Source organism: Staurois parvus, unplaced genomic scaffold (assembly GCF_062004578.1).
Source record: "Staurois parvus isolate SC_StPar_1 unplaced genomic scaffold, SC_StPar_1.0 ptg000018l, whole genome shotgun sequence".
NCBI classification, from domain to species: domain Eukaryota; kingdom Metazoa; phylum Chordata; class Amphibia; order Anura; family Ranidae; genus Staurois; species Staurois parvus.
In genome coordinates this window covers 11,075,289-11,147,377 of record NW_028317814.1, presented here as the reverse complement: position 1 = coordinate 11,147,377, position 72,089 = coordinate 11,075,289, and the positions used below count along the sequence as shown (strand labels likewise).

General features: G+C 42.7%; 1 protein-coding gene across 1 annotated transcript; it reads right to left on the bottom strand.

Annotated features, from left to right (window-relative positions):
- Positions 1-39,377: 39,377 nt before the first annotated feature.
- On the bottom strand, positions 39,378-57,604 carry LFNG (LFNG O-fucosylpeptide 3-beta-N-acetylglucosaminyltransferase). Its single transcript, XM_089682510.1, has 8 exons — positions 57,101-57,604; positions 45,602-45,650; positions 44,498-44,597; positions 44,240-44,393; positions 43,189-43,274; positions 42,153-42,318; positions 41,868-41,953; positions 39,378-41,734 (listed from the first exon to the last, which is right to left on the bottom strand). Exons 1-8 carry the CDS (start codon positions 57,500-57,502, stop codon positions 41,668-41,670), a joined length of 1,110 nt encoding a protein of 369 aa, XP_089538636.1. The 5' UTR covers positions 57,503-57,604; the 3' UTR covers positions 39,378-41,667.
- Positions 57,605-72,089: the final 14,485 nt, after the last annotated feature.

Here is a 72,089-nt window from a genome sequence, read left to right as displayed (position 1 = left end):
CTTTTGGCTTGTGGTGCTCAGATGTTGCGTAGTTGCACTTTAATCTGGCCATAAATGGATAGGTTTGTGTTTGTTCAACCTAGGGAATGAAGAAAAAAAAAAGTAACAGATTCCTCTATCCAAATTTTGATGGATGGAAGAATCTACTGTTGGGAAATTGTATTCTGATAACGGGACCCAACGCTCTTAGAATACACTGATCAATGGATGCAGCCACTGATCATCAAATGTTTTCCAGCTTGCCCCGCAACAAGAGTCGATCAAAAGATCATCTTCTGTGGAGTTGGGATTTTCACACCCTGATCAAAATTCCGCCAATCCCTACTGAGCCAGCCAAATTTTGATCAGTGTATGGTCAGCTTTAGACTGTAAACTCCTTGATGCCTGTAATAAAGAAATACATACATTTTAATGATTTTGGAACTGCCTGATTTAATGATTTTGGAACTGCCTGATTTATTGAATTTGGAACTGCCTGAAGTTGGGATTTTATCATCAAGGCTTACTCAGAAAAATACATTGCCTAATGTTATGTAAGATCCAATATCTGTCAATTTCCAAATGATTGTAGGACATTGTCCTATCACTACACTCTATACGGGTCCCAGAGTTGCAAGGTAGGAATGTCAATCATTGCACCCACCATGCATGTAATGCAAATATTATTAGACTGCTAATGAGTGTCAGGTGTCTACTGAGGACATGAATGTTCCCAGGGGGCCAAACAGAGTTCACATGACACAAAATGGATAAAGCAGCCGTTCCGCAAACTGTGTGTAGGGAAAATGTGAATATTTAGAGGTGGCGAGAATGACTGCACACTTCTTTCCCACCAGACACACACACTTAACACCTACCTGCTAAACTAGAATACAGAAAGGAAATGTCACCCTGGGACTAGGTGTAAAGTGTGTCTCTGACTTTCCTTTTGGCACTCTTTGAAATTCACAGAGGTCACTTCATCAAAGTGAAGCTCCTACAGATATGTGTTGGTATTCACACTGTGCCAGGAGCCCTCATTACCAAAAGTGTGCTACTCATTCCAGTATCAACAGACAAAGACACCATCTAAGAGTATATTGGAGCAAAAACCTCCTTCTAAATAGTAGAAGTCCAACTTCAATGTGGCTAAGCCACAAGTGTGCTACTCATTCCAGTATCCAAAGACATAGACATCATGGAAGAGGAGTATATTGGAGCAAAAATCTTCTTCTAAATTGTTAAAGTCCAAGGTCAACTTAGCTAATCCACAAGTGTGCTGCTCATTCCAGTATCAAGAGAAAACCACTGTCGCAAGTGCACTAATACGGCTACAATCACCTCAAGTATCAAGAGATATAGACATCATGGAAGAGGAGTATATTGCGGCAAAAGTCTTCTAAATTGTAGAAGTCCAAGGCCAACATAGCTAATCCACAAGTGTGCTACTCATTCTAGTATCAAGAGACATAGACATCATGGAGGAGGAGTATAGGAGCACAAATCTTCTTCTAAATTGTAGAAGTCCAAGGTCAACATAGCTAAAGTCACAAGTGTGCTACACATTCCAGTATCAAGAAACATAGACACTGAAAAGTGTGTATATGAAAAAAATCTCCTTACAAACTGTCCACTATAGAAGGGGAATGTACCTGAGCATAAATCTTTGTATAAATTGTCAAAGTCCAGGGTCATCATAGCTATCATAGCTAACATCAGCCTGTCCTTTGAATTTTGGTTCAAGTATTATTTTAGCCAAAGTTTTGGATAGAGTGTAGAAGGGTTAGGAGCCCAGTCACTGTCATCGGGAAAGAAGAGGAGTGGGGATCCAAAATGTTATAGTTGCCACCGGGGTACACGAATATAGGGGGCATTTTGTTAATAATGACACTTTTGCTGGTGACAATTTCCTATCATTTTTGTTGTGTTTCTGGAGGATAAGAATTACAGGGAAATCCCTCCAATGGGTACACACACACAGCAATAAAAAACCTAAAAGAGGCTGTAATCAATTCCCACTCTATGCAAACCTTTTGGCTGGACTTACACTTTAATGGATAGGCTACATGTTTAAGAATACTACTTGCACCAATAATATAGCTGCTTGTATTGAAAAAAAGAAAACACTTTTTTTGCTGGCCTCCTTTTGAAAATGCTAGTTGCCAAACTGTCATGTCAAACTTTTGGATTCAATATATTCCAAGTCACTGTTCTGTAACTATGATGCAAATCAGAGTAAAGCTGGCATTAGATCAGCTTTTCTCACCCTTTTCAACACAGAAAAACACTTGAAAGAACTTTTCTGTCTCTGGGAATCCCCGCTTAAATTACTATATCTAAACTCATGATAAATCAGTGTGATAGTCAGTGTGAAGAATGTTCTTTACACTTGAGGTCATTGGGAAAAATTGAAAGGTCCACGGTGTCAGTGTGAACTTATTGGAGAGGCAGAAATTACTCATTGTTCAAGGAATCCCTAGCAATCTCTGGAGAAACCCTAGTTGGGAAACCCTGCCATAGATGAATTGATTTTTTTCTACCAGAGAGCCAGCAGATCAAAAGAAATAACAGGAATGGATTCCCCCATCCACACAATCAAGGTAGATGGAAGGATCCTCCCAGTTGCGCTCTTGTATTCTGACATCGGGACTCGTCCACTGTCGGAATACACCAGTCAATGCTGCAGTTGACTGGCTGCAGGTACTGATTGAACAAAAATGTTTCAACATTCATTAGATCAACTATTCTGTAGAGCAAGGGTCTCCAAACTATGGCCCTCCAAGTGTTGAGGAGCTGCAAGTCCCATGAGGCCTGGCAAGACTCTGACAGCCACAGGCAAGACTCCCAGAGGCAGAGGCATGATGGGACTTGTAGTACTTCAACAGCTGGAGGACCATAGTTTGGAGACCGCTGCTCTAGAGGGAATGGCCATAGATGGATGGAAATCTGGTCCCTGCAGAACTGGCTAAATTTTGATCCATCTATGGCCAGCTTTAAGTTAGGAAGTCCTTATCTGCATACTTTTCTGGGTCAATGACTTAAAGTATTGAAGCAAGAAGGGAACGCATCACAGCCAAGTGACTAGTATTTACAGAGTAAGAGTCAGCAATGGCTGCATCCATACATCTCTCAGGAAAGGTTACTCTTTTCTTTATTAAAGGAAACTGGTAGAGAACAACGTAGGCTGCCATGACTAGCCTCATTCTAGAAATGATTCCCACATGGCCTCTGGCTTTAGTAAAGCGCTGCGCAAACTGTTGGCACTATATAAATTCTGTATAATAATAATAGTATTTCCTGAGTCAATTACTTGACATAAGCATGCTGCAAGTGAAGTCAGAACTTCTGACCTGTAGCATTGTGTCTCATGCCAACATTCCATATATCAGTACAAGGCACATTGTAGGAGTTTTCATCTGGGTGACTCTATTGCCTGTGAAAATGCTGGCCCCTGAGTGACTTGTGTCACCTTTCCTGGCACACTTGCTTCTCACCACAGTGTGAATAAGGGACAAAAGGATATGTGACATGAGAACTGGAGTAAAGTGTGCCCATGAATCTGCACAAGTCACTTCCATCAAAGCAAGTCCTCTGTAGTGCTGGGTGTCAGTATTAACACATTGGCAGGAAGCATCAGACCATTCATCCCCCTGCACATGTACAGAGCACAGCTGGGCAATGCTTAGTCTCTGTATGAGTAATGTCAAGAGAAAAGGCAAAAGTTCCAAAAAAGAATCCAGTTCCCTATTACGAGAAAAAGGTAGTTTGGCATTCAGGCTGTCACACAGTGAAAGCAGCTGATAAAATCAACATAGCAACTACGCGTTTCGGATAATCATATCCTTTGTCAAAAGTCATGTCCTTTCAGTTCCCCATTATTCTCTGTTGTCAGCACATAGATAAATCAGTTCTATTTTTCATATCATTTGGGATACATGCTGTAACTGAGTTTAACCTCCCTGGCGGTATTCCCGAGTGTGGCTCGGGGTAAAGTTTCAGTACCAAAAGCGGTAACCCCGAGCTACACTTGTGAATACTCTGCAGCGTTGCTCAGGGATTCCCTGCAGCACTTATCTTGTCCTGCGCTCCCGCGATGCGTCCCCTGCAGCTTCTCCAGCCATCTCCTCCGGCGGATGCCGGCATCCATCTTCCGGGTTCCGTTCCCTGCGATGACATGACGTACGGGGCCGGAACTGGCAGGAAATTTGAAAATTTTAAATAGTGACATTCACTAAATACACTAAAATCAAATAGTAAAACATTGGATTAAAACTCAGGATTAATCCTCTACGCAAGACCTCTGGTGTGTGGGGGTGCCAGACCAGTCTTGTGCTGGGGGGAACGGAGGTTTAGGTTAGTATATCTACATTATATTGCCAAATGTATTGCGACGCCTGCCTTTATGCACACATAAACTTTAATGGCATCCCAGTCTTAGTCTGTAGGGTTCAACAGCTTCAACTCTTCTGGGAAGGCTGTCCACAAGGTTTAGGAGTGTGTCTATGGGAATGTTTGACCATTCTTCCAGAAGCACATTTATGAGGTCAGGCACTGATGTCAGACGAGAAGGCCTGGCTTGCAGTCTCCGCTCTAATTCATTCTAAAGGTGTTCTATTGCGTTGAGGTCGGGACTCTGTTTAGGCCAGTTAAGTTCCTCCACCCCAAACTTGCTCATCCGTGTCTTTGTGGACCTTGCTTTTTTTGCACTGGTGCGCAGTCATGTTGGAATAGGAAGGGGACATCCCCTAACTGTTCACACAAAGTTGGGAGCATGAAATTGTCTAAAATGTCTTGGTATGCTGACGCCCTTCACTCAAGCTAAGGGGCCAAGTCCAACCCCTGAAAAACAACCCCACACCATAATCCCCCCAACCAAACTTTACACTTGGCACAATGCAGTCAGGCAAGTACCATTCTCCTGGCAACTGCCAAACCCAGAGACATCCATCGGATTGCCAGATAGAGAAGCGTCACTCCAGAGAACACGTCTCAACTGCTCTAGAGTCCAGTGGCGGTGTGCTTTAAACCACTGCATCAGACGCTTTACATTGCACTTGGTGATATAGGGCTTGGATGCAGCTGCTTGGCCATAGAAACCCATTCCATGAAGCTCTCTACAAACTGTTGTTGTGCTAATCTGAAGGCCACACGTAGTTTGCAGGTCTTTAGTTATTGACTCTGCGGACAGTTTGCGACTTCTGCGCACTGTGCGCTTCAGCATGCGCTGACCCCACTCGTGACCTACCACTTAGTGGCTGAGTTGCTGTTGTTCCCAGTTGCTTCTACTTTGTTATAATACCACTAACAGTTGACAGTGGAATATTTAGTAACAAGGAATGGATGGACTTATTGCACAGGTGGCATCCTATCACGGTACCACACTTGAATTCGCTGAGCTCCTGAGAGCTACCCATTCTTTTACAAATATTTGTAGAAGCAGTCTGCATGCCTAGGGGGTTGATTTTATACACCTGTGGCCATGGAGGGGATTGGAACACCTGAATCCAATGATTTAGAGGGCTGGCCCAATACTTTTGGCAATATAATGTATGTTCTACTCTCCCCTAGAAAAAAAAAGAGTGCTTAACCTGTGCATAGGAAAACTTTTATTTGCTCAAATGTGGGCTTTAAATGTGACAATGACATGACATATTTCATTTTTAACTTTTAAGACAGTGGACATGAAATATCAAAGGTCTCACTCTCTTGTGTTCCTTTCTGTGGATCAGTATGACCCACCAGTCTGAGTGACAAGTCAGTGTCTTGTGCCATCTGCATTGAGAAGCCACATAATGTATCCAACATATATGGTCTGGATGGCTTGCTTTGTGACCTAGACAAAAGGAGGGCAGCTACATGACCCCGATGGCTCTGTCCATCAAGATGTAGTGTTCAAGCAGCTGTCCAAGGTCTTGTCACTCACCACAAACCTGCCTATTCAATAGGGTTTTCTCTTCACAAAATGCAGGGCACAGGTGCAAAGCGGCTATTTACAAAGCAGATGACAGGCCATTGTGAGCCACATTAACACTTATGCATTGCAAATTTTAACAGGCATGAGAAAAGAGGGCCAAGAGCTGCCTTTGTATACAATTTAAATATAATTTGCAAACTGGTTATTTGCATAGTGCCAGAGATTCTTATTACAGCATTGATCGACAGATGGCAAGTCTCAAGAATTCTGCTGTTTTGAAACCAAATCCTAAACTTCAGACTCAAGCTGTCATATTTATACAGATGTAGGCAACTTTGCGAGATGAGGAAATCCAAAGAGAATATTTATTTTCTATTACAGATTTGGTCCACCTGCCTCAGTAGACGAAGGTGGAATATGATCCTGGCTGATTTATTTTCAGTGCTACACGGAGAACATGCATCTGTGTATTGTGGTGAACTATAATGCAGGTACATTGCAGATCACTGTAGATGTGTGTTGTGGTGCAATTAATCTTCAATCGCAGTGCACAAAAAACCCTCAATCTACAGTGCATTACTGTGTGTTGTGGTAAAGGGCATTTTAACATGTTCCCTAATGTGCATTATGATCTGAATGAACCCTAAAGGACAGTCGAACAAATAGGCGTGTGTCATTTGTCCTAGGTGATGACACAAAAAGAATGTCTAGTTTTCCCTTGGAAGCTATGGCTTGCCAAAATCTTACCAAAAATGTTTTTGGGATATTTCTAGCCTCCAGTCTTAGATGCCTTATCTTCTCTAAGGGACAATCAGGGGGGAATTCAAAACAGCCCTATCAACACTTTTCTGGATGTAGTTCCTTTAAGAACTATCTGAGCTTAAGAGCTTTTCTACACATGTGGTTGGGAAAGTGGTAACAACACGCGACTGAGTTACATTTTTACTGCCTTTGAGAGGCTGAGCCAGTTGCCAGTCCAGGCATCTGGGTGGATCCCGACTGCAAAGTTGGGATCCTTCCTGAGCTTGGACCAGCTGAGTGACGTACCTGAAAACAAGTCACAGGAATGCAGAACTTAGTGCATTCCTGAGACCCATAGCAGAAGTATAGCCAAAAGAGCTTTAGCCATGTCCCCTGTGCTGATTTTTGTTTTAATTTTGACTACACATAGGCCTTAAAGCCCAAATCGAGGCCCCCCCCCCACCCCCTTGGTACTTTTATTTGTAAAAAAAATTTGTATAAATAGCAACAAAACGCGGCAACTGCGGTACCACGATTTTGCTACGTTTTGCGTTTTCCCACGGCCGGCGGTCAAAACGTTCCTATCTTGAACGCGTTTCTTCTGCATTCAGTAGAGGGAGGTTTAACCACACCTAAATGCGGCAGCTGCTAATCTCTGCTAAAAGCCTATGTGTACATGGACACATAGGCTTTTATAGAATTGAGTTTAGGAGCTTTGGCAAAAAAGTTCCAAAAGTTCCAAAAGCTCCTAAACTCAACTAGGAGCTGCTCGTGCACGTGAAGCCTTACCATGCTATATACCCATCAGAATGTGGGCTTTTTGATTGCTTTAGTCCTTTCTCAGCATTTACCTGCATGGTTGACACAGCTCCAGATGATCCACATTGGCTCACAATTGATATGATCCAAAAATATTTAGACAGAATAAAGGTGAATAAAGCACCTGGACCAGATGGCATACACCCACAGGTCCTTAAAGAAATGAGCTCTGTCATTTCAAAGCCATTGTTTCTAATTTTTAGGGACTCTTTAATGACTGGCATAAGGCCAATGTGGTGCCAATATTTAAAAAGGGGTCAAAATCTTTACCAAGTAATTATAAACCTGTTAGTTTAACTTCTATAGTTAGGAAGTTACTGGAGAGTTTAATAAAAGACCACATAGATGTGTTATTGCTGGAAAATAATATTTTAAGCAACAGGCAGCATGGATTCATGAAAGTCAGAAGTTGTCAAACAAATCTGATTTTTTTATGAGGACGTGAGCAAAACTTTGGACAGAGGGGTGGCGGTGGACGTGGTATACTTGGATTTTGCAAAAGCGTTTGACACAGTTCCCCACACACGGCTAATGTGTAAGGTAAAGTCTACAGGCTTGGAAAAATCTGTATGTAAATGGATAGAAAACTGGCTAAAAGATCGTATTCAGAGAGTAGTGGTTAATGATTCATACTCTGAATGGTCTAGGGTTGTCAGTGGTGTACCCCAAGGTTCAGTGTTGGGACCCTTACTTTTTAATATATTTATAAATGATATAGGATCTGAGATTAAAAATCCCATTTCAGTCTGCAGATGACACCAAGCTGTGCAGTGGAATAACATCCTTACAGGATGTCTCCAATTTACAAGCCAACCTCAATGCACTGTTTAATTGGGCAACTATGTGGCAAATGAGATTTAATGTTGATAAATGTAAGGTTCTGCACTTGGGTGCTAAGAGTATGCATACATCATACATACTAGGGGGTACAACTGGGGGAATCAATAGTGGAGAAGGATCTGGGGGTTCTGGTAGATCACAAGCTTAATAATGGCATGCAATGTCAAGCTGCGGCTTCTAAAGCGAGCAAAATCCTCTCTTGTATTAAAAGAGGTATAGACTCCAGAGAGAGAGATATCATATTACTCCGGTACAAATCATTAGTAAGACCTCATCTGGAATATGCAGTTCAGTTTTGGGCCCCAATTCACAAAAAGAACATTGGGGAATTGGAGAAAGTACAGAGAAGGGCAACCAAACTGATATGAGGCATTGAGGAGCTCAGCTATGGGGAAAGATTAGAGGAACTGAATTTATAAGGGGGGATATGATCAATATGTATAAATACATCAGTGGTTCATATAGTGAACTCGGTGTAGAGCTATTCACCCTGAGGTCATTACAGAGGACAAGGGGGTACTCTGCACGTTTGGAGGAAAAGAAATTTAATCTCCAAACATGGAAAGGTTTCTTCAAAGTGAGAGCTGTGAAAATGTGGAATATACTCCTTCAACAGTTGGTTCTGGCCAGCTCAGTGGATTGCTTCAAAAAAGGCCTGGATTCTATCTTAGATACACAGAATATAACTGGATACTAACATTTATAGGTAAAGTTGATCCAGGAATATCCGATTGCCTCTCTGGGGATCAGGAAGGAATTTTTCTCCCAGCAGGAGCAAATTGGATCATGCCTGCTGGGTTTTTTTTTGCCTTCCTCTGGATCAACTGTGGGTATAGGATTATAACTTTTTCTTCTTTTTTTTATGCGGTTGAACTGGATGGACTTTTAATTTTTTCAGCCAGACTAACTATGAAGTCCTGCAGATTACACAACTGCTCTCCCAATATACAGGGCTCCGCTGTCAGTTTGACAGCCGGTTCGCTTTATGTAAAACTAAGTTTAGCCTTACATTGATCCATTGATTGAGCCATTGATTGTCAATCAAATCAATTAATAAATTCCTCCATGCATGCTAACAGCCAGACTAACTATGTAACTATGTTACTACGTTATCCTGTATTGTATATACTGGATAGCCAAACTGATGGCGTGGATGGTTTTGAATGGGATTCCGCACCGATAAACAATTCACCCCTTAGTAAATTGAGGTGTGGTCTTCTGGTACGCACTGTGTTGGTGACTGTTAAGTTTATGCAGCTGTCTGCACTGCAGAGGAGATGATTTAGACTAGAACCAGTGAACCCTCCTGTCACCCGTGTAATGTTTCCTCAACTCTCCCTGTCCAAAATCCAAACAATTTATTTACACACCAACAACTTCTTTACTTCAATACTTCTTTCTTTGACAGGATGAAGGGTTGGGGGGGGGGGGGTAGGCTATAAAAAAGACAAGGCATAAAGAATCTTCTTTTCAGGGAATGATAGAAAGGTCTCCTTGGCAACCAGGCCTACAATGTGTGCTCCAGTTTTGGGTTCTGAAGGGAAGGACAGGACGGGAGGGAGGTTGGCTTGAATGGAGAAAGAAGTGTGTGAATGGAGCGGACTCATCTTTGACATGCACAAACTAAAGGGACCTGCCAGAGAATGAAATCATTCAACATGCAGACCTCACATCCTATTTTCTATACACCACCCCAGAGACGCTGTGTAGAGGGATCGATATTTACCCACAAATTTCATTTACAATGCTGCAAAGGCTTCTACTGCAGACCTGTACTTTTAACCCTATAAAGACATCTAGCCCTAATAATGTTTACAAAGCATTAAAGTGGACCTTTCTCCTTCCAGCTCATCTGATAATACCAATATTGCTGTATAGTAAATACACAGACGTTGGACAAAAATATGGAAACACTACATGAATTGCTGGTATGAAAGTGATAACGTTTCACATTGAAAGCGGAAGTGATGTCACATTCTTTTGCTTACGCTGTGTGATGAGACACCTAGCTAACAGGTGGGAAGCCTCACTTTTCTCATTCACTGCGTGTGCTGCGAGTAATACGGAGTCATGCCAGGGTTTACTGAGCTTCAAAGAGGGCAAAATGTTTGTGCCCACTTAGCTGGTGCCTCTGTGACTGAAGTTGCCAATTTATTTGTAGCGACTCGAGGTACAGTATCAAAGGTTATGACTTATATACAGTTTCTGGGAAACCGTCATCTGATAAGCATAAGCGTGGTGCCTGCTTAGCTGGTGCATCTGTGACTGACGTTGCCAATTTATTTGCTGTATCACGACGTCCAGTATTAAAGTTTGTGACCACATTTCGTCTGATAAGCATAAGCGTGGTGGACATGACCAACTAACTTAAAGAGACAAAAGGACATTGAGCAGGACTGTGACCCAGAATAAGAAAACAACTGCAGCAAAAGTGACTGCAGAGCTCAATCTCAGTCTTTCAAAGCCTGTGTCCACAAAAACTGTGTAGAGAGAATTCCACAAGCAAAACATTCACAGGTGAGCTGCAATTGCCAAACCACTGCTGACCAATATTAATGCTCAGAGGAGAGGTTGGTTCAACACCCATAAATTGTGGACTATCAGTGAATGGAAGACTGTAATACAATCCGACGAATCAAGCTTCACACTGTTCCCAGCCACCGGATGTGTTTGCGTGTGGGGAACACTGTCCAAAGCTTATGACCAGGGTTGTCTTGTGCCAATGTAAAACATGGTGGCGGCACAATCATGATTTGGGCTGCCATGTCTTGGAAATCTGCAAGCCCCATCATCACCTTGAAAGGTATATAAACATTTTGGCCAACCATGTGCACCCCATGGTGCAGACATTGTTTCCCGAAGACAGTGCCATTTACCAAGATGATAATGCTGATTCACACAGCTAGTGTTGTTAAATTGTGGTTTGCTGAACATGCAGATGAAGACTTGCATCTTCCCTGGGCGTTGGACCTCAATATCATAGAGCCACTATGGTCACTTTTAGAGAACGAGGTTTGGCTCATTTTCCACCTCTGGCGTCTGCAAGAGCTGGAGCTGTTTTTGCATGAAGAGTGGTATCAGATTCCATTATTCACCATCCAAGACCTATATTTGTCAATTCCCAGGAATATTCAGGCCGTCTTGGATGTCAAAGGTGTTTCAACACCATTTTAGATAACAATTTCGTTCTTTTACCTGGTGTTTCCATAATTTTGTCCAACCCCTGTATCAATAAACACATTTTCAATAATTGCTTGTCTCCTCCTTTACTGTGTGGCCTCGGGCTAATATGCTTCTCTTCCTCCTAGTATCCTGTGCCACCACTTTCAAAAGAACAAGTCCCTATCCCCTCTCAACTCCTCCGGTCACCCCCTCTTCCCTCATCCGCTCCCTCACCCACATTTTCAATCTCTCCCTCTCTACTGGAGTATTCCCCTCCCCCCTAAAGCACGCGCATATCACCCCCATCCTCAAAAAGCCCTCCCTGGATCCCGCGGACCCCAACAACCTCAGACCCATCTCTCTGCTGCCACTCACCTCCAAGCTCCTTGAACGCATAGTCTACGATCGCCTAAGCGCCCACCTTAGACAATAACCTCCTTGACCCTCTACAGTCCGGCTTCCGTCCCCTACACTCCACTGAAACTGCCCTCCTCAAAATCACTAACGACCTACTCAACGCCAAAGCCAAGGGCGACTACTCTGTCCTCCTTCTCCTGGACCTCTCTGCGGCCTTCGACACAGTTGACCACCCCCTCCTCCTTAATAAACTACTCTCCCTTGGCATCGGAGATACTGCTCTCTCTTGGTTCTCATCCTACCTATCCCGACGCTCCTTCAGTGTCACCTACAATGGTGCCACCTCCCCCTCCCTCCCCCTCTCTGTTGGGGTCCCCCAAGGCTCTGTCCTTGGACCCCTTCTCTTCTCCATCTACACCTCCTCCCTGGGCAAACTCATACAATCTCACGGCTTCAACTATCACCTCTATGCTGACGACACCCAAATCTACCTCTCCACCCCTCACCTCACCCCCACTATCTCCGCCCGCATCACTCACCTCCTAAATGACATCTCAGACTGGATGTCGCTACATTTCCTCAAGCTCAACCTCTCCAAAACCGAGCTCCTCATCTTTCCCCCTGCCAACACCCCCCCCCATCCTATCCATCATCACCAACAACTCCACTATCACTCCCGCCCCGCAAGCCAAAGTCCTTGGCGTCATTCTTGACGCGAACCTCTCCCTCCAACCGCATGTCAAATCACTCACAAACACATGCAGGCTCCATCTTCGCAACATTGCCAAGATACGCTCCTTCCTCACCCCAGACACCACCAAACTTCTAGTACACTCCCTCATCATCTCACGCCTTGACTACTGCAACTCCCTCCTCACTGGCCTTCCCAAGTGCAGGCTCTCCCCGCTCCAGACCATCCTGAACTCAGCTGCCAGACTCATCCACCTCACCACCCGCTCCACCTCTGCCACCCCCCTCTGCCTCTCCCTCCACTGGCTCCCGATTGCCCAACGCATCAAATTTAAACTCCTAACCCTGACCTACAAAGCTGTTCACAACACTGCCCCTGACTACCTCACCAACCTGATCACCAAGTACCACCCTACCCGTACCCTTCGCTCCTCACAGGACCTCCTTCTATCCTGCTCCCTGGTCTCCTCCTCCCATGCACGACTGCAGGACTTCTCCAGGTCCTCCCCCATCCTCTGGAATTCACTGCCCCAATCCATCAGACTGTCGCCTTCCCTATTCACATTCAGGCGCTCCCTCAAAACCCATCTCTTCAGGGAAGCCTACCCCACCCTCACCTAACGGCCATCCTCCCTCATTCCTCCCACCACTTCATCCCCCTCAGCCACTTCCTACTGTACCTTTACCCCCTCCCTCCTAGATTGTAAGCTCGTAAGAGTAGGGCCCTCTTACCCCTCGTACGTTGTTTGTTGTTGTAGTACTGTGCCATGTATTGTCCCCCCTATTGTACAGCGCTGAGCAAACCCTTTGGCGCTATATAAACTCGTAGTAATAATAATAATAATAATAATAATAATAATAACAAGTGGCTGGCTTCTTCTTCCTGGCCCACTGGTGATGATGCTCCTGATCTAGTGCATGCAGCAAATGAGATTTCCACCCCAGATCTCATATGGCACATGAATAAGATCAGGTGAGATTTCTCTGGAAAGAGCTGGTGATATAGTCTTTCCAGGGTGCACCTGTTAGGCTAGGGCTACATCACCCCAGCCTTACATTGCCTCAGGAAAGTCCAGAAGTAGAAAAAAATTGTACATTTACCAAAAGTTGTTTAATTTTACAAGTGACGTTTATAACATTTATGGATGGGTATTCAGTACTGCATGCACCATAAATGTTTCTGTTTTGGGGTAAAGGTTCACTTTAAAGCTTTCTTATCTGACCGCTAGCACTTTTGGAGTGCTGGAACTAACACAAGTTATCCATTAGCTCTTATGTCAGATGAGCGATTCTGCCACTGGTGAATCACCGTGAGACAGATGTTTTATCTAATAGAGTGGCTTCTTTACTGGTCTGTACAGACCTTTCTGTAGTTTCTAGTAGCAGAGCTATTCAGGGTACCTATAGATTGACAGTTGGATGAGGATGGGTACACTAAGGTTTCCCATTTTCTGCTAAGGGGGTAAGCGATACATTAGCAACAAGTATAGCTAGTAGTAGTTAGTTCAAGTGTAATTGTTCCGTAAAGTTAAAGATGGTTCATAGCTTATCCATGCCACATCCGCAGTTTTAATGCATGTTAGGAACACGCATATATCCACACAAGTGAACACAGCCTATGAAATATCTTCTGTATTACAGAACAAGTCCAACTGAACATGACTAGCTAATGCTAGCTATGCCATGACCTGAATAAATGAGAACCTTCACAGACATATTGGCAACAAGCCCCATTTTTACAGGCAAGGCCTGGGTAGTCACATCACATATATATGTGATCATGATGCAATCCAACTGTTATTGAGCTGTTGACAATAATCTCCTGTCTGTGGGTACCTTTACGATCTTGAAATATAACCTTTATTCAGTTAGAATTTTTTTTTATGCTCATGCTGCTTTAAAGAGAGTCTGTGACTTTCCCCATTTAGAGCAAATTGTTAGCACTTGCTAGTGTATCCCGAACCCACGTCTACTCATCTTCACCATGCCCCCCTGATGTTCCAGAGTCATCATGGTTCATATCTGGTTCTTAGTAAATAACCAGAATCCGGAACCCACGTCTACTCATTTTCACCATGCCCCCTGATGTTCCAGAGTCATGATGGTTCATATCTGGTTCTTAGTAAATAACCAGAATCCCGAACCCACGTCTACTTATCTTCACCATGCCCCCCTGATGTTCCAGAGTTATGATGGTTCATATCTGGTTCCTAGTAAATAACCAGAATCTCGAACCCACGTCTACTCATCTTCACCATGCCCAAATGATGTTCCAGAGTCATGATGGTTCATATCTGGTTCTTAGTAAATAACCAGAATCCCGAACCCACGTCTACTCATCTTCACCATGCCCCCCTGATGTTCCAGAGTCATGATGGTTCATATCTGGTTCTTAGTAAATACCCAGTTTGGGTATAGGGGAGCATGTGACTTCCTCCCAATTGCCATACTCGAGCACTGTCAAGTGAAGAAGGGGGTGAGGTCATCAACCTTGTGTAAGATCCAACACTACAACATAGAACATATTGCACATGGTTTGACTCTTATTGCCAACAGAGGGATGGAACATTGGGGGACCATGGTGTAGATGATAAAAGTGGGCCACAGTGGGTAAGGGAGGTTGGACTAGCAGTCTACACCAGTTTTCATGCACGTTGTATACATGTTAGAGATTCCTGCGCAGAAAAAATCTGCACAATACCAGTGTGGTGGTGTGAACAGGGCACATAGAGAACAATTGTTTTTCTTTGTGCCCTTGCAGAACGTATGCAGAAAAACTCATGTCTCTGCACACTAGTATGAATGAGGCCTCAAGATCATTGGAAGTTAAAGAGAGTCCTGCTCAGGGGCGGACTGACCATTTGAGCACTCGGGCACTGCCCAAAGGCCTGGGGTCAGTAGAGGGACCCATGAGATGCCCCTGGTACCTTTCATTGGCTTTTTCATAGGCTTTTTTGGTTGTGGGTGAGGACACAGGGGCTCCATGATCCCCTATTGCCTGGGGGCCCCATGAGTTGTCAGCCCGCCCCTGGTCATGCTGTATGCCTGCCACATGGAGATTCATAACATTCTTAGAAGGATGAGTAGTTCTTAAAACAGAACCAAACCCTTCCATCCTTTTCAGCGAAGGAAGCTGCCATCTTAGCTTCTGTTGGATCTGCAACTGTCATGGTGCTGCACATGTGATCAGTTCTGAGACATCCATTTGATGGTTTGACAGTTTGGTTGAGAACACAAGCAAATGTGACAGATTACTTTCCCGGCATGGAATGGGTTCAGCTTTTTTTTTTTTTACTTCTTTCACATGTTTATGACTGTAATACTGAGAGCTGGGGACACAAATACAGAAAGGAGTGTTTATCTTAAACTGAACTGAGGTCATGTTAGATCCAATCAGTTCTTAGAAGTATTATTCTTTAATCTCCATTCACCCTTTGAGGACCGTAAGGTTTTGGAACGCCAAAAGAATCAATTTTTTTGTTTTTAAAGTTCATACACTTCAGTTGCTGTAACTAAGCCATTTCATGAAATAATTGGCAAAAAGCTAGATCCATTTGTTGTTTGTTGATAAGAACTAATATTTTGACTCAAACCAAAAAAAAAAAAAGTTTTAAGTTCTTAATCAGATGATACACGCAATTACAAATATGGGACAAATACGTCCCTTGGTCCTCAAAGGGTTAACCCCTGACGAACAGCTAAATTCACAGATGAAATATACGGTATATATGAAAGATGTTTTACCCACCATAAAATTGGTATTTCTGTCCATCCAGGTACTGCAAGAGGCTGATACCAGGTCAAATGATATTATAATCAAAAAGTGCAGCGCTATAAAGTTAATGACATGTCTAATATCAAATAAATTATATATAAAACCAATACTGATGCGTATAGTCCTTTTGTGCAAAAACTACACACTGTAAATGAAGTGCAACTGTAAACGTCAATATATGCAGAAAATGTTTATATATATATATATAAATAAAAGTCCATGTGTTGGTGAAAATCTAGCATCAATCAGATAGTGATGCCACGTGAAGATCCCATGCCCAGGTGTTCGCAAATACATTCCATGTGATAATATTCTGTTCGGAAAAGTGCAGGGGATATGATAAAAATGCGCACTCACCAGATGCGCATATGAAATACGCAATTTGTATAAGTGGTACAATCTGCCAGAGGTCCCCTTTAAGGTGGATCAGATGTACAGCCTGGAAAGAATCTCCCTCCTCTAGATCTGGGACTGCTCTGCAGCTGTCCTTCACATGGGATTCTGAAAGTTATCAGTTCAGTGCAGAGCCTCGGTTCTTCTCTCCGCTCTGAGCCATCACCTGGGCACGGGATCTTCACGTAGCATCACTATCTGATTGATGTCAGATTTTCACCAACACATGGACTTTTATTTGTATATATATATATATATATATATATATATTTTTTTTTTTTTTTTTCTGCATATAGTGATGTTTACAGTTGCACTTCATTTACAGTGTGTAGTTTTTGCATCAATATTGGTTTTATATATACCGGTAATTTATTTGATATTAGACATGTCATTAACTTTATAGCGCTGCACTTTTTGATCATTTATGCTATTGAAGGTTTCTGGTTCCCTTTTAGTGCATTTGCTGCTGATCTTATCTTAAGCGCTCGCTAATTTTCTTCACTGTAAATTATATAATAATGATTACAGAGTTGCAGTAAAGTGGTATTAAACCCAAAATAAAAAATTTTTATATATTGCAGCTTAACCTCCTCGGCGGTATGATTCTTTCTGATTTTTTGTGCTGAAAGCGGTACATTTTTTTGCATGGAAATATGTAGTTTTTTATTGTAGGCTGTAATTTTTAGGAATAACTCACTGAAATCTGTCCGAACAAGAGTCTAGTAAACATCCCGGGTATGATAAAACTTGAAACACGAAATCATAAATTATATATATTTAATAAATAGTCATAAAAAATAATAATATAATAATAATAAATTTAATTCAATAATATAATCAAACCAAAAACACTGAAATTTGAAATACAGAGGCAAATTCACACATCGCTGAGCAAAGTCGCAAAATCGTTTTCAGTATCTGATGACGAATTTCCCCACAAATCATTATCACTCAATTCTGCAAGTGGTTCTGATTTACTACTGCTGTTCTAAAACCACTTTTGACGTAAAGGGACGCTTTTTGGACGCCATGGACGTTTCTAAGTTTCCAGGCAGAAAGAACAGTCAAAATGCAGGCAGGGCACAGGACAGAGCAGTAGGGACAAAATATATGTGAAATGCATTGAACCAGCAATGACAGCAAAAATGGCATTTTTTAAAAATGTCAAATTTCCCGCCGGTTCCGGCGCTCGTACATCCTGACGTCACAGGGACCGGAACACAGAAGCCGGATGTCGGCATCGGCCGGAGGAGATGGCCGGGGACGCTGCAGGGGACACATCGCGGGAGCGAAGGACAAGGTAAGTGCTGCAGGGACCCCCTGAGCAGCGCCGCATGGTAAGCCCGAGTGTAGCTCGGGGTTACCGCTCTTGGTATTGAAATTTTACCCCGAGCTACACTCGGGAAAACCGCTAAGGAGGTTAACAATCAGTAGGTGTGATGGCTGCATTGGTATTCTTTCATTCGGCTTTTTCCCCTCTGTTTTAACCTGGTGACCTGGCCAGTAACACACCTCCTGTATTAGAGTGCCTACACTCTGGATGAAGGAGCACAGGGGCACCTTTGGGCAGTCGCATTGTCAGTCTGGGGGGAGGGAAATGGTAGATGTACTGGCAGATTTAAATACACTAGCAAACTGAAGCTACATTTTATAAGCAGCCACAGCAACATTTTTCCCTTTAGGGATAAAGGTTTTACACAAATAAAAGCTGATCATTAGATCATTAAAAAACGAATGCAGCCACCACATCTAAAATTGGTAAGCAGCAACATTACAAAATGTTTGCTTTTTGGTTTAATATTGCTTTAATATGTGTCTTTTATATCTGCCTAGAGTTCAGTTTGAAGTTCATGTATGATTCGAACTTCTGACTCTGACCTTTAAGTCCTACACACAACCCAACTCTTAGTTTCACATTAGCATTTGATCTGCATTCGCTAATATTAGACAAGCCCACAGAATTTGCTGGTTTCCGAGAAGTTAAAAGGAAAAAATTCCCGTACTCTATTTATGAATATTAGTAGGTAAGTCTAAGCATATGAACATTAGAGTTTAAAATCAACAATATGCAAACCCAGTCAACAAGTTAAAGTGTTCCTAAACCCAGGACCCTGCATTCACTATATCTGGTCTCCCACAGTACACACAACATGGAAGTTCTATGGAGTATTTTAGTAAATATAAACTGCTAAATACCTTTTCTCATCAGCAGTTAGAGCAGTCTTGTGACTTCTATCAGTGTCCAGCCGAGCACTGGTTAAAGCTGGAGTTTTCATTCTGCCCTAGGAGGAAGCAGAACCCCTGACCTCTATCTGGACAGCGCTGATTGGCCCTTTGCTGATCACATGCACTCTCCAAAGAAAAAAAAACTCTCTAGCAATACACACCAACCAAGCATGTGCAGAATGACTCCACTCGATATGTCTTATCAGGAGATAAAACGGAGATACTGGAAGAAGTGGAGGATCAGAGAAGTCAGTCAGTCAAACAGCGTTTTTACACAATGAAGAGGATTAACCCCTTAGGTCCCACAGTGAGTATAACAAGCATGCTTTACTGCATATACAGACTGATTTTACTGTTGTGGGTTTAGTAACACTTTAAGTTAATTATTAGGTTAATAAAGCTGTCCAGAAAACAATAAGGCGGTTTTAAACCCAAAACTAAACATATAATATATTGCAGCATACCAATCATTAGATGTGGTGGCTGCATCAGTTTTCTTTTCTATGGCTTTTCCCCTCTGTTTTCACCTGGTGATCTGGCCAGTAACACACTTCCTGTATTGGTGAGACACAATGCTGGAGGAATGAGATAGGAGGCACAGCAGACCGTGTTAAATCTATTAGCACATTAAGATATACTAACAAATAGAAGCAAACTTCAGCTTACAATTTATCCCAAATCAGTTACAGCTGTTTTTTTTTCCCTTTGGGATAAAGGTTTTGCATAAATAAATAAAAGCTGATTATTTTAATCACCCATGCCAGTGTTAACTGGTTTGTCTCATCCAGGTAAACTGATACATTCTGCTGGAGAGCTTGTGCTTTTGAAAAACAACAGACTTGCTGGCTGGTTCATCAGATGAAAATAGAAGAAAGGAAGCCTAAAAAAAGGAAACTAATGCAGCCACCATTCTAAGAATTGGTGAGCTACAATAAAATACAAGTTTGCTTTTGGGTTTAATACTGCTTTAAAGCAGTACTTAAGACAATGGGGTTGATTTATTAACCTCCTCAGCGGTATGATTCTTTCCGATTTTTTGTGCTGAAAGCGGTACCATTTTTTTGCATGGAAATATGTAGTTTTTTATTGTAGGCTGTAATTTTTAGGAATAACTCACTGAAATCTGTCCGAACAAGAGGCTAGTAAACATCCCGGATATGATAAAACTTGAAACACAAAATCATAAATTATAATTTTTTATTAATAATCATAAAAAATAATAATATAATAATAATAAATTTAATTCAATAATATAATCAAACCAAAAACACTGAAATTTGAAATACAGAGGCAAATTCGCACATCGCTGAGCAAAGTCGCAAAATCGTTTTCAGTGTCTGATGACGAATTTACCCACAAATCATTATCACTCAATTCTGCAAGTGGTTCTGATTTACTATCGCTGTTCTCTAGCTGATCTAAAACCGCTTTTGACGTAAAGGGACGCTTTTTGGATGCCATGGACTTTTCTAAGTTTCCAGGCAGAAAGAACAGTCAAAATGCAGGCAGGGCACAGGACAAAGCAGTAGGGACAAAATGTATGTGAAATGCATTGAAACAGCAATGACAGCAAAAATGAAATTTTTTAAAAATTTCAAAGTTCCGGCGCCCGTACGTCCTGACGTCACAGGGACCGGAACATGGAAGCTGGATGCCGGCATTGGCCGGAGGAGATGGCCGGGGACGCTGCAGGGGACACATCGCGGGAGCGAAGGACAAGGTAAGTGCTGCAGGGACCCCCAGAGCAATGCCGCATGGTAAGCCCGAGTGTAGCTCAGGGTTACCGCTCTTGGTAATGAAATTTTACCCCGAGCTACACTCGGGAAAACTGCTAAGGAGGTTAAAGGCAAATAGGCTGTGCACTTGGAAGGGCACTGCAAAGTGTAGTTGCTCTAGATCTGAAGGGAAAATGCAAGGAAAATAAAAAACATAATTTTTGCTTGCACGATTGGATGAAAGAAATCAGCCTCGCCTCATTCCAGAGCTCCCCTCGCACCTAAAGCAACCACACTTGCAGTGCACAGTATACGTACCCTTAGTAAATCAACTCCAGTGTACACTTTTAGAAAATGGCATCCAAGTTTTGCATTCTTTTTATGGTGTTTCTAGGAGAAACTGCAGCCTCTTTTTATGATTCTGTGCAATCCTATTCACATGCTTCGAGGTGCGTTGAAGAAAAATACCATGTTGCTCATTGCAACCATTCTGCTTATCACTCTCTGACTTACATCAGTAAAAAAAGATTAAAGTTTATCTAAACCCAAGAACGAAAATGCTTACTAGTTCCTTTTTTTTTTTCCATCCAGTAGTTTTTATTTGAGAAGAACAACGGTTTGCAGTTTTCACATTTTTGTGGTTTCAGAACAGAACAAAGCAATGTGGCTTACAGTATCCAAAGAAATAGAAATGTTTTCTTCAGTCTATTAATTACAAACATATTTTTAACGAACTTCTAACTAAGCCATAAAGCACCGATTGTCAGCATGCCATGTAAATACGTGAGAAGTATATTACAATTGTGAATAGAAGCAAATAGACATTAAAAGATCATTTGAAAGCAGGGGCGGACTGACAACTCATGGGGCCCCCGGGCAATAAGGGATCATGGGGCCCCTGTGTCCTTGCCCAAACTCAAAAAAGCCTATGCAAAAGGTACCAGAGGCATCTCATGGGGCCCCCTACTGACCCCGGGCCCTCGGGCAGTGCCCGAGTTTCCAAATGACCAGTCTGCCCCTGTTTGAAAGTTAACTGTGGTCTGTGATTTTGTTATTTAACCATTTAAGGGTATCAGAGGTGCCATGAAGGGAACGTGAGGAGGGTCAGACCAAATTTCTGCTGTAGAGGTTATAACCTCCTTAGAGTCTGTTCTTTACCAATGCTGGTATTGCAGGAGTAGGGTCACCTAACAATCCATGCCAGACATTATAACATTTTTGTGAACTACCTTTGTGAGTATAGGTTAGGCTCTCTAGGTCTAAAATAGAGCTTACCTTTTCTATCCATTGGTGTGACGTTGGAGGCTAGGAGAACTGTGCTATTTTCCTGGTCCAATATAGGTTTCTGATCACTTCACTGCTAGCTCAAGGTGAAGGTCATCACAAGGGACTGCCAAAGACACCCATCTTTGACTCAGAGGAACACTGTATATTTTCACTGTAGGTGAAATGCTCAGAATAATGGTAGCATATTATTTTGCTGATATCATACCAATTTAGGGTATTTTCAAAACATATGGACCATTTTCCCTTGTCTTGAGGTGCATCTGCATCTATGAGAGAAGTGGAACATTCTACTGCAGGGGTGTCAAACTGGCGGTCCTCCAGCTATTGCGAAACTACAAGTCCCATCATGCCTCTGCTTTTGGGAGCCATGCTTGTAACTGTCAGTCTTGCAATGCCTCATGGGACTTGTAGTTTGGCAACAGCTGGAGGGCTGACTGTTTGACACCCATCTTCTACTGTGTGTCCAGTACACCCTATGCAGGAGAAATTGCAATGTAAGTAGGGAGAGAAATATTGACCTCTGAGGCACTCTTTGTAGTGCCTCAAGCCACTGCTCATCCATGATATCGTATGTACTCTCCAGCGCCTCAGCCAAAAGGGAAGCCAAGGGTACCAGGACAGCGACAACCAAAGGAAATGCTTCAGGGGTGCAGCCCTCCTCAGACAGGGAGATCAGCCACTAGATAAAAAGAAAACAGGTGGTGCACACACCTAGTGCATTATCCAAGGTTTATTGAAAGGAGTGAAAAATAAAAACATACTCACAGACGAAGCATGTATCTAAAAAGCATTGCAAAATGATGATGGCCACAACGGCAGGCAAGGTGTTCCCACTGTCAGTGAGGTCAAATGTCTGATGCGTTTCGGGGACAAATCCCTTTCCTCAGAGCTAATGACCAGCCTCTGATGCAGATGTGTAATGAATGGATAATGGGAGCCTTGCTGGTGATGCCATTTTCTGTTTATCTACTGCTCATCCATGAGTCGAACTAAGTCTTGTATCCATTTTCCTTTACCCTGTAATAACAATTGGCTAAGAGAACTAGTAAGTACAGCAGTATATATTTTGGGAATGAGGTCCTTCTTGCATGATGAGTGGGCAATGAATAAGATTACATTGGTTTTATATGGTTTAGTTTACTAAGCGGGTAGAGAGTTAAGGGCCTCAATTAATTTAGTAAGGGTAATATGGGAGCCTAGAAGGTCTCTGTCTTCTAATGTCAATTAAAGGTATGTAAATATTGTTGAGAGAGATAGGTAATGCCAAATTTTTTCCATAAGTCTGATCTTTCCAAGTCATTCAACTCAGTAGGATAAGTAAGAGGGGTGTAAAGTAGGTGTGGAAGCAGATGTGATGAGTTTTTTGTGTAAATTTATGTTTGGAGCCATCTATACCGAGTGTCTTGTGTTCAGGTAGAGAGGAAAGGGCCTCAATTAGTTTAGTAAGGGGGATATCGGAGTCTAGAAGGTCTCTGCCCTCTAATGTCAATTTAGCGTATCTAAAAAGGAGTTTGTTTCCAAACAGTGTATTGGGCTTTAGAGGCATAAAGATTTTGATAGAAGAAAAGGAATTCTGCCAGAATGTCCTTAGTAGAGGATATGGTAATCCAAGCTCCAGTAGATAACTATCCTATATAACTGGAGGTATTCTGGAAAGTGGCCAATATGACCAGTTTTCTCTACCCCTTAAAATTATTGTTGTTTAACAAAAAAAAATGGTTTGTGCTTTCACAAGAGAAGTATGTTTTAGCAGTTCATTGAGCCCCCAGCCATAGAGATTGAGTAGTGAGGTTAGGGGTCAATATGTAACCATGTTTCATAATTTCTAAAGTGGATAGCAGCTCCCGTTCCCCTTGTTGTGATATACATTTAATTTTAATTACCTCTTACTTAAGAATGTCCCTGAGAAAAGCCTTCAGAGTATCACTATATTAAAGTGGGTTGAGCCTTCGTCAGATTCCAGAAAGACTGACAACTGAGTAGGGATATCATTGCCTGGGAAGAATAAGCAATGCCAAAAAGGATTAAACTTCCACATAGTCTCCTCAGACAATTTTCCTAGTGAGAGTCCCAACAAGATTAGGGAATAGTCAGATAAACCCCTAGGTTCCATTGTAACTTATTGAAATGTAATGAGAAAGGCCTAAATACCTACTGCTAAAGCAATCCTAATTAGTGTGCCATGGATACGGGAATAGGAGGTATATTGGTCATCTGTAGGATGTCAGGAGTGTCAGATGTCTACCAGGCCTAGTTTCCTCACCAGTAACATGAGTGAAATCAGTGACTGCCCAGTATTCACATTGGTACCAAATCTACCTTTAGAAATATCCATTACGTTTTTATGTCTCCAAGGACAATTATAGGCAAATTTCCATAAATACTCCAGAATTGTGCAAAGTGTTTAGGTACCTCTGTGGGGTAGGAGGTAGGGATATAAAAAGTGGCAAGAATGAATGGAGTAGTACCCACAGTTCCCTGCAGGAAGATATATCTGTCCACCTCCTCTAATTTTGTCTACCTGCAGGTGATTGGTAATTTTTTTATGTTTAAGGATACTAGTGCAACTTAGGAGGTATGGCAGGTGTGGATTGAAGTTTCATACTATGATCTATGAAGGAAATTGGTGGTATCTTTTCTTAAATGAGTCCCCTGCAGGCACACTGTGACTGGCTGTTTTTTTTTTGCCAAAACCCAAAACAGCAATTTAATTGATTCTTGAAGACCTTTTAAGCTTCTGGAATGTAGTTTGAGCTGTTGCTGTTTAGTCATTTAGGCCTCAGTTGCTTAGCTTGAGAAAGAGAGGTCTTTGCATAGAGCTATAGATAGCAGTTTGAGCAGCTAATGATGAAAGCCAGCAAGGAAGATCTTGGTGACGTCCCTTTGGAAAGAGGTTTGACTGCATAGTCAGGGACATTGGAACAAACAAAAAAAAAAAAAAGATGAGGAGAAGCAGGTACAATAGGAGAGCTAATCCCAAGCGGTCTTCAGAACCGATTACAATGGATTATTAGTTGGGGAAAAGTGCAGTCCAATGTATATATGCATGTATTGAAATTCACCAGTGCTAATTGGATGGTTACCATCACCTTGTAACATAGTGAAATGGTAGGTGGTTGATAGCATTAAATCAGGAGTATATCACAGGATTTTTTCATTTATTTCCAGACAGGTCGAGATGGCAGGAGCAGAATCAAAGAAGTGTGTATCACTCTTAATTACAACTAGAGGGGTATAGCATAGAGTAGTGGATATACAAGTTTCTTTCTTCTTCTTCTCCGTGCTTCTTTTTGGCTGTATGGGCATGCATGCAAACACATGTATTTGGCATTTTACTTTTGGGACATATTGACCATTGTCTGCACTTGAAAGCCTTCTGCTAGCTCTGCATTGTACCCTTGGTGTGTGGTTCCTAGCCTTCCCCACAGCTCATGGGACAGACCCGTGGCGATGATCTTCATGCATCCAGTGGCTGATATATAGTTTATACCTTTTTTCACAATGTGGTGTACATCCCGTCAGTCACATTTTCTCCTGATGAAGTGAATTAGGATTCACGAAACGCATGAGTTTTTGGCATGATGCAGCCATTATTCTTGGATTTTATTATATTGTCGCTAAAACTATGTTTATTGAAGTAAACATACTGTATTTTTGACGAAAAAGTGCTCCAGTTGTGCTGTTATTTATGTACACTTTATGTACTATTCAGAATGTCCATTAAAATGTTTTGTATCTATTGAATAAAATAATAATGGTTTTAAATAATTTGTTTTTTTAATGAGGTACTTCGTGAAGGCCCCAAAAGGTTTTTTCTTTTTATCTATGCAAGTTTATTAATCTGCATTTAACACCCAAGAACATGGCTCTTTCTCTCTGAACCTCAGAGGAGAATGTAGGAAAATTTAAGACTACAGTTATGGAGAATAAATCACCATGGTCTCTCTCAAGCCATAGGATACACTGTCTATGTATTTTAGCAGCTTGAGGTATCAAGTTTTTAATAAATTCAGTAGGTTTGCACCTTCTGCCCCTTCAGGAATACTGATAACTATGAGGTTATGTTTTCTGAGTCTGTTTTCCAAGTCTTCCAGTTGTATAGTTTATCATTCTATTATTATATTATTATCTTGTTCTTAGACCTTAACAGAGCTACATATTTTTTTTCACAAGTATGGAGTTTGTTAAGCCCCCCTCTGCCCTTAAATGTACATTCTCTGATTTTTTGAACATCGTGCCTTTAAGAGGGTAATGTCCTCTTTAAGATACCTGTATATGGATAGAGGCATTTCCATTATTAACAACCCAAAGCAGAGGAAACATCACAGTTGTCAGGGTCCCCGCTAACATACTACTATCCCCCGTATTCTGCTTTGTCAATTCTGGTGAGGCATGTAAAATGTGCTCTGAAAGCATGGAGGGAGGCATACTTAAACGTTTGCCTTCACTTTTGCCTTTGGCAGGGATGTGAGCGAAGCACTCTAATCTAGTGGCAGCATCCTTGCTTCTAGTGACAGGGTTGCTGGTGCCATCTTGGGCCACACAATCAGCTGTGCATAGATCTTCTCTGTGGGTTTTCATAGCAGGGGTGGGAGAAAAGCTCTCTAACTTGGTGGCAACATCCTTGCTTCTAGTGATGTGGGAGCTGGTGTCAACTTGGGCCACAGGAACAGCTGTGCATTGGTCTTCACTGAGGGGTTTTATAGCAGGGGTGGGAACAAAGCTCTCTAACTTGGTGACAGCATCTTGGCTTCTAGTGATTTGCTAGCTGGTGCCATCTTGGGCCACACGATCACCAGTGCATAGGTCTTCTCTGAGGGCTTTCATAGCAGGGGTAACAGCAAAGCTCTCCAACTTAGTGGCAGCGTCCTTGCTTCTAGTGACGTAGGAGCTGGTGCCATCTTGGGCCACGTGACCAGCTGTGCATGGGTCTTCTCTGATAGTTTTCATAGCAGGGGTGAGAGCAAAGCTCTCTAACTTGGTGGCAGCATTCTTACTTCTAGTGACAGGGTTGCTGGTGCCATCTTGGGCCACACGATCAGCTGTGCATAGGTCTTCTCTGTGGGGTTTCATAGCAGGGGTGGGAGAAAAGCTCTCTAACTTGGTGGCAGCATCCTTGCTTCTAGTGATGTGGGAGCTGGTGCCATCTTGGGCCATACGATCAGCTGTGCATGGGTTTTCTCTGAGGGATTTCATAGCAGAGGTGGGAACAGAACTCTATAACTTGGTGGCAGCATCCTTGCTTCTAGTGACATGGGAGCTGATGCCACCTTGGGCCACACAATCAGCTGTGCATAGGTCTTCTCTGGGGGTGTTCTTAGCCATCATCATGGATGTGCAGCAGCAGAGGCAAGAGTAGTCAAGGGACAGGATCCCAGTATACTGCAGAGCCTAGAGTGGGTAAGATTACATTGGCAGTAAGCTGGACTGCAAGAGTGGCAGCAGAAGCTGAGTGGGATGCATTCGGCTATATCCCCAATCCCCCTTCCCAGTTTACCAGCCCTTGATGTGCCTTCTGTATTAGGTTTTTTTTTAGGCTTTTTAAATCTATTTTGACCAGATGATTCTGCCATTACTACATTCACTGTACTGTATCTATGGAGGAGCAACGTTGTCACCCTTGGACAGGGCTATAGAATACCTCCTCCTCTCCTCTATACCATTGGGATAGGTTTTTTAGTAGTCCAAAGGGAAAACTGGGAAAAAGTCTCATGAAGTTAACAACTCTCACGATTATTGGCAGGGGCAACAGGTTTTTTTTTGCACTTGTCAAGTAGATATAACAAAACAGTAATTAACAGACCAAAAGAAAAGAGATAAGAAACGTTCAAAACTCGGCTTTACATACACTTTAAAACCTGATTGCAATCGGAAACACAGACAGTTTTGATAGAACAGGGCCCATAATCCTTTGTGTAGTTTCCGCTGCCTCGTACACCCATCTGGCAATAAACAATCTAAAAAGACAGGCAAAGCAAATACAAACACTGGCGTATGGGAGAGTTTTTTTTAACTTCTCTTAATAAAACTGGAAATGTTTACACGGGTTCACATGACCAAATGACGATATTTTTAGAAAGATGTGCTCATTGAGTAGCCCCACTGTACAAATACTGTACGAATATCACACAGCTCTCCACACACAATCAAAGTAAATCCCCTACAGATTTCCGTATTTTTAGTGGGAAAAGAATTTGAAGGTCCCGGCAGTGCTATGAACAGCGTGTAACTAATTATTAAACAAATATTTTTCCATTACTGTAAGCTGGACATAATACAGAAAAGATACTCATTTTTAAAAGATGGCCTTGGATAAGATAAAATTCACCATGTTTAAATAATATCTCATTTCAGTTTACTGTAATTACAAAGCAGAGCTGTTAGTGGTTGCTCCAGTTATTACTTGCATTCTCTGGGGAAGAGTGAATTCTGCAGCTGCCATATTTTAGTAGCCTCTGACGGCAAAAAGATTACGTCCTTGTCTCAGCTTTTACTGTAAGCCCCTGAGGTCCTGGAAGACTTTTTCTATAGGAGCCTTTTTTGCTATAGGAAACATTATAATCACTTAGCTTAGTGAATAAAGTGAAGCTGTTTTCACTTCAATCATCCAATCATGTGCAAGCAAACATTTTTCTTGCATGTTTTTAATTTAAAGCTGTGTGTATTTTTATTTGACTCACAGTTTTATTTGTGTATTTCTTGCAGACCTGTGCTGTAATCCAGCATTAAACAACTCCTGTAGTTTGCCTCTGTGCACTACTTCCTGTAATAAAGACCAGCCACTGCTGCTTTATCTCCTTGTGCAGGGTAACTGGTCATGTCTCCGCCCCTCCTGTAGCTTTACTGCAGGCAGTCTTTAGTGGGTGGACCCTCTGGGCCCCTCCCATAGCTCTGCTCTCCTCATCAGTGATGTACAGCACAGTGGTGATGTAACAAATACTTTTACAATGTAATACTACTTGCATTTGAAAATCGTTTCATGAACACAAAGTGGATTTATATACCTATGCGTTACTTGATGAATATCTTCAAATGAAAGAATTTATAGGAGTTCAACTTTAATTCAAAAAGATTGCTGAACACTTTATAATTTGAGCTTTTTTTTTAAGCCCCATAATGTGTTTTAACCCTTGCAGTAGCACTTAAATTTTAAAAAAGTAAAAAAGACAAATATTTATTACTGTAATAATGCAGCCTGATTTCATTACAGTAAAAAAGTAAAGTGGGTTCCACTGGAATTTTAAATCTACATTTTGTTTTTTTAGAATATAAAAAAATAAGCATTTTCTTCTAAAATTCCATTTAAAAAAGAAGAAAACAAAATGATCAGGCCTGAAGTAAGTTTAAAGTGATACTAAAGGTAATTATGGTTAAATAAAAAAGATGTTATACTTATCTGCTCTGTGCAATGATATTGCACAGAGCCATCCCTTATCTTCTCTTTGGCATTCCCATGCTGGCATTGTCCACTCCTTCCTCCTGGTGCTTGTTAGCAAGCTGGCTGCTAAGAGGGCACCCATGTGGGCATGCTCCCAAGCCGGGCTGTGTGCGCGTCCATAGACATTGTTAAAATAAAAAAGATGTTATATTTACCTGCTCTGTGCAATGATATTGCACAGAGCCATCCCTTATCTCCTATTTGGCATTCCCATGCTGGCATTGTCCACTCCTTCTTCCTCTGGGTGCTTGCAAGCAAGCTGGCTGCTAAGAGGGCACCCATGTGGGCATGCTTCCAAGCCGGGCTGTGTGTGTGTCCATAGACATTGTTAAAATAAAAAAGATGTTATATTTACCTGCTCTGTGCAATGATATTGCACAGAGCCATCCCTTACTTCCTCTTTGGCATTCCCCTGCTAGCATTGTCCATTCCTTCTTCCTCCGGTTGCCCATTAGCAAGCTGGCTGGGGTCATGCTCCCGAGCTAGGCTGTGTGCATCCATAGACATACACAGCACCAGCAAGCCAAACCCCCCACTCCCTCCTCACAGAACTGAGAGCTCTTGTTGCCCTCAGTGTCTCCTGTTAGACCAGGAAGAGAGGAGAGTAGTGATGGGGATGAAACAGCACTGGATCTGTGACAGGAGTCAGATAAGTGTTTAGGGATGGGGGTGTATACTTGCCTTGATCCAAAGCATCGAGTATGATTTCTGGCTGTTCTATCATTCCTCTGACATTCAATGCCAACACCAGGCAATCCCGAAAAACAGCCCCTCCCCCCTCCTCTAGCACACAGCAGGTGATTGAAAGTCTTTAAAACTGTGTGTGTGTGTGTGTGTGTGTGTGGGGGGGGAACGCCATCCACTCAAGTTTCATATTACACTCAGCTCTCTGCTGTGCAGTGTGTGACATCAGATCCCAATCCCCTGCCTTCTTGAGATTAGAAATGTTGTGTGCTTTAGAAGGCTGTAGAGCAGGGAAGGCTTCAGATAAACAAGTACCATTAATGTAGGAGGATTGTTTCATCTGTGTATCACCTGAGGCCAGTCACGTCAGTGGGAATATGATATGAAAGAGTTTACAACCACTAAATGAGCTGAATTGTACTGCTTTCATAACTATACTTTCAAAGATGACTCATGTGTCTAGGATGGTGTGTTATGGGGATATAAAATCCATCAACTGGACTATAGATTGCTACTGCTATCACATTCAGATAGATACTGCATGTCGAAGTTCCTCCATATTGATTGAAGGATATGTGTAGGTGGTGGGGCTGACTGGTGATACGAGTTTGCGTACTTTGCCCGTTTTCAATGTACTTTTTTTTTTACTGTTTTATTGAATAAACCTGTTGGACTAATTTTAGGTAGAGGGCAATAAACTCAGCAGGTTTTAGTTCGTTAAAGAAAACTAAACACACAAATGTAGGAGTGAAATAGCTACTGATATTGTCCTTGGTTGCCTAACCCAGGCCTCTAGTTTTGTCACCATGGGCTTAACCCAGGTTTTGCCACCATGCTAACAACTAAACCACGGTTACCTCCTTTAGTTTTTTTTTTTTGGAACCCCCTGGATTGTTTTCTTGCTTAACAGTAAGTTTATTGAATGGCTACAAGAAATTACAGTCAAAACAAATGGGCAGCCCCTGTTGTTTAATAGGCCATTGTCTTGTCTGTGCCTTTAAGAAATATTAAAAATATAGACCAGTCTGTTTTGTATAAAAGTTCTGGTTTGTTCAAGCTCAAATTAACTTTCAGTTGAAATCCTTAGTGCCGACGGTAACAAATATGTAGCCTCTCGGTGGTGGGCCTTGATGCCAAGAGGCTGCATATTTGCGTACCCGATGTAAACAAGCATGTGCGGAGAGCGCGCGCCCTGCGTTACCCGTGTCTCAGGGAAAGCTCCCGATCGCTGCTTGCGATCAGGGTGCTTTCCAATCATGTGACCGCTGGGGCAGACGGTAAGCAAATATGTAGCCTCTCAGTGGTGGGCCTTGATGCCGAGAGGCTGGATATTTGCGTACCCGATGTAAACAAGCATGTGCCGAGAGCGCGCGCCCTGCGTTACCCGTGTCTCAGGGAAAGCTCCCGATCGCTGCTTGCGATCAGGGTGCTTTCCAATCATGTGACCGCTGGGGCAGACGGTAAGCAAATATGTAGCCTCTCGGTGGTGGGCCTTGATGCCGAGAGGCTGCATATTTGCGTACCCGATGTAAACAAGCATGTGCCGAGAGCGCGCTCCCTGCGTTACCCCTGTCTCAGGGAAAGCTCCTGATCGCTGCTTGCGATCAGGGTGCTTTCCAATCATGTGACCGCTGGGACAGCCAATCACAGCAGCAACATGACCCTAAACCCCGCCTACCCTTTAATGGGCCAGGAGACGTAGACGCCAAGGGGTTAAATAGGAAGGGTCTGTAGTCACAAACAGCACACGGGCAGGGTTTTGTTGCAGAAGAGACATGCAATGTCTGTTCTGCAATACAATGCCCCTACCTGCGTGCTCCCTGTCTTCTCCAGCACTGTAAAGTGAGCATTCGCAGCTGAGCTTACAGTGCATGCGCAGGAGTGATGTCATCCCATGCCAGCCAATGAGAAAACCCAGGAGATGCCAGAGCCGGCAAGGGACCTTTGGACAGATGAGTATTAACCGTTTAGTTCTGCTTTAAACAAGCTAAATACATGCCATGGACATTGAGACTACAGTTGTGCAAAGTCTTTAAGTTAATTTTCTTTAGAAAAGAAATGAAATTGAAGCAATACGCCACTGCTAAACCATCCATATACGACAATATTCCAATAAAAGTTAGTAGAACAACCCAAAAAGTATCCAATGTGTTTTGGGGGTCCAAAAATGCCCCCTTCATCAGGGCTTGATTGAAAACAATATGAAATGAACCAGAAGTGAACTGGACCTTTAACCCATTCACGATGGCACCTCCCGGCACTTTAAGGGGTTTCTGATGCCGGAAGGCGGGGCAGGGTTTAGGGTCATGTGATCGCCATGATTGGCTATCATGGCAGTCACATGATCGGAAAAGTCCTGACTGCAAGGAGAGATCGGGGCCTTTCCGTGGAACGTCATCACATGTGCTGAGAGCACGCAGGCCGCACGCTCTCAGAATGTTTGTTTACAGATGGTGTGCAAATATGTGGCTGCTCTGTGTCAAGGCCCAACCACCGATAGGCCGCATCTTTGCGTACTGTCGGCGTGAAGAGGTTATTAGTATTTCTTGCAGTGTGATTACAATCACAGGTCTTGTCAGCGTCTGGTTTGGTGGCAAAACAGTGGCATGGCGCTTCAGTTTCAATTTTTGTTACATCACACTACAAGCCAAGGATATCATAGAGATCCACAGAGGTGTAGAAGCCACCTGCCCAGGGAACCTCAACATCTACACCAGGGGTCTCCAAACTATGGCCCTCCAGGTGTTGAGGAACTGCAAGTCCCATGAGGCCTTGCAAGATTCTGACAGCCACAGGCAAGATTCAAAGAGGCAGAAGCATGATGGGACTTGTAGTACTTCAACAGCTGGAGGGTCATAGTTTGGAGACCCCTGATCTATACCTTCAGGTTGCAATACCGATAAGAGAATGCTGGTTTTCCAATTTCGTAAATGTTTTCTTTAGAAAGCAGTCACAGCCTAAGTGGAAAAGCCTGTCCCCTGCCAGCAGCTGCAGAGTGCTCTCCATATGGAAGCAGTGATCTCTCTGCAGAGGTCTGACATATTCCCTACTACACAGTCAGCAAAGCGTATGCTCTGTGCTAATTGGAGAGTCCAGCTCTGACTCAGCAGGTAGTGTCAAACCTATGCAGAGAGATCACTGCTTCTACACAGAAAGCTGGGGTCCTTCTACAAAGCTTGCTGAAAGAAGAAAGACTTTTTCTACTCATATTGGGGATGCTGTCTAAAGAAATTAAACCGCAAGACTTTAAAAGCCATAGCTCACTGTTACCAGAAAACTGCCTATTCAGGTAACTGGTGCCTGTAGATAAAAACAAGCTGTGCAGCTTTGAGTAAAGTTGAATGATGCCTTTGCTGTTGGTGTAGGCCATTTACATACCTTCCGAAGCCTTTCTGAAAAACTCCCAGAGATGGCATCATCCCATCCTGCCTTGTTGCTAGGATGTTGCTAAGACACTCCCAGCCATTAATGCTCACCTTCATCAACACAGACACAAGCTCTTAAATGCTGAGGTCAGAGCTACTGCATCAGGTGAGAAAAAGCACATGTGGGGGTTTGTATCAGAAAAAGAGCTCACTGCTGTGATGGTAGAGATGAACAGTAACAACTTGAGAGTGCCTTAGCAACATCCTAGCAACAAGGCAGGATGGGATGATGCCATCTCTGGGAGTTTTTCAGGCTTCAGGAGGAAGTAAACGGCCTACACCTATAGCAAGGGCATTATAAAATGCTGGTCAGAGCTGCACAGGTTGACTTTATGTACAGCCACCCCTTATCTGCATAGGCAGTTTTTTTGGTAAAGGTGAACTATGAACCTTTTTTTCGGACTGTATATAGGTATTAAAGCTCTTTGGGCTGTTGCTTTAAGAAATGTGGTTAAAGACAGCTTAAGTGACGCCGTTTCCTGATAGCGTGTCATCTCGTTAGCAGATCTGTCAACTTTTCACCCACAAAGCTTGCTGGTTTCCTAACTTGTGATTCACCATCAGATGGTGTTCCGATACGTTTTCTTATTTGTGTCTCAGTTGCTGAGCAGAGCAAGTTTGTGGGCAGAAGTTCATCGGCTGGTAATTCTCGGTATCACCACCGTCTTCTGGGCAGCTGAAGAGGAAGTAGGCACAGAACCGTTTAAAACCGCGGTTTTTGTCTTCAACGTTTCCTGTGTTCAGTGCTCAACGTCAATGACGGAATTTGCCATTGTGCACCATTATAGTGATTAAAGTGCTTGTAAACCCTTCCATATACCCAGTGAAGTGACTGGCCTCAGGGGGGATACAGAGATTAAACAAATCCTCCTACATACGTTGTACCTGTTTATCTGCATTCTGCTCTTCTCTACATGTGTTCAAAGTGTTGATATTACAGATCAGAAAAAAAGGGGGTAGAGAGCTGAAGTTACACTCTGCAGACCTTAGTGAGGAGAACTCTGAGAGCTGATTGGAGGGAAGGGACACACCCATCTTCACACAGCTCACAGGATCAAAGCTGTGGCTGTCATTCTGCTGAAGGTCCCTCCTTGTCACCATTTTTCTCTTGGTGTCAGGAAAACTTAGCATGAATCACTTTTGACTATAGCACAGGAATGAAACAGCAGGCAGAAATTACACTCAGTGCTCTTAACTGAGACAAGTACACACTATAGAGGAATATGCTTTGTTCGTGTTTCATGTCTGAAATTTACAACCAGTTTAAATATACAGCCATGCCATTTAAATCCCCATGACTCATATCCCTTTTGGATATAGCAGAAGAAAGTTTCCCTCCCCGCTTTTTGGGTTTTATTTTGCCATGTGTAATCTTGGGGAGATTTACCTTAAAGTATAACTGAAGTCAAATGTTTTTAGAAAGAATAAAGAGATATTATAACACCTGTCAGCAATAAAAACTATCTGTGACCCCGTTAGGAAGATTCACCCCTTCTATTTGTCCTGGTTACTGTCATCACCAAAAGAGAAAGAAAAAGCAAATCCCACATTGTGGGTTATCGCCACAACAGGAATAGAAGGGAAATCTTCCAATGAGGACACTAGGTTCTAGTGAATCTGAAAATCCAGGGATTTCCTCTCACTTCCTGTTTTGGCTATGGGAAAGGAAGTTTAGGGAAATCTCCCCAATGGGACATAGGGGAAAAAAAAAAAACCCACATGACATGAGAGGGGTTGGTAATAGAGGAACTGCTGCTCCAGGCTCGTCCACTGACACACCTTCCAAACATGTGAACACTAATAGGTCCGGACAGCTGCACTCCAAAGCCTGATCCACTTTATTACCCCCCCCCCCCCATGCCAGGGTACTAGGCGTAATCCTAGACTCCAATCTGTCCTTTCAGCCTCGGGTCCAATCGCTAACAGAAAAAATGAGTGAGGAAAGAAAAGTTGATGCATTTCACACATCTTTCTGCTTATTCATAAGACTAAGGAGCTATTAGAGTGGAACTTCACTCTTTCACTCAACATTGACTATCTGTAATGCTTATGATGCTAGCATCAGTAAATAGATAGGAAAGTATCATAATTACTTGGTTTACTTTATTTTTTGTAACTCCTTCAGTTACTTCCTGGTTTTAATGCCTTGGCAAATGATGCCAAACCTCCCAGGAGTCTTCAGGAGCAGAGGCCCTACAGGAAGTAAGAGGAAAGCTCTCTAAAGTGAAGAAGATGCCCTTTTAGATAGTTGTCACCAAAACAAGAGAACCCATTGGAAGATATCTCCTCTAGCCCTGGGTTTTTCACTACCGTTCAGTCATTTTGACAAGGATTGCCAGGACTATTAGAGAGAATGGGTCACACACAAAAAAAAAATAAATGAGATGTTCAAACCATTCATCAAGCTATCTAAAACTATATTTTGGCCTCAGAGACTCTGCTCTCTCCTGGTTATCCTCTTATCACAGTGCTCCTTCAGCGTTAGCTATAACGCTGCTACCTCCCCTTCACGCCCTTTCTGTTGGGGTCCCTCAAGGTTCTGTCCTCGGACCCCTCCTCTTCTCCATCTACACTTCCTCCCTTGGCCATTTGATAAACTCCCACCGCTTCAACTACCATCTCTATGCCGACGACGCACAAATCTCTCTACCCCTCACCTCACCCCCTCAGTCTCCAATTGCATCACCAGCCTACTAAGTGACATATCGGACTGGATGTCACTCCACTTCCTCAAACTCAACCTTTCCAAAACTGAGCTCCTAGTATTCACCCCAGCCCGTGCCCCCCCCCCGACTTTTCCATCAAGATCAACACTATCATCAGCCCCACCCCCCATGCCAGGGTACTAGGCATAATCCTAGACTCCAATCTGTCCTTTCAGCCCCAGGTCCAATCGCTAATAAACTCATGTAGACTTCACCTCCGCAACATCTCCAAGATACGGCCGTTCATAACCTCGGAAACCACTAAGCAAATCATTCACTTCCTTGTTATATCTCGGCTTGACTATTGGAACTCCCTCCTCACTGGCCTACCTAATGACAGGCTATCCCCTCTTCAGTCCATCATGAAAGCTGCTGCCAGACTCATTCACCTTACTAACCGCTCTATATCTGCCACCCCTCTCTGCCAATTCCTCGACTGGCTTCCCATTGCCCAACGGATAAAATTCAAAACACTGACGTATAAAGCCGTTCAGAACACTGCCCCTAATTACATAACTGACCTGGTCTCTAAATACCACCCAAACCATACTCTCCGCTCCTCACAAGACCTCCTACTCTCTAGCTCCCTTCTCTCCTCCTCCCATGCTCCTCTCCAGGATTTCTCAAAGGCTTCACCCATCCGCTGGAACTCCCTACCCCATTCTGCTCACTTTTAGGCGTACTCTGAAAACCCATCTCTTCAGGGAAGCCTACCCTGACCCCAGCTAATATTGGAATCCTCTACTCTTCCTACCACTCCATCCCCCACAGCTAATTACCTCTTGTACCACCATCCCCTCCCTCCTAGATTGTAAGCTCCAAGGAGCAGGGCCCTCTAATCCCTCTTGTATTGAACTGTATTGTTACTGTACTGTCTCCCTCCATTATGTAAAGCGCTGAGCAAACTGTCGGTGCTATACAAGTCCTGTATAATACTAAAAAAAAAGAAAAAAAAAAAAGGGGGGCTTTAGATACACTTTATATACAGTGCCTTGAAAAAAGTATTCATACCCCTTGAAATTTTCCACATTTTGTCACATTATAACCAAAAACGTAAATGTTTTAGCAGTATTTTATGATATAGTCTCATCTGACCTGAGCACCTTCTTCCACGTCTTCTTGCAAACTGCAAACGGGACTTCTTATGACTCTTTCAACAATGGCTTTCTTCTTGCCACTCTTCCATAAAGGCCAGATTTGTGGAGTGCACGACTAATAGCTGCCCTGTGGACAGATTCTACCCACCTGAGCTGTGGATCTCTGCAGCTTCTCCAGAGTTACATGGGTCTCTTGGCTCCTTTTCTGATTAATGCTCTCCTTGCCTGGCCTGTCAGTTTAGATGGATGGCCATGTCTTGGTAGGTGTGCAGTTGTGCCATACTCTTTCCATTTTCGGTTAATTAAACAGTGCTCCATGAGATGTTCAACACTTGGGATATTTTTTAGGCCCTAACCTTGCTTTAAACTCCTCCACAACGTTATCCCTGACCTGTCTGGTATGTTCCTTGACCTTCATGATGTCTGTTCACTAATGTTCTCTAACAAACCCGAGGGCATCACAGAACAGCTGTATTTATATGGAGATTAAATTACACACAGATGGACTCTTATTTACTAATTAGGTGACTTCTGAAGGCAATTTGTTCCACTAGATTTTAGTGAGGGGTAGCAGAGTAAGGGGGTCTGAATACAAATGCACACCACACTTCATACATTAGTAAAAAAATTAGAACACCATTTATCATTTTCATATCCACTTCACAATTATGTGCCATTTTGTGTTTGTCTATCACATAAAATCCCAATAAAATACATTTATGTTTTTGGTTGTAATATGACAAAATGTGGAAAGGGGTATGAATACTTTTTCAAAGCACTGTATTTATATTGGGTCAAACACAAATTGACTATTGCAAAGGCAGACTTTGCTTCTTTGAACCATGATTGTGCTTTAAGATTTCACATTCTCATGCAAATGTATCTGTCTGGTCAGACAAGGGCTCACATACACAGCCACAAGAAGGACTGTAAAAACATAAAGACACAGCAGCATGCAGGTTCTGTATGTTTTTGTGCTGTACAGACCCCTTGCGGCCATGGTAATAAGCCCTAATTGAGCACCATATACCCTCTTGGTTGGTTAACCTGTAAGGGATTTTTAACTCTGCAGTTGTTCAGCTGAGATGCTGGCTGCTTGCCTGATATACCATTCTAATCGATACTAAAGCAGCCCATAGATTACCCTTTTCTTTCCTTCCACCACAGGAAAGGGGGGGTGGTGGGGGGAGGTTGGGGTTGGGCGACTGGTGCTGGTGGGGCCTTTCCAGTGGGCAGAACATGATTACTGCTAGTGGCTATAGCCACTGGCAGTAAATCAAATGTCAACAAATCTGACAGGCTAGTTGTACCCAAGTTGATCAATGGATCACCTTGTGTACAATCAGTCTGTCCATACATGGATCAAATCTCAGCCAGTCCCTGCTAAACCAGCTGCATTTTTGAACCATGTTTGGCCAGCTTACTTTTATAGATCTTTCTAATCCAGCCTCTCTCAACATTTTCAACTCAAAAGAATCTTTGAAATAACTTTACGGTCTCAGGGAACCCCTGCTAAAAAGGACTGCCTTCAACTCATGACACATTAGTGCAATGGTCTCTAAACTGCAGCGCTGGGGCCAGATGTGTTCCTTTGCTTGCTATTATCTGGCCCTTGAGGCATAATTCCTTCCATTGACACCAACAATGGAACACTGTTCCTCCCATTGGCACCAACTTTTTCTCCCCCTAATACTAAAGATTGGGCATGGTTTACTCCCACTGGGCACAGCCTGCCCTCCTAAAGTCTGAAGGACAGTAAAACTGGCCCATTCTTTGGAAATTTTGGAGACCCTTGCATTAGTGTGAGTCATTGGGAAGAATTGCCCCCTTACAGATAGTTAGGAATATCAATGGTGGGAACTTGTCTGATTGGCAGAAATTTTTCATATCTCCAGGAACCCCTAGCAACATATTGAGGAACCCTAGTGTTCCATGGAAACCTAGTTGATAAACCCTGGACTAACCCAATACTAAAAAGGTGTATACGAATCATAATCATGGCACTATGTAATATGTACAATCAAATAACATATTCAAGTGTTTTAATGTTAACTAAAAAGATGTATGTACTGAAAAAGCAATATACTGTACTATCCCCGTGAAGAAAAATAATCAAACACACACATAATATTCAAGAAAAAAAACTGCTTTATTTAAAGCAGAGACTGAGATACATTAGAATTGCCCTGTTACCAGGTATAATTCCCCTGAGAACAATTTAATTCTCTTTAGATTCCAAAATAATTTCTAGAATAAAACCCCAGATACTGGAGCTGTGACATTAATAATGCAAGAGCGTTAAAAGATATATAAAGATTTAAATTCAATAAACAGCACATTTTTTCTGATCCACAGAAAAAAAATAATTCATTAGGTACATAAAAAAGTTATCTTTCATTAGATACACAGTAAAAACACTGCATCTTTAAAAATTATATACAAACAGTGCCCATTATGGGCAATAATTTTAAATCTCCAAATAAAAACTGCCACCTTGAAGCTGCATTAAAACTCTTGCTGACGGTTTTAACAAGCAATAAGCATAACTTATGAAAAATATTCTTGTTGCCCATAAGGATGGTGAACCAATTTTCCGGTGCAGGTGTAAAAAAAACAAAACAAAAAGAACCAAAAAAGATTGATGGCTATAGGCAAGACTGGACAAGTAGAGGGTTCAAGAGACAGTCCGTCCAACAAGAAAGCCTGAAAATGTGATTTCCTTAAGAAAAACACAAAAGGCTCCTGCGGTTTTCCCAGCCTTGGCTATGGGTAACAAGATCAATTTCCATTTCACGTGGTTAAACCCTTCAAGTGCCGTAACAAATAAGTGACCCAGCATATCTACAGAATACACTGTGCAGTTAGACCAGGTGACCCAATACTGAACACCATCATTTTATGGCACAACCCTGCTTAAAATAAGCAGCCTGGGCTGGTCTTGGAATGATTGTGCTCTGCGACTTGCTGGAGTTTAATTTCCAGAAGAAAACATTCAAAAAGGTAAGATGGAGGTTTTAAAAACAGCTTAAAAAAAAAAAAAAAAAAAAAATTAGCAAAAGGGATTTTTTTTTAGTTAGTTTTCAATAGTTAAAAGGTTATAATTATTTTCATTCCAAAATTAGTCCCAGATTATTTTACTAAATCTTTGAGTTTTCACACTGGAAAGGAATGTTGCAAGCATTTTTTTAAATTTCTGTTCAGACCTCTGCATAGACTTTAAAGGCTATAAAAATTAGGAAACAACCATCCAAAAGAATTTTGCCCAATATGGCTTTTGTCCATTGTTGTGAATGCTACATCCCATTTCAGTGTGGCAGCTTAAGGTGCTTTTAAGAGTCCAGCTCTTACTATCAAAGTGCCTTAAAGATGTGCTTAACTGGTTTTCTGCCAGAGCAGAAAAAAATGCATTGGCAGAAAAGGGTTAAATCACTATATATTCTCTAAACAAGCATTAATAATGCAGTGAAAAGTACAAAAAGCAAGTGCAAAGTTCTGGAACCCTTAACAACCAATCAGAATTGGTCTCTTAACTGTCTTGGCTAGAAACAGTTGCACTGGGTTATTGCCTGCTGCACACTTTTCACTGCTTCATTAAGTGATTAATATATCACCATATTAGGACAGGTGCTCTAAGACAATAAAATTCTATCTGGTGAAGACAAAGGTGGGGGGTTGGGGGGGGGGGGGGGTCTTCATTTGGACCAAAATCCGGAGCCTAAAATATAATGGGGAGAAATCCCCTAGGGTAAGGCATATGAAATTTTCCCAGAACTGTAGACTGGACCTTTGACAGTCAGGTCATCAAAATATTAGCACCATTTGCAAAAAATATTGATGTCACCAGAATGTTAAAAAAAAAAAAAAAAAGTACCAAACATTCTTCAGTAGCTAAGCAATCACTCTGCACAAATCATATTACACATGATCACCAAGATGCCTACTAAATGAGACCTTGGATGGATTGGTGCCTTAAAAACGTACTCTACTTTTGGGAAAAGAAAGAAAATAAGCTATATGTAGCTCACAAGAAGCAAACAGTTATAGGGGCAGGTCTTCGGCTTACATTCTATAAGAATTGCAGACACTGCTAAGCATTTAAAAGAGTATATAAAAGTCTTTGACAGAGAGAGTTGACATACACAAACTGAGCATATCAATCTTCGGGCTCTCTTCCAGATGGTCCCCATGGCTCTCGATCACATGAGGAGGAGCCAAAAACTCTGCAGAGATAAGCTGTCACTGTCTGCTCAGGCAGAGACAGTTAGCCGGCCGCACAGCAGCCTATGAAACGAAACACTGTGCGTTCCATGCACAGCACCAGAAACTGGCGACATTCACAGCAAAGACAACGTACTGGTCCCACAAAGCCCTTCGGATACCAGGGAAACTTGGGACGAGGTTGAAGAAGATCTGAAGTCTTCTAATAGGCAAAGTGTTTGGGGCACCAGGGAGTATCTGGATATAGAAGACAATGGACAGACCGAAACCTGCACAAAAAAACAAAAACAAAACAAAAAACAACAAAAACAGGTTGTTTAGAGGCTTGGATATTTTATTAACAGGATTCAGAGTTTAAGAACGCCTAAGTTTTTTGGCAGACAAAAACCAATGGACCCTTACCTTGATGGATCATCTTCAACTGAAAAGACTCCTTTCATGAGGATTGCGTTTCTTTTGTTTTCAAACATTCCATAACTCAATGTCACCTGGGAAAAAAAAAAAAAAAAAAAAAAAAAAAGTATTTGTAAGGCTCTACTACTACATCTTTTCAGCAGAAAAACTTCTAAACCCTTTCCCCAGTTCTCTATTATTAATAAAACATTATATATTACTGCAATATGTTTACAGCCCCTCCTTTAAAAAAAACAAAATTCAAAGTTTCAGTTCACAGAGAACTGACCTTACCTGATTTGGGATTTCACTTTGAGGAACTTGGTGCAGGTTTTCCAGATGAGAGTGGAAGAGGTTGCTTCGTATTAGTTTCACACCAAGAACAGACTCAATGATATAACCGATGGTGCAATCATCAGGAAGTCGGATTTTCTCTGCTGTGTTCATAAAGTGTCCTCCACTGATAAAGAAAAGCAAACTGTGTTAAAAACACTGTCAATCAAAGCCCAGACCATTGATCATAAGACATACCCCTCCACCGTTCAGCAAGATGGCCACTAAAGATCCTCTTGGGATAGGGGAGATGACCTTAGTCATGAAATCAGGCCCCAACAACAAAGTAAAACAATCAATGAGGAGACCAGAAAAAGCTTTTAAAGTGGTTCCAAACCCCTAAGGTTTTTTTTTACCTAAATTCATTCTTTGCAATAAGGTAAGAAACCTTCTGTGTCCAAGATTCCCCCATCCCCACCTTATACTTACTTGAGCCCAGTCTTGATTTAGCACTGTGCTCAAGAGCAGTGGCTCTCTGCTTTCTCCATCTTCACTGGGCAGACTGATCGTAGCAGAAGTCATTGGCTCCTGCTGCTGTCAAACAGTCTATGATGAGGGAGCAGGGGGCAAAGCTGAACTCCGCTGTCTGTTGCTGTAGTTGTAGGCAGTGAGACTCAGGAGCAAGCCCACATAACTGTCCCCATAGGAAACAGCTCCTTATGGGGGCACTCATTGAAGAGGAAGAGCCAGAAATGGTGGGCAACCCAGAGGAGGATGCTCGGGGCTGCTCTGTGCAAAATTATTGCACAGTGCAGGTAAGTATAACATGTTTGTCACTTTAAAAAACAAAGTGTAAGGTTTAGAATCACTTTAAAGCATCAGTAGGTATCTAGTTATGCTTTCTTGGCCAGGAAGTTTACTTTGAACTGCTGTAATATAAATTCCAGAATTTATTTCTTGTAAGGCAGTGAGGACTAAAGTTTCCTAAAAATTCCCCCATTTGACTTCCCATATTCTAAAACAATTAACTGCAAACCGTTTCAAAAAAAATTCTTACCTTGCCCATGGGCTCATTTTCAGGGCCAGTCCTCGGCTAATGCAGAACCCAGCTCCTCCAGTGGCAAACCAGAAGTTGACAGGGCGCTGAGAAGAAAAAAAAAAAAAAAAAAAAAAACAAGAGATAGAACCATTAGAAAACTACTCAAACAAGATGGAAATCATTGGTGGAGAAGGATCTGGGGGTTCTGGTAGATCACAAGCTTAATAATGGCATGCAATGCCAAGCTGCGGTTTCTAAAGCGAGCAAAATCCTCTCTTGTATTAAAAGTGGTATAGACTCCAGAGAGAGAGAGAGATATCCTATTACCCCGCTACAAATCATTAGTAATACCTCATCTGGAATATGCAGTTCAGTTTTGGGTACCAATTCACAAAGAGAACATTGGGGAACTGGAGAAAGTACAGACAAGGGCAACCAAACTGATAATAGGCATGGAGGAGCTCAGCTATGAGGAAAGATTAGAGGAACTGAAATTATACTCTTGAGAAGAGGAGATTAAGGGGGATATGATCTCCATGTATAAATACATCAGTGGTTCATATAGTGAACTCGGTGTAGAGCTATTCACCCTGAGGTCATCACAGAGGAAAGGGGGCACTCTATGTCTGGAGGAAAAGAAATTTAATCTCCAAATACAGAAAGGTTTCTTCACAGTGAGAGCTGTAAAAATGTGAAACAGACTCCTTCAAGAGTTGGTTCTGAACAGCTCAGTGGATGGCTTTAAAAAAGGCCTGGATTCTTTCCTAGACACAGAATATAACTGGATACTAACATTTATAGGTAAAGTTGATCCAGGGAATATCTGATTGCCTCTCAGGGGATCAGGAAGGAATTTTTTTCCCTGCAGGAGCAAATTGGTTCATGCTTTGCTGGGTTTTTTTTTGCCTTCCTCTGGAAGAACTGTGGGTACAGGATTAAAACTTTTTTTAATGCTTGAACTGGATGGATTTGTCTTTTTTCAGCCAGACTAACTATGGAAGCAAGAGAACAAAATGGCAGCTCAGTTCTTCCTTGCTAAAAAGAACATCTCTCCAGGCCTCTCACTTACCATTTTGCTTTCACTAATCCTCTCAGTAGCTTGGATGGGCCGATCCAAGCTTGGCTTCCCAATATAGATATCATTCGTATGAGAGTAACGTGACAACAGTTTAATTAGAGTCTTCACATTGACGTAATTGTCATCATCTACATGGCAGAACCACCTAAAAAAGAACAAGCAACATCATAAGATATGGCCAGAAACCATAGCTGGAATGTATTATGTGTTTAAGCGTACTTTGTATTACACAACTTCAGTGATACTTACTTCATGTTTGACTCTATGAACGTGTCGTACTCAACAGCCATTTTACAGGACAAGGCTTGGCGGCTGTGAGCAGCAGAGCAGTTTGTGCTGATGACATTATCTGTAGGGGATACAAAGAAACAATCAGTATACCATAGCCTAAAGAACATAACCACGCTCTGCAAAGATTTAGGGTTTTATTTCAGCCCTTGTTGGCAATGGGTTAATACAGCTGCTGGGATTGACAGTATAAGGTTACAGTAGAGGATACCATAGAACACTGGGGGAGGCAGCAGATAGAACAAGCCATTGTCATTTTGCTGGGGGGAGGAGGTCTGACAGCACACTAGCTTTCGGAATGAATATGAGAAAGGGTTAATTACTAGTCCCCCCATCCCCCTTCCTTTTTTTTTTTTAAAGGGATCTCTTCCTATTGACTATGCACTTTCCCAGATCAGGCCACCTGTTACTGGCTGTGCACTCTCAATAGCTGTATAAAGAGTCTGAATAGAAATCATTTACATGAGAAGGATCAAGGCTGTGACCCAGACTCAATGGAGGAATAAAAAAAAAAAAAAAAAAATACACAGGCTACATTAGCAAGAAACCCACCCCACTGCTGGTGTTCCACCCTTCCCTCTCCATAATGGTTTATTCCTAGCTACTGCTTAAAGCTTACTCCTCCTCAGTCTAGTTAAAAAGGTCCCAACAATGGAAGAGCGGGTAAAATACAGTACAAAGGGCCTACAGCACAAGGAGAACATCCTTTGTCAAGCCCATTCACTGACAAAACTCAATCCTGCTTAACCAACTTGTCCTAACCCCCAGAACAAGGGCAAGCTTGAAATATGTTAACCAAATAAAACTGCTTTAAGCTTTTTTTTGAGGTTACAAATCAAAAGGAAATCTGGATTCTGGACCCAATTGGACAATTAAATATCTTTAAGAAAACTTTTAGAAGCAACAAATTTGTCCTCTATTTCTGACTAAGTTATTGTAATAGACGCCCATGTTTATGTAGAAGCCAGCATCCATGTACTGTATTGTATAGCTTGCGTCTACATAAAAATAGAAAGTAAAAGTGGATTATGCAACAAATGGGGGGATTAGATGTTTGATCCTCACCTGTCTTTTTCTGCAGCTCTTCATCCTCCCCATCCGTGAAGATGAAAGTCTGAAAGATACAAAGGAGATAAAAGACACATTACATTTCTGTGGTTGGGAATGCACCTGGGACACTTATACAAATAGGATGCAGAATAGCAGATGGTTAGAGGACAGAGCATATAATTTCCAGCTACCCCGATCAAATCCAGGACCGGCTCCTTTTGTGTGCAGATTCTTGGAGAGAGACAGCTGTGCGGGTTACAAAGCCTAAAGCCCTCCCTAAGGCCAGTAAATGGAGATGGCATCAGTGGATGGTATAAGCAAGCGTTAGCGTCACTAAATTATATATAATTGTTTTTTTTTCAATTGGCTGTTATTCAGTATTACATTTTGCAGGTGACCATTTGCTTCGCTTTGTCCACATATCAGTTTTTAAGTATTTGTCTAATTCTCTTCCACCCATCTCATATTTATAAAACTTGCTACAGTCTGGTTGGCATTTTGAAGCCGTGTTTGATTGTCATTTGCAAAGTAGCCTGTAATTTAGGACTCTCCTGGACACATTGGCTTTCTGCGATTTCTATGCTGAAACCTTTATTAAAAATCATTGAAAGTAAAACTTGCTACAAATGTTTCCTAAAGTAATCCTATTTTATCTTTTTCATTTTGCGCTACTGAAATAGTAGCAAAGGCAGCTACAATGTACAGTTGCACATTTGAAAAGTTCCAACATCATCCCTACTGTACTTGTGATGCTTATAATAACTGAGGCAAGAGCAGCTGTTATCACGGCACGAGTCTCGGCTGTGTTCAACCTGCCACATATCAGAGGGTGGTACCGTTCCAGCCTTTGCATCTGCCAGCCACTTCCAAATTCTTTACTTTGTTTTCTTCACGTACGCACACCCACCGCTAGTCCTATGTAACTCAATAGCACTGGAAAACGTCGCAGCTTTTGGGCCTGTAGGGCTGGGGGCTACCTTCAGAAGCCCCGCCCACTTTTACCTTCCCCACCTGCCTGCCCGCCGTCCCTTATTGACACAGCTAATGCTCAGCAGATGTCGACTGTCTTTGTGGTTTTGTCTGTTTGCTTTAATTGTTGTGTGGAACAAAATATTAAAAAAAATAAATAAAAAAAATAAACACAAGCCTCAATCAGTTACAGAAGAGAAGAAAAAAAAAAAAAAAAAAAAAAAAGAAGAATGGCGTGCCACCTGCCTCTTCTAGGTAAAATAAAAAAAAAAACAAACACACAAGACACAAAGGAGGCATGAAAAGAAAGTAAAACACAGCAACAAAGAACAATGGAGGAGGAGGGAAGGAAGGCGAGATACCAAAGTGCAGTTGAAGTGGAAGCTCCGCTGTCAAACGTAATTTATGCCTGTGGAAGGCTCTCTTAAGAAGGGAAGAGGGGGAAAAGTTGGGAGTCTGTTTCTTAACAATAGGCTAAATGTTGCGGGCTAGCTTTACTCACTGAGCAAGAGTTTAAGCTGAGACGTGTCCTACTTATTAGCATACAGCTGGCCTGGTTAAGCTTGGGGAATTGAAAAGGAGAATAAAAGAAAATGATTGATGTGGCAGCCCTTTTCTCCCTCCCGGGACTCAGAGGGGGCAGAGTGGGTTTAGGATCCCTTCGAAAGGTACATTTGATAAAACAAATGACAGAATTGGTTCAAAATGGATTTTCATTAAAGAAAAAAAAAAATACGTCTTACAAGACTAACTTTAGTCTTGTAAGATGTATTTTCTTTAATGAAAATCCATTTTGAACAGCAGTCCATAGCAGCCAACCAGAAATCATCTGCTAGTTCCAGCTCATTACTTATTAAAAAAAAACGTAAATGAGTACATTTAGCTCATTCCTGTTTAGGTTGCTATATTAAAAAAGCCAGATGCCGATTTCTTTGAGGATCCTTTCTCTGTATTTGCTGTTGCTTGCTATGCTCTGCGGGGCAGATTGTAAACTTGGTCCCAGCCTAGACTCATGCAGAGTCATGTGTCATCTATAAGAGCAGGAGAAGAATTTGCTTTATGGTTCTTCTACCTTTTATCTCAGCAGGAGTTGGTTTTGGCACTAAAAATAGATGCAAACTGTTTATTACAGGTCAGGCTAAGCAGTTGGATTCTGAGTCCCCATCCTCTCCCCTCCTTTGTCCTCCTCAGAGCTGGGAGACAATGGGATGATTCCTGGCTATAAAAGAAGAGTCTTCTCTCTATAGAGAGACAGGAAAGAAAACTCAGGCACCCCCCTTCGCTTTATTGGAAGTGTACTCCGGAAGCTTGTAGCCTGCCTGCCTGCTCCTTGCTCCAAGAGAGGAAGGGACAGCCTGTTTAAAGCCCCAAGTGTCACCTCTTAGGAGATATCTGTGATCAGCAGGATCCTTGGCTCACACCCCTTCCTGCCAGGCCCAAGAAGTCCAGCCAGGAAATTCAATTAATCTCAAACAATTAACCTGTATCTGCTCCCCAGCTACTAACGATACACGGGACAGACATTCCAGAAGCCTTTTGAAACACCAGACTATATTTAACATAGCGCCAGCTATGTCCGATGATGTGCTGCAAGTAGCCTACAATGATCTAGCAAAAATTACAACCCAAAGGTCACTGAAATGCTATAATATATACCAGCCCTTTCAACCATTTTACTCCAGAGGAACCCTTGAAATAATTTTCAGGTCTTGGGGAACCCCTGCTAAAATTAATTAGTTGGGGGTCAGTGGGAAGCAGGCCCCTTACATTGGTGATCAGTGGGAAACTTGGTCCCAGCCTAGACTCATGCAGAGTCATGTGTCATCTATAAGAGCAGAAGAAGAATTTGCTTTATGGTTCTTCTACCTTTTATCTCATGGCCCCTTACATTGGTGATCAGTGGGAAGAAGGCCCCTTACATTGGTGATCAGTGGGAAGAAGGCCCCTTACATTGGTGATCAGTGGGAAGAAGGCCCCTTACATTGGTGATCAGTGGGAAGAAGGCCCCTTACATTGGTGATCAGTGGGAAGAAGGCCCCTTACATTGGTGATCAGTGGGAAGAAGGCCCCTTACATTGGTGATAAGTGGGAAGAAGGCCCCTTACATTGGTGATAAGTGGGAAGAAGGCCCCTTACATTGGTGATAAGTGGGAAGAAGGCCCCTTACATTGGTGATAAGTGGGAAGAAGGCCCCTTACATTGGTGATAAGTGGGAAGAAGGCCCCTTACATTGGTGATAAGTGGGAAGAAGGCCCCTTACATTGGTGATAAGTGGGAAGAAGGCCCCTTACATTGGTGATAAGTGGGAAGAAGGCCCCTTACATTGGTGATAAGTGGGAAGAAGGCCCCTTACATTGGTGATAAGTGGGAAGAAGGCCCCTTACATTGGTGATAAGTGGGAAGAAGGCCAATCTTGCAGTTGTGATCCCAATGCCACCTTTTCAGGCAGCTAAAAAGACTACTGGTGTCATGCCGTTGACTCTGCCAAGTGGCATTGGACCTGAAATTATCCAGGTACCATCAAATGGAAGGTCAATCAGCCACAGATCAAGGAACCACCAACAACCTTTGGAGGAACCCTGGTTGAGAATGTCTAATCTACACTAACCAATTAGATATTACCTGGAAGCAGTTCTGTCAAGTCAGGGTTGGAGGAAGATAAAATCTAACTGGAATGGATTTTTTTTTTTTTTAAAGTACTTACCTACAGTGGAAAGCATTTTGTGCAGTACATCCCCCCCCCCCCCCCCCCCGTTTATTACATAAAAAAACTAAATGATTTGAAGAAACTGCAGTTCAGGTCCCAGGGCAAAGAGCAAGCGTTGATTGCGGTTTATAAATTCCTCTGAAGTTTTACAACTTCGGTAAGAAGTAGGTGACAGTGAATGTCATTATATCCTCAAGCTGGCTGGAGAGCATAGTGACAAGTGAGGTGTGTGGGAGGGCTGTGTGCTGCAGCCACGTGTTGCTTTGTGCAACATTTACTGAAATGGAGCAGGTTTGACTTTAAACAAGTCAATTAACCCCCCCCCCCCCCCCAAAAAAAAAAAATGTCACCATGCAGACAGGTACTCATCTCAATTACAGGAACCTTCAGCCCATTCGGTTTCAAAACATCTCATTTCTCACTGACTCACCATTATGTAATATCAAAAATAATGTCTGTACATCTCTTTTGAAACTTCTGCTTTTTCCAGGCAGCTTCCAAAATGTGATCTTTACTTTGGCCACTTCTCTAAAATTTCAGCTTTGGCCACAAGATGCTTTTGTCCCTTAAGAGAAGGGGGGGGGGGTTATGAAAGAGGAAGCATCATTATTCTAAAAATCAACAAACGCAGGATGCCAACTCCTCTTGTAACAATAGGGACCACCACTGAAGTAGGTGTGGATAATGACCCCCCCCCCCCACCCCTTAAGATCTGATCTAGCTAGCACAGTTAACAATAGGCAGTGTAAGGAAAAAAAGTAGACTATTTGTAGACTCTAACCAGTACACTAATAAAACAATATATAGTAGAATTCTAAGAACTTCAGCAGCCTGGGGATGGTGGACTTAAACATCCACAACAGCTGGAGGAATGCAAGCTGCCTGAAACTGATCCTAAAGTCTGTAATAGCTGATATGTCCAATCTTGAAAGCAATGCATGATATCCCTATTCTAGTGTAATCTTATGTATTGGATCATTTAAAATTTGAATTTCGCGCTGTGTTGCCAAAAGACAGGTTTGACAAGATGATACAGATGATATGGGAGGAGGAAGCAGAATTACTACCTGCAACAAGCTGCTTGTCATATCACCTGTCAAACAACCCCTACTCACACAATTGTACCCAAAACATTGCCTAACCAACCTCGGATCAGGACAAACAGCTTAGTGTTATTGGATGAGCTCCCACCACCTGTACAGTTTAATGAGTTTACGTTATCAGCGCATTTAAAAAATGCACTCTTTAGCTGATGCCATTCTACTTTGAACACTCTGTACAAGTAATGGGAGTCATTAAGGTTACATATTGTCTAATACTGCCTTTACCAACCTTTTTCCCCCCAGAGGAACCCATGAAATAAGGTTCAGGTCTTAGGAAACTCCTGCAAAAATGAATTCTTCAGGAATGAGTTGGAAGAAGGCTTCATGGTCCACATTGGTGATCTGTGGTGGTCAGAATGCCACCCTTACAGATTACTGGGGTCATGCCTCTGGCTGTTGCAAGTGGCAATGGCAGTTTATATGAATTTTATGTGAGTATAGCAGCAGCAGCACACGTCTTCAGAATCCAGGAGCTTTATTGGTCACAATTAAAAAAACATAGTGGATCCCAATGCTTGTTTGTTATCTAAGGTAAGGTCAATAAGCCCCTGGCAACCCTTAAAGGCACCCTAGGGTTCCATAGAACCTTGGTTGAGAATCGTTGGTCTAATAATGTAATTTAATTACAGCTACGCTTATTAAAACAGTAAATTGATCCACAAGTTGTTTCAGTCATAAGTGGGTAGTCAGTTGGAGAGGTTTAGTGAGAAGTTCCTTATGTCACCCTAATAGATCACTGGGGTCATGCCTTTGGCTGTTCCAAGTGGCGATGGAATTACATTGGCATCATCTTATGTGGGTTTATAGCAGCGGCAAATCTCTTCATAATCCAAGAGCTTTGTCACAGTTAAACATAGTGGATCCCCCAATGCTTGTTGGTTACCTCAGGTGAGGTCAATAAGCCACAACCTGAGGAGCACCTAGCAACCCTTGACGGAACCCTAGGGTTCCACAGAGTCTTGCTTGAGAATGGTTGGTCTAAATTTGCAGAAAATGTTAATTACAGCTATGAGTATTTAAACAGTAACCTGATCCACAAGTTGTCGCAACCATAGGTGAAAACATCAGGTGCTGGAAACGTTTAGGGGTTGATTTACTAAAACTGGATCAATCAGAATTTGGTGCAGCTCAGCTAACTTCAACTTGTTCAATAAAACATGGACGTTCTATGATTTCTATGCAGAGCTGCACCAGATTTTGCACTCTCCAGTTTTAGTAAATCAACAAAGTTCCTCATATCACCATTGTTGCCCACCTTGGGGTGTTCCTACTTCTGGTGAGTCCAGCAGGTATGCAGACCTAGGTACTCTAACTTGATGAGTGCTAGTTTCTGAATGGCTGTTCCAATGGTTGTTGATGTACCATTAGTACAGAAGTGTTACTTTTGGACTGAATAGGTTTTATAGAAAACATTAGCACAACGAGGGCACTCTAGAATACAAGGGACCTTCTGTAGACCGCCTTGCACAAGCTAGGTCATTGCCTTATGCAAAGATATTTAAACTTCTTCCATGTGTCTATGCCCTGTCTTTTGACATTGTTGTTCACCATAACGAGCAGGATTTATAATGCAATAGGTATAAACGTAAAGTGGGAATTGGATTTTGCTGCCAGTTGCACTGGTTACCCCCAAGTGCTTGTTACAGGAGGTCACAACCAGTTCTTCCCAGTTCCAGCTGATTCGGTTGGACCATACACACACTTGTGTTTATACCATAAACAGAAAGCAGAGCTCTATCTGCCTCATCTGTTGATATATACACAGAGCAGCAAGTCAGGAGCATGTGAGGCACGCCTCTTCAGAGCTGTTACACCTGAGGACAAAACCTGGCAAGGCAGCCTCTGTCTTGTCATTGCCACAGGCCTGTCTAGGTTGCCCAATGGTAGCTTAGAACAGTTTGATAGGACAGAATGAGTACCGCAAGTCTTGTCACTGCCACAGGGCCTGCCCGGGGGACTGTTGTCCCCTGAAAAGCACATTCCATGCAGACCTAACCCCTCTACTGCTAGAGGCATAGAATATGTACTGTACTGCTGGAAATTCCAGATCGAGAATGTAAAGTGTGCATGGGGTACAGTCATAATCATAAGACATATCTATAACCAGGAAGCAAACAGTGAAAAAATAGCAAGATGTGAAAGAACTACAACCCTCAGCATGCTGGGCCTTGTAGCTCCACAACTGCAGTAGCCTGTGACATAGCTTTTGCAGTCACTTAGCCTCCCTGCAACATTTTTTCCATTTGGCACCTGATGCATAGGCCAAACCTGTAAGCAGAAGCATGTGGTACTTAAATGTCACAGTCATTCGAATTCCCCTAAGGGTCACCTACTGTTCTTCAATAACAAAAATTAGAAAAATTACAAATATCTGCAGAAAAAAAAAAAATATATGTTGGACTGGATTCCATCACAGCCCTTTAGCGGGGTTAGCCATGTTTCAGTGCCAAAATGTGAAAGTATGAGCTATGCCACAAACGACTACGCAGGAGGCAACTTCTGTAGATTGCTTTACACAAGAGATGCTCATCTCTGCAGCAGATATATTTAGGCAGATGGACAGAATAACGTTTTGCGCAAAAGGTTCCACTGCCCTTGTCATCACTGGCAAAGAACTGTAAATTGTACCTTCTGGGGTGGTCTGCAATTTTAATTATCTCCCTTTTGCCCCCTTTTTTTCTATTGTGCGATCAAAATAGCTATGAGTAACAATAGAGAGGTAATTGTATCACCCCAGTGTAGACACAGGAAACCCGGCTTTTTGTATCCATCAAAGAGACCTTGTCCTCTGCAACCCAAAATGCATTTTCTCACTGCTCTTGTATAGGACAGCTCAATCAGATAAAAGTGTTGCGGAATACTATGCATTAACCCCTCTGCTGCAGCTGGACAGAACTCCAAGGGTTAACAGAAAGACCAGAACTCACATCTCACAATCCACAGGCTTGACAAGCATAAAAAAAAAAAAAAAAAAGGAATCATTACCAAAGAACAAAAAAGCTCATTATCAAAAACTTGTGTAAGATTGGGGAAGGCATGAGGGTGAGTGGGCGAATTAGCTCTGTTTTGGGTTAAACATTGAATGTTTACTACCCAGGGGCATGCTGGAAGTGAGCGAACTGGAATTTCTACTTGTGCCCTAAGGTCCTGGCAAAGCACTGATTTAGTCCATACTGTTGACAAAACAGAAGTTCACTTATTAAAAAAAAAAAAAGAAGATAAATACACAACAGTTAAAATGTTCTGCATAAGACGCTCTATGGCCAAGTGCTGGTTTTTAAAGGGGCAGCGCAAAAGAGGGTGTTTGATATTCAGATCTTCCTGGGAATTTTGTAAAGCAGTGAATTACTCAAGCTGGACTTTCTTTGGGGCCTCCAAACCTTAACTAAACTTACATTCGAGATGCTGAACAGGATTATCTTGGCCCTCTTTAGTGGAAGCTGAGTAGCTGTCAAGATATCTCTCGGGGAATTTGAGACCAATCCTGCTTGGTCAATGTGAAAGCGTAGCCTTCCATGCCTATTCTTGAATGGCTATTTGGGTCACATCTCCCTCAAACGGCTGTCCTTCAAGAACCCTACAAGGACTGTCAAGCCTTGTCAAAGAACCCCCAGAAAGCTTTCTCCCCGTTTTGCTCGTTACCCCCCTCCCATCTTTTTATCTTGGGGCTTCATCAGCCTACATCTCTTAGGCAACCTGACCTGGACACCACCGTGATAGCTTGGACTTCAAGTGTTCCCAGCATAAAAGCTCCTTGCAAGAGACGGCAAAAGCCTTTCTCTGGCCTTGCAGAAAAGGGGCATTGTTAGCGAACGCTGGGGGACAGCGTGAAAGAACAGGCTCGGTCCCTGGGAACTCAAACAGCCTGCAAAACCAAACAAAACAAAAAGAAACCGAAGAAGAAAGTGCCGGGCTTCATTCTCAGGGATGTCATTCTATAGTCCTCGTGAAATTTATCCTCACCCCCCCCCCCCCCCCCACCATCCTTAACTTCAATGCAGGCGCAAAGGATAGAGAGGAAAAAAAAAAAAAAAAAAAAAGCAGTCACACACATGACAAAAGAATAAACATAAAACACAAGGTAAGGATGAAGTAGATGGCCTTCTGGGTAAAATCTGAGAAGGCCATTATGACAAAATTAAGGCTCGCCTGCCCAAAATGTATTTTTATAAAACAAATATAGATGCAGTAGGCCAATCATATCTCAGTCCAATTTATAAGAGATGAATTCTGATTGGCTGTATAGGTTACTAGGTTACTGCATTTTGCTGATTTCCTATGTAATATAAAGAGTGACAGAACCGATAGAACGTGCAACATTTCCTTTGGCAGGAAGTGACAGCAATGCTCTCTACAATACCACATGCATGCTAGAAGTCCCTACAGTGCTGAAAGCTCCTGCCAGACCAGTTGCAAGTCATAAAGCAGACAACGGATTGCCTCATTAAAATAAAATGACAAAAAAAGTTAAAATAATAAACAGCAATGTGGAACAGATGTACAATGTATAGAGGAGAGTTGTGAACATTTCCTGGGAGAGGACTCTACTATACAGTAGAAAATACAGTCAATCATGACATCTACAATACAGTAGAACAATCTGCTCTCTGTGTGCCCTTATATGATCCCATTTCACATTTGACAGGTTAAGTCAGAAAACAAACTGAATTTCATGCTCCTCCCAGGTCCCTCCTCTCCAGGGAAAAAAATTATAAAATTATATATATCACAAGTGGGGATGAAGAGAGATTTAGTACCATGGATAGCTGGGGCTTAACCGATGGTCATAGAGGGAATACCATTACAGGCATCCTGCCAAAATAAAAGAAGCTCCATCTATAGTGATCCCTGGAATCAAACATTCTGAAGGCCATATAGAGTAGTCACCTAACTAAATCCATACATATGGGAAAACCATTGGAATCTACCATGCAGTAATGCATCTTTATCCATCATCCATAAATCAAGCTTTTATCTACCTACTGTATCTTTAAATTTAATTGATCGATCAACCAAACTACCCATCTAGAAATCTATTTTTCTACCTATCAACCAATGATCTATCTAAAGATCTCCATCTATAGATCTATGCATTGATTAATCAATTACCTATTAATCATCTATTGGATCAATTAACTATCAAACAGCCATCTATAAATGTATGCACTGATTAATCAAACAGATTTATAGATAGGTAATTGATTAACCAACTACCTATCAATCATCGATCTATAAATCTATGCACTGATTAATCAATTATCGACCTATAAAACTGTCTATTGCGTAATTAACTACCCATCAATCTATCTATAAATCTATGCACTGATTACTCAATCTATAAACCTATGCATTGATTAATCAACTACCTATAAATCGGTCTATTGATTAATCAACTACCTATCAATCATCTATCCATAAATCTATGCACTGATTAATCAATTACCTATCTATAAATCTGTCTATTGAGTAATCAACTACCTATCAATCATCTATCTATAAATCTATGCGCCGATTAATCAATTACCTACCTATACATCTGTATTGATTAACTACCTATCATCTATCTCTAAATCTATGCATTAATCTATAAATCTATGCACCGATTAATCAATTACCTATTTATAAAGCCATCTATTGATTAATCAACTACCGATCAATCATCTATCTTCAAATCTGTATAGTGTAATCAACTACCTATCAACTATCTATACATCTATGCTTGATTAATCAGCTACCTATCAATCATCCATCTATAAAACTATGTATTGATTAGTCAATTACTTATTAATCATATAGCTATAAATTTGTCCATTGATTAATCAATTGCCTATCAATTTCCCATCTAAAAATCTATATTCTGATCAATTATTTATAAATTAAATAGTTATCAATTGATTATCAACTAGTCAATTATCTATCAATTGATTATCTGTCAGTCGATTGTCTATCTCTGAACTATGACACTAACATTTGTGGCATGGCTTCAATGGAATACATTTTTTTAATACAGGTGATACCAGTTAAAGATCCCACTAGTGACACATTGTGACTCCTGGTGTCACTGGGGATGAACAGATGGCACAGTGATCCCTATCCTATGGTCAGCTAAGTGACATCTTCACTCCTCTAGAGATGTAACATTGTGATCAGATTAGATCTCCCAATGGATGTTTTATATAAGAGTGTATAGGAGGGTATGGTAGAAAGAGTAGATCATATCAAGGGCTAAGGTGACCCCCACCATTGTCTGATCAGAGGACCCCTCCCCCACCATTGTTGGATAAGGGGAACCCCCATACTATTGTCTGATCAGATGACCCCCCCCCCCTTACACACACACACACACACACACACACCTTTGTTTGACAAGTTGCACCCCACCCCACTGTCTAATGAGGTGACTGCCCCCCCCCCCCCACACCATTGTCAGATCAGATGACCCCCTACACACACACACCTTTGTTTGATAAGTTGCACCCCCACACTACCACTGTCTGATGAGGTGACTGCCCACCACTGTCAGATCAGTTGACCCTGCCCCCCCCCCCCCCCATTGTCTGATGAGGTGACCCCCCCCCCACCATTGTCTGATAAGGTGACCCCCCTCCCCACACCATTGTCTAATGAAGTGACCCCCCCACACACCCCATTGTCAGATCAGATGCCCCCCCCCCCCCGTCTGTGATCAGGAGTCATTCTGCCCCCCCAGGTTGGGGGTGATGTTGGGGGTCTCACCTGCTCCTTGTTCCTGGAGATCCAGGTGTCCATGAGCAGGTCCATCCTGGACCGGTGGAACTTCTTGGTGGTCTTCACGGCAATGAAGACATCTTTAGCGGTGATGTCTTCTATGGGGGGCTTGCTGGCCCCCGAGGCCCCTGCAGAAGGGGCCCCCACCTGCTCCACGTCCTTTCTTTCCCGGGTGAGCTGGCTGAAATAAGCGGAGAAGGTCTGGGCGTCCTTGGCGGAGGGGTCCCCCCCTCCCTGGACAGAGGAGGCTGCCCCGATCAGCCCGGACAGGTCGGTCTGCGCCATCTGTACCAGCTGTCTTTTCTGCTGATCCACCACCAGGACCAGCAGGCAGGTAAGGGTGGCCCCTACCAGGGACAGCAGCAGCTTCCTCCAGCAGTTCTTCAGCATCCTGCAGGCGGGGATCAGTCCGATCGGAGAGGGGAGCCGGCTGTATAAAGACCCGATCCGTCCGATCAATGACACTCTACACACACTGAGCCACAATACCGCACACAGGGATTTAAAATCTCCTACTGTACGAGCCCGCCTACTGAGGAGGGGCAGAGCGCCTCCCCGCCCACCTCAGTAGAAGATATGCCGTATGAGCCGCGCCCACTTGGGAGGTGACAGAATACAAACACACCCACCACGACGTAAACTCTACAGTTAGGCTGAGCCGGGGGGCGTGGTAGGATGGCAGGTCACACCCCCTATGGAATCCCATGTGGTATCAGGCTGGCTGGCAGTGTGTGACACGTGGGCGGGAGCTGCCGGCAGAGGACGTGTGTTGGGGCTGTGAGTGGGATCTAGGAGAGGAGGGGGATCTAGAAGAGGAGCGAGATCTAGGAGAGGGATCCAGGAGAGGAGAGGAATCTAGGAAAGGAGCGAGATCCAGGAGAGGAGGGGGATCTGGAAGAGGAGCGAGATCTAGGAGAGGGATCCAGGAGAGAAGAGGAGAGGAATCTAGGAAAGGAGCGAGATCCAGGAGAGGAGGGGGATCTGGAAGAGGAGCGAGATCTAGGAGAGGGATCCAGGAGAGGAGAGGAATCTAGGAAAGGAGCGAGATCCAGGAGAGGAGGGGGATCTGGAAGAGGAGCGAGATCTAGGAGAGGGATCCAGGAGAGGAGAGGAATCTAGGAAAGGAGCGAGATCCAGGAGAGGAGGGGGATCTGGAAGAGGAGCGAGATCTAGGAGAGGGATCCAGGAGAGGAAAGGAATCTAGGAAAGGAGCGAGATCCAGGAGAGGAGGGGGATCTGGAAGAGGAGCGAGATCTAGGAGAGGGATCCAGGAGAGAAGAGGAGAGGAATCTAGGAAAGGAGCGAGATCCAGGAGAGGAGGGGGATCCAGGAGAGGGGGATCTAGGAGAGGGATCCTGGAGAGGAGAGGGATCTAGGAAAGGACCGAGATCCAGGAGAGGACGGAGATCTAGAAGAGGAGCGAGATCCACGAGAGGAGGGAGATCTAGAAGAGGAGCGAGATCTACGAGAGGGATCCAGGAGAGGAGAGGGATCAAGGATAGGAGCGAGATGTAGGAGAGGAGCGAGATCCAGGAGAGGAGGGGGATCTAGGAGAGCAACACGATCCAGGAGAGGAGGGGGATCCAGGAGAGGAGGGGGATCCAAGAGAGGAGCGAGATCTAGGAGAGGAGTGGGTGTCTGCTCTTCTTATATCATTAAATCAAATCATACAATATGTACAGGAATTCTTTGCTGCATATACAAGGCAGATCTCAGAGGTATGGGGGGCTTAGTGCCATTTTCAGTTATAACTCAAAACAACGTAAAGGAATTGTCCACTTTTTTAGGAAAAACAATGAAAAGTTAAAGTGTTACTAAACCCAGGACTCTGCATTCACTGTATCTGGTCTCCCACAGTACACAGAACATGGAAATGCAATTATTTTAGTAATTATAAACTGCTAAATACCTTTTCTCATCAGCAGTTTGAGTAATCTTGGAGTTTTCATTCTGCCCTAGGAGGATGTAGAACCCCTGACCTCTAGGCAGTGTTGATTGGCCCAGTGCTGATCACATGCACTCCCCCAAGAAAAAAAAAAAACTCTACAAATACAAGTGACTCCACACAATATGTCTTATCAGAAGATAAAAGGGGGGCACTGGAAGAAGAGGAGGATCAGAGAAGACAGGATCAAACAGCATTTTTACACAATGCAGAGGATTAACCCCTTAGGTTCCGTAGTCAATATAACAAGCATGCTTTACTGCATATGCAGACTGGTTTTACTGTTGTGGGTTTAGTAACACTTAGGTTTAGTCCTGCAGAGCATTGCAACCACAATCAGCACGTTACATGTCTAATACACAGGTGCAGACTCTCCCCCAGTGCCAGATCTGTACAGCGGTAGCTCTCACCATTATCAGATTTTTTAGCGTTCCACCTTTGGGCTGAATGGAAAAATCAAACGTATTGCTCCATCCACACTATACAGCATGGAAGGACGAATCTTCCATTGTATTCTGACAGAGCTGTCACTATAAGTGAGCAGTGCCTTCATCTGATTATATGCAAGAAATGTTTGGTCAACAATTGTCTGCTCTTCAATTGAAGGATGTCAGGCAGAAGGCAGGGGACAGGGCCACAACCTAATTGAATCTTGGACAATTTATCAGAAACCCGTCAAAATTTGCTCCATGTGGTGGTAAAAGGCCTTGATAACAGGAAGGCATAATTGGGGAATTTTCTTTTTTTTGGGGAGTGGTGGGGTGGAGTTTGTTAATATCTATAATTAGCTATTGTATGCTTTTTTGTGTTTCTCTGTTTTTGTTATATACCATGAAAAAATAATAGAGATAGAAGAAAAAAGGTGCTAAATGTATGGCCAGCTTAAAGCACTACCTCCCAGGCATTAAAGCCCACTTAAATGACCACCGGGTGGCAGTGGCTTCAATCTCAAGTGACCGCTGTGATTGGCTCTCACAACGATCACATGGTCGGGAGACTGTCCCACTGGCTGCCAAGTAGAACCAGTGACCCACAGCTGTTGAGCTGGCCATACATGGATCAAAATTTGTCTGGTTCAGCAGGGACTGTCTGAATTTTGATCCATGTGTGGTCACTGCTGCTCAACAGAAGTCAATCGACTTCCGTAAAATGGACCTGCTGGAAACAAATCGATCAGCAGCTGCAGCCAATGGTTAAAGCTCTAAACTGTGTATTCTGAAATGTATTCTGAATGTCATAGTACAATAGTGCAGTGGGGAGGATTCCCCCATCCACCTTGACTGTGTAGATGGGGGAACTGGTTAAGTTTTTAAGTTCATCTCTCTGGTTGAACAAAAAAAATTGAGCCATGTATGGCCAGCTTTAATGAATGCTCTCAGGCAGCCATGGACATATTTGTGCATTGGCTGGGCATTAAAGGAGAAGTCAAGCCATAGCTCATTTGGCTGTACTTCTGTGGATCTCAGGAGTGCAGTTCGCTCTGCCCTCCGGTAACCCATTTTCAGCCTACAGCAGGCCTAAGTCTGCTGTTAGCTGATGTCACTCAGCCGGTTTAGGCTGAGGAAAGATCGCCTCCATATAGTCAGGAGCCACCCCTCCACAGCCCAGCATTCCAGTGGAGGGCAGACGGTGGTGACTGATAGTCACCGCTCTCTGCTCAGAGTGGGAGGGAGAACTGAGTGATCAGCAGTGTCTGATCGCTCAGTTCTCAGCCTTAGAGCCAGAAAGGGAGAGATGCAGCATCAGATCAATGCTGCATCCACCTAGGTTAGTATATTTTGAAAAAATCCCAAAATTCTCTTTTAAAGCCCACTTTTCTGGCCACTGCATATATGTGTTACCCAGTTGGCAAGAAGTTAAATATGATATAACATGAAACAAACCTCACAAAGGTGGACTATGGTTGGCCATAGATTACGTGTTTTTTTTCGATCAGTTAGCAGTCTGATTGTAAAAAACAAACATATTCCCCCATTCACACAAGTGATATGGATGGAAAAATGCTCCACACTGTGCCAATGTATTCTGACAGCGGGACTCCTCCACTATCAGAATACACTGTACAATGGCTGCAGCCGCTGATCAACAAAATGTTTCCAACATTCCTGTTCAACAGAAGTTGATTGTTAGATTGACTTCTGTCACATGGGCATGGCCATATATGGATCGAAATTTGGCCAGTCCCTGCCGAAGCAGCTGAATTTTGACCCATCTATGGCCAGTTTTAGCCTAAAAGATAGTTTAAGGGGCTCACTGTGATTGGAAACTCCTATGGCCAGCACCATAATAACTTGTAGTAAATGTTTTTTCTGTACTGACACAGGGCAAACAATGCGGACAAGATTAAAGCTAGTGGTTGAACATGCAGCCATGATCCGACTGCTAAATTATCATTTATTATTTTATTGGTCATTAACGTGCCTAATAACTCTCCCTTGGATTACCTGAAAGAGTTCTCCAGAACAGGAAATCCTTGTAATACGAGTTAAACATCTTCTAGAATTAAAGTGACCAATTGGTATGCTTAATGAGTCTTTCATGAAAAGGGTTTCTTTAAATGTTTAAATGAGACTGACTCACCAAACCAGTTTAGAACCTGCTTTCCTAATTATTAAGACTGGGAATGTCATATCTCGGGTACACTTATCGAACTGTATGCTGTCATTTACAGAGCTGGCAGAAGGGAAAAGACTCAGCTTTGTTTTAAGCCACACTAAACATTAGTGTTGCTTATGAAGCCACCACCTGCCAAAGATAAGGGAGTCTTGCTGCTGGATGTGCCATTTAGTATATTACAAAGAAGTGCAGCAAGAGGCATACAGTAAGTGGATGATGCAGTCACCAAAATATTGATTTTGGGTGGAGGAAGCTTTTGAGATATCAGGACACAAACATCATTTTTAAAGTCCATCCTACAGTCCTCCCAATGCGTATTTTTGTCCCTTTTTTCAGAAAGTTTGGAGTTTAAAGCGTAAATTTAGAAAAAGAAAATTACAGAGCTATTCATCATGTGAAACTGCAATAATTCTGTGTGGATAGGGGAAAAACTATTTTCTCTCCTGGTCAGATGTTCTTCAATCATAAGCCATTCATTATTCATGATGGCTGTGCACATGCTGGGGGCTGATGATCATAGGAAGTATTTAAAACAAAAAAAATATATATTTATATAAAAATAAATATATATTTAAAGCTTAATGTACTGGCCATAATACAGTATTTTCCCAATTCCCTATATTCTCTAAAAATGAATAACATTCAACCTGGTGAAAAAATAGCCTAGTAACACTGGATTTTGCCCCCAATTCACATGTAAGGAATGCAATTTTACAGGATGAATAGCTCTGCATTTTTTTTAAACCTTTATTGGCTAGCTTAAGTTATTAGGTTATCTGGATAACTTAGACCCTTTATTTTAGATATCTTCTGGCCGATCAGGTGACTCCCAGGGTCCAGTTCCTCCTATCTTGTTCAGCAATGGATAGCCTTCGTTTCTGCAGAGAGTGACACTAAAATAATTTTCTGGATAACTTAGACCCTTTATTTTTGATATCTTCTGGCCGATCAGGCGACTCCCAGGGTCCAGTTCCTCCTATCTTGTTTAGTAATGGATTTCCTTTACTGATGCAGAGATTGGCACTAAAATAATTTTCTGGATAAATTAGACCCTTTATTTTAGATATCTGCTGGCCGATCAAGTGACTCCCAGGGTCCAGTTCCTCCTATTTTGTTCAGCGATGGATGGTCTTCGTTGATGCAGAGGGTTACACTAAAATAATGTAATCACTGTTCTCTGCAGCATTTTACAATGAGTGTAGGACCCCATGGTGAAGCACTCACTTTCACCTCAATGCTGTCCTCCCAAAGACTCACCACTATTTGGTCCAGCATTGGTCTTCTTTTTTGAAGAACACCCAAAATCATTCAACCTCATTTCTGTGGACCTGGGCATCATAGAACTGGTGGGTCTACGAAGCACTGGGCTCACAGAAAGTGGGTTAAATAATGTTGGGCATTCTTTGACAGAGAAGAGGACCAATGCTGGACCACAAAATGGTGAGTCTATGTAAGGACATCATCAAAGAGAGCGTGAGTTATTATTTTGACAATTTCAGGGTACTGAATTAATAATATAGAACTGGAGCTGGGCGTTAAGTTCTTTACATGTCCAAGTTTTGTTTTACATAATGCATAGTCAGTTAAAGGGATTTTCACCCTAATGGTTGACATGGGTTGGTTAAGATCATTAACATTCTTTCCTGATGTATTTGCTTTCGGAATCCCTAATTGTATCACAAATGGCTGGGGATATATAAATATATCCTGTTGCTAGCACAAGAGCCACTTGGGGATCTGACAGTTTGTCCTGTCCAAGTGTTACTGCCAGCAGTTCACTGATATGTGCTAAAGCTGAGAGTGTTTATTGAAAAGACAGAAGTGTGTCTTAAATGAAGTGTGCCCCCCAACCACCACCACCACCACCCTATTTCAATAACAAGCTCTAATAACAGGATGGGTGATTATGTTGATTTATTACTGTAGGTCTGAGGACTATAACACATGCTTGTGAAGTTTTAATGACTTTTAACAATCCAGCCCTGTGTATTGCAAATGAGCATTATCCGGTGTGTAGGTGGGGATCTATTCACTATACAGTGAGAGGCATTTGCAATCAATAGTGTATTTGAATTCTTCTAGGCAAGTGACAGACTGTGGATAATCCCTTTACCTGGATTCTGTTTTTATGAGTACACATGTTAAAGATCACTGTCAAGAGAGTTAATTAAAGTTACCGAATCATACTATAAAGCTGGCCATAGCCTTCAGGGAATGGTTGGACTTGTACAAAAGATGTGACTGTCCTTTTGGCAGTTTTCCCTCCAGACATGAGTGCTCCTGATCAAAGCTATCTATGTACTGTTCAAGCTTTGGGGAAAACAGTAGCCAATGGTCAAGTTTATATAGTGTGTTCTATTATTTTGTTCTTCAAGAATGCTTGTTGGAAGCTGATTGGCCTTGCTTCATAGACAATGCATTGTTTTTTTTATATGGCCAAAAAGGGCATCTTATATTAGCACCAAGGCTGAAATAAATATGCCAAGAACACAGACACATCTCCCCATGCCTTAGTAAGAATATGTAATGAGTGATGTACGAATCAGAGTTGGATGCTCTGTAGTTGAAAAGAGCCACCTGAAACACTAAGGACTTGTCCAGCTGAACTTTAAAACAATATGCCTGGTGATGACTTACAGAGCCAGACTAGGGATCTATAAGCTCTTGGTCTTAGAGATTTTATCTGGTACTTCTGGGTATGGGAGAACATATATTTTGCTCCCCTACCCCCCATGTGACAGTGCTAGTGGTGGGCAATTTGCAGCTCAGACACCCAACATGGTTCTTTGGAGGCAAAGAGTCCTCTGCCATCTGTAAGTTCCACAATGCGAATTGAAGCCTACACATGAATTCCTCTGTTCCAATCATGTGACCAAACCAATCGCCATTGGAGTAAAAAGATGAATGTGTGCAGCCGGTGAGCGCAATAAAAGTTAACCTATTGCTTTCTCCCTCATGCACAAGGGCCTCATTCAACCTCCTTGGAGAAAATGCTTTCACATCTGCAGCCAACCACATACTGGTGTTTTGTCTGCATTATCTATGGCTTACCTTCTCTCTAGGTCTCCCTTGTACTGGGGTTGCCTCTGCACTGTAGCACTGTAACAGACTTGAGGACACAGAGGATCAGTTCCATGCCAGAGCATAGGGGAGCGCCATCTGTCGGGGGATGGAATGGAGGATTAGTTAAGCAAAACTGCTTTTCCTGTCCCCTAGACCTGAACGAGCATTTAACCCTTGTCCCTAGTCCCAATGCAAGGGAGCATTTTGATTTTTCAGACAGTTGGGATTTAAGCTGGCCATAAACGGTTAAGAGTTTCATTTGAATATTCATAGAAAATTCATTTTTCAGAATATTCTTTCTGGCCATCACCGAGTCAATTAATTTCATTCTAAAGTTCTTAAAATTGTATCCAGACCTGCAATGTGAATGGAATCCCAGACATGTTAAACAGGTTTCATTTTGGTTTTCCTGAACAAAAACCACATTCACTGTTAGAATTGTATTTGTTTCAGAAAAAAAATGGTCTTGCTTCTTCAAATTTTCTTGTCACTACAGAATTAAAATTAACGTCTATTTGACCCCACTAACAATGAAAATGGGATGAGCATTCCAAACTCCAAACTTTTCAAATAATATTCTACTGGTGTATGGCCAACTTTACAGCCTTACTGCAGAGAAAAGCCCTTAAAGATCTGAAAGTTGCACTGCTTGCAAAGAGAACCTGTCACCTCTTTGCATGCATTACTAAGGAAGGTGATCAATTGGCATTTTTTTCATCCCTGTGACATCTCATTATCACTACCACTGGATATACTATACATGAACACAGTGCATATAATTGCTTTGCATTGAAAAAGACTAGGCGCTAAAGCAACACAGAAAATTCATCCTATGTCAACGTTGAAGGAATAATTCAGATTTTTAGAAGTAAGTGCTTAATTTTCCAAAGCTTGTTGTCCTATTATTAGCACAGTTGATTGTTTCATTGTTGTATAGCCACTAGACCAGTAAAGAGAAATTTACAATGTGGATAGCGGTGACATGTGTTCATTGTTCTTTCTCAGTAAATCTTACAAGATTAGTGCTCCTTCTATGAGAAGTTTTCTTTTCCACAAATGTAATAATGGTTGTGCAGCAGTTTTGGTGCCACCATACTATGGGATGTCTTGGATAACTTCCAGGATTTCTCCAGCCAAGTCTATCTGAGGCAGAAGAAGACCACCACCTAGTGGCCAGGGAGGTTGTTGAAAAACTCCAAGACAAACATTTTCTATTGGGCACTTTTGGATTCTTTAGCAGCCTGTGCAAACAATAAATGTCTGACCCTAAAATATATTGTTTGTAGATATGATGAAGTTGGCCATTAGGACCACATGGCTTTAGTTATCAAATTGGTTGAAAGCAGGACTGCTGTGTTGCCTAGGCATTCAAATTTATCCTTTGGGGGGGCGTGTCCAAGATGGCGATCGGAGCGGCCGCATAATCCGGAGCTCCGTCGCCGACCTACACAATCCACCGCCATCCGTGCTGCTGCGGACCACGGCGGAGCGGCTGGCTCCTTGGGTGCTTCCCCTGTGCCTGGGAGAGAAGCCCTGGGGGATATCTCCGCCATCTGTGGCGGTGGATGCGCGCGGCCTAGCGCGGCCGCATGGTCCGTGACTCCGGAGGTTTCTGCCTGCATCCGCTATCATCCGGGCGGCGGCGGACCCTCCTGTGACGTTGGTGACAACCTCTGCATCCCCTGGACCTGGGGAAGAGACGGAGCAGCATATTGCCGTTCCCTGTGGCTGCGGCCTACTGCATCCGGCCCGGACCTCCTCCTCCTCACATCCGAGCTACGGTGAGTGCAGGAGGCTGGTAGACACTGACCATCCTATCCCCCTTTGACGCCTCGGGGGACGGGGCTCCCGCTCACCACTCCAGGGACCCCGTTCCTCTGTGATTGGGGCCTTTGCTGGGCCCAGAAACCCACTGAGGCCTGTATACTGCCCTGGAGGGATGTATGGGCAGACTATACTTGCTCTGGAGGATTATTAGGCCATCATAAGGGATCCTCTATCCTATACTTGCCCCCCTGTTCATCCCAGACCCTGGAGCTATTAATGGGGTGCACCGGCCTATGTCCACTCCACATCCTCATGGCTTGCTAACTGTACTTACAATATAAAGTTTTTTCGGATAAGCTTGACAGCGTTTATGTAAATACAACCCTAAACCTGATTCGGGCGTTATAGGTCCCCTGGGGTCATTATCTCCTTTTATTATCCAATTTCCAGTTGATCACCCCCGGGAGACTCTCTGTATGCCGTCCACCAAAAAAAAGAAGGGACAAGCTCAAAAGTCCCTCACTACATATCTACTTAAGACACACGAGATTTGCAACATGTCTCTAGGTGACGCAGAACGAGCATCCCCATCCGAACCCTTGCGTGATATCACAACTCCTTCATTAACTCTGGTCAGTGAAGATGCACAGCAACTTACAAAGGGTGACCTGGAATCTTGCTTGGAAACCATGTACACCAAATTGGCCGCCAAATTCCAATCAGAATTACACAAAAGCACTAATGTTCTCTCTCAGGAAATAGCCACATTGGGCTCTAGAACCGATCGCTTGGAAACTAAACATGATGAACTTAGCCTAGCCTATGGGGACCTTTCCAGAGAACATGATCATCTACACACGGCCTTTTTACAATTGCAGGCACAGGTTGAAGACCTTGATAATCGCAACCGCAGAAATAATCTGCGAGTCAGGGGAATTCCGGAATCTGTTTCTGATCTCTCACAAACCGTTACCAAGCTATTCAAATCTCTCCTTCCGGATTGCAATCCCGGATCCTTTGCCTGTGATCGCATCCATAGAGCCCTGCGCCCTAAACCCCCTAGTGATAAACCGCCTAGGGACATTGTTCTGTGTCTAAAAGATTTCCTGACCAAAGAAGACATACTCAGAGCTGCTCGCAACACTCCAACGATCTCCTTTGAAGGCTCGGTTTTACAAATTTTTCCAGATGTTTCTCCGGCTACATTGGAGAAGCGCAGGAAAATGAAGGAGGTTACAACGGCTCTTTTTTCAGCTCGTATCCGTTATAAATGGGGCTTCCCTTTTAAGTTGATAGTTCCACATAATGGGAGCACATATATTGCTACATCCCTTCCTGAGGGCAGAGAGATCCTGACCAAGTTGGGCCTGGCGGATGCCCCATCACCTCGACGTCCCCCCCCTACACCTCGTGTCTCTCCTATCTGGCACACTCCATCTCCACGGAGGGAAAGGAGGAGGGCCCGACAAGAACTGGGCTGATGGGACCATGCCTTCCTGCCTATTATTACTTGCATCGATGTTCCTGGTCAGCGATTTCCCTTGATTGGGAAAGGAGGCAACCCACGGGATGTCTATTGTTCAGCACCCCCTACACCTTGGGGATATATATATGTGTTTTTGTGGACGCGGTTGAGCTGTTTCTGTGTTTATATAGACTATATATGCTCTCTCGTTGATAACTGGATGTGTTTAAGTCTAACAAGGGTCTTCGGGCCCTCTGAATATCGCCCACTGATTCATGGCCTCTCAACTCTTGGACACGTTACCCCACCCTGCCTCCTGACATGACCGGGGGACTCACCGCCCGATTGTGGGGTGACGGCTCCGTTTCTCATGTGTTATGGAGACAGGGTTTGGGCCCGATTGGCCCTTTGATGTTGAAATTTTTTGTTTTTTCAGGTACAGCTAATTGCATACCTGATCCATGTCTCTCAGTTACTCTTTTCATTGTCGCAGCTATCATTGCTTTACTTTTACTGTTTTTTGTCTTTTTTTTCCTCAAAAATTTCGTACATGATGTTGACTTGATACCGGTGTGTGGACGTCACGACCCCCATTTTGGGGTCTGGATGTCCCCCAGACTGGTGATGCTACCCGTAAATCTATTTGCTATGGACTTGAAGGTCCTTACATCTAGCCAAATAATTCGAGTATATGTCTTGTCAATGTATATTTTTTTGCTGATGGTAATTATTTTTGCATACTATGGCAATTCAATGTATCTCGCATAATGTCCAGGGTTTCAACTCGCCAAACAAGCGCAAAACAGCCTTTCTTCAGTATAGGCGATTAGGGGCTAAAATTATTTTATTGCAGGAAACACATTTTGCAGCCGCAAAACACCCGACATATTTTCACAAATCCTATAGACAAGGGTATTATACTTTACACTCCTCCAAGAGTAGAGGGGTGGCCATTTTTCTGCATAATTCAATCCCCTTTGAGGTTCAACATGTGTACCGTGATCCAGACAGTAGGTTTATTATTCTTAAGGGCACCCTTTCAGGCCGAGAACTTACAATAGCAAATGTCTATGCACCGAATTCGGCACAAGCTACCTTTTTCTCAAAATTTTTTGATGTTCTTGATAGATTTTTGTCACCCCATCTATTGGTGGGTGGTGATTTCAACCTGGTAGCAAATCCTCTTTTGGACCGTAGCTCACTCTTGCACTCTTCCCACGCCTTCCCAAAATCACTTACTAAAAGACTAGAGGCCTTCCAATTAGTAGATGCCTGGAGGGCGCATAATGTAGGAGCTAGAGAATATTCATTTTATTCTCACCCACATGACTCTTATGCTAGATTAGACTATATTTATTGCACCCCTATTTTATTAGCAAACTCTAGGATAGCGAACATCCACTTGAGTCCTTGGTCGGATCACAATATTATAGCCTTGTCTATCACATGTATGGGACTTGCACCCACTCCCTTCTCATGGAGACTCAATGATTCTATGCTTACGGATGTTGACTCCCGCCATGAAGTAGCTGCATCTATCTTGGAATATTTTCAATCTAATTCGACTCCTGATATTTCTCCAGCCACATTATGGGTAGCCCATAAGGCGGTCTTACGAGGCCGCCTTATTTCTGTGGCTTCATCCAAAAATAGAAAACGATGGCAGCAAATTCTGCTTCTTACCCGAGAATTAGAAGCACATTACCGAAGTCATATTGCTAACCCATCTTTTCTTAATAAACAGTTACTATCTCAAAAGCGCTTAGAATTGAATACTCTGCTATCCCAAAAAACTGAAAAAGCTCTCCGCTGGTCAAAAGCCACATTTTTGTTACATAGCAACTCGGCTTCCTCTATGTTTGCAAGGAAACTGAATCACTCCATGCGCCCCCCACATATTTATAAATTGCGTACTAACTCGGGTGCTATTTCATCTCTGCCTCAGGAGGTTTTGGGCATTTTTGAAAACTTTTATTCTAACCTATTAGCCCCTCCACGGTCGGATTCTGTTTCACCAGCGGCCTCATGGCTGGATTCTATACCCCTCCCTGCTCTCACACCTTCTCAAGTTGCTTCCCTTAATGCCCCTTGCACTCTGGAGGAGATAACTCGTGCAATTAGCGCCCAGAAAAGCTCTACTGCGCCAGGTCCAGACGGGTTCACTGCTAGTTATTACAAACATTTTGCCTCTACTTTGGCTCCCTATCTTATAACTTTATTTAATGATGTTTTGCAGGGGGGTAGGTTCCCGGAGGAGATGCTGTTGGCTAACATGTCTTTAATACCCAAACCACAGAAAGATCACAGCTTACCACAAAACTATAGACCAATCTCCGTAATGAATAATGATCTGAAAATATTTAGCCGCATCTTGGCGGACAGGTTGGCCCCTATTATCTCCTCTTTGGTCTCTCCGGACCAATCTGGATTTATCCCAGACAGATTTATCACTGATAATATTCGCCTCACGCTCAACGTTATTCAAGATGCTAATTTACATTCTAAAGAGGTCTTGCTGATGAGTCTGGATATAAACAAGGCCTTTGACAGTGTTCTTTGGCCCTATATGTTTTCCTTGCTACGAAAAATGGGCTTTAATAACGAATTTTTAGCCGGTATACACGCCTTATATGACTCTCCGAAGACAAGAATACGGCTCCCTGGCTGCAATTCAGACTTTTTCACATTGGGTAGAGGAACCCGTCAGGGCTGTCCCCTTTCACCCCTTTTATTTGCACTGGTGTTGGAACCCTTGGCAGTAGCGATCAGATCACACCCGGATATTTCGGGTTACCCGTTGTTAGTCTCACAATTTAAAATGAGCATGTATGCTGATGATGTTATGCTTTTTCTTACTAACCCGTTGACTTCATTGCCTAATTTATGTGTTATACTGAATGATTTTGCTATAACGTCAGGTCTTACTGTTAATTTTACCAAATCGGTAGTTATGCCGATTAATATTCCCGATTCCCTAAGTGCATCTCTCCGCAGCTCCTTCCCATTCCGCTGGTCTACAGACCGGATATCCTATTTAGGTGTTAATCTCACTCCCAGTTATTCAGATATATTTGCTGCTAATTATCCACCGTGTATATCACGTCTATCTACTCTACTGAGGATTTGGCATGGTTATCCTAATTCCTTCTTGGGTAGAGTCACGGCTGTTAAAATGAATATTTTGCCTAAACTTCTTTATCTTTTTAGAGCTCTTCCAGTTCCAGTCTCAAAAACGTTTCTGAGCCAATTTCAGCGGACCATTAATAATTTTATCTGGGGTAATAAGCGTGCACGTTTTGCCTCAGCGATTTTATACCGCTCACAACGGACTGGAGGCCTCGGTCTTCCCAATTTTTGGATATATTATCTTTCGGCTCGTTTTGCGCAGCTATCACAGTGGGCAACTATTAACTCTCAGATCCCATGGGTCAAATTTGAATCTCAGTCCATACGCCCATTCTACTTACCGAGCATCTTGTGGTCCAGGGTCTCTCCACGTTCACTTACATTTTATAACTCCATAGTGACCCATTCAATGACACTTTGGTCCACATACAAATTTAAATTAAATTTGGTCTCTCCTATTCCCCCCGGTATTTCATTTTTTGGTGATCCAACTTTTACACCAGCTTTTTCTTCTCCTCAACTGTTTCGTTGGTGGTATGATCAATCTCTTATCAGATTATCTGATTTTCAAAGAGGAGGATCTTACATTACCTTTGATATGCTACGCGCGCTTTTTGATATTCCCCTTCGCGAGTACCATCGTTACCGACAGATTCGACACTTTTTTGAATCACATTCTGGCCTTACACCGTCTTCTCTGGTTTCCTTTTTTGAACGTACCAGCCGTGACTCTCCCAGGGGTAGGGGTCTTATTTCCAATTTTTATCACCAATCTTTACTTTGTCTTTTTCATACGCCTCCGTTGTACCGACAGAGGTGGGAGGAGGATAGTGGTACCACTTTTTCTGATGAGGATTGGGATTCCATGGTGGATAATATCTGTAAAAGCTCTCGATCTCTTTCGGTTCGTGAAACGGCCCTTAAGGTTTTAACTAGATGGTATTATACCCCATCAAGACTACATAGATTGTACCCACAAACGTCCCCTCTATGTT

What these genes read in the sequence shown, in the direction of transcription:
- LFNG (XM_089682510.1), bottom strand. Translation starts at nt 57,502, where the DNA reads ATGCTGAAGAACTGCTGGAGGAAGCTGCTGCTGTCCCTGGTAGGGGCC. An exon ending in AAAATGAGCCCATGGGCAAG is followed by an intron (nt 42,319 to 43,188) that starts GTAAGAATTTTT and finishes TTTCTTTATCAG; the next exon opens with TGGAGGACACTTTATGAACA. An exon ending in AAAGTGAAATCCCAAATCAG is followed by an intron (nt 41,954 to 42,152) that starts GTAAGGTCAGTT and finishes TTTTTTTCCCAG; the next exon opens with GTGACATTGAGTTATGGAAT.